Here is a 60,948-nt window from a genome sequence, read left to right on the forward strand (position 1 = left end):
TTTGGTGGTTAACTGGAGATAAGAGTTTCATGGATCTGAGCTAACTTTGTACCATGATCCTCAGATCTCAGCCTTCTGAGCAGGCAGGATTATGGACAGGAGCTACAATTTGGCACAGCCAAATTGTAAATTTTTAATATATAAACCATGTTATTGAAATTGACTTAAAAAAGTTAAAATTCATATATATATATGTAAATGTTCATCACGGTTATTGTTGACATTTCTTTAGGTAGACTTTAATCTCATTTTTTCAATGTTAGAATACGGGTAAATTTCAATTTTGTTACAATACAGTTCATATTTATACTAGAAATGGGATTCTTTTGATACCTAGACAGTTGAAAACTTTCTAAATTTAAGGATTTTGTAATGTATACTACTGTATTCAAAAAAATATTTGAAATGTTATTAAAAACCTTTTTTCCAAGGAAATAATGCCCATGCCTGTTATTTCTAAAATACATACATAAACTTGTGAAAGTTCTTCTCCTAATTTAAATCTCTTAAAAAAAAACTTTAATAGAATTCTAACTTGGAGTAAATTGTGTAACAAAAACATGTGAAATCTGAAATAGTAATTAGTTTCAAATTTGTTGCTCAAACTTTATCTAAATGCACTTTGTATTTTTAAATGCTCTTGACAACAGTGCAGATATATGAAGAACTAAGGAAATTCTTCTGAAGTCCTGAAGTTCAAAGGTTTTTGTTGTTGTTTTTCGTTTTGTTTTGTTGGTGCTAGAACTGGGATTTGAACTCAGAACCTTGGGCCTGGTTATTGACAGAAATATTTCTGTATACTTTCAAACCTTGTTGGGTGAATAAAGATTGTTCTTGAACTGTTTTGGTTTTTTTTTTTTTTTTTTTTTTTTTTTTTTGCCAGTCCTGGGCTTGAGCTCAGGGCCTGAGCACTGTCCTTGGACTTTCTCAAGGCTAGAGCTCTACCACTTGAGCCTCAGCACCACTTCTGGCTTTTTGCTATGTATGTGGGGTACCGAGGAATCGAACCCGGGTCTTCATGCATGCTAGGCAAGCACTTTTAACCACTAGGCCAAACTCCCGGCCCCTTGAACTGTTTTGGTTTTATGCAGAACAGCAATAATTACTTTGGAGGTAAGGAATGGGGAAGTGGAAAATATAGGTATCATTTCACTGGCACTATGACAATATACAGTTCCAGCCAGACCTAAGAATTATGAAAAAGAACGTCATCCCTGCCATCCAGAAAGTGTCTTGACACAGGTGTCAGGAGATAACATGACAATCACAGGTTGGCCATGTTTTTCTTATAGAACACCAACTAATTGGACAAGGTCATCATTATGGTGAACACAAAATAAGACTAGTTCATTAACTAAGCAGAGACAGTCATTCAACAAATTATAAGATCATTAGCTAGCTTTCATTATTAGTGACTTCCCAATAGTGTGGTAATATTTATATTGGCCAGATAGCATAGGGAGGTAATATAATTATTTCCCTAGATGAACAAAAGTGGGCACATAATGAGTACCTATAGAAGGACCACATGTTTAAGAAAGCCATTACAATTTCATTCTACTTCTCAGACTTGGGTCTTAGTTAACTTAATAAGCCCTAACCAAGGAAAGAAAGGTAGTTAAGTTATCCTGGCATATATTTTGAAATTCAAAATAAAATTTTAAAGTACTATCACTGGAAATAATACAAATTGTGAAAACTAGAGTAAATCACTGTTTGGAAATGCTATGTCTCCTTAAGGTGTCAAAACTTAAGTTTGAAATCCAGGTATAGTAATCAGTTACTATTCTGTGTCTGTTTGCCAGTCTTGGAGCTTGAACTCAGGGCCTGGGCACTGTCCCTGAGCTTCAGCACTCTACCACTGAACCACAGCACCACTTCTGCCTTTTTTCTGCATGTGGTACTGAGGAAATCGAACCCAGGGCTTCATGCATGCTAGGCAAGCACTCTTATCACTAAGCCACATTCTCAACCCCTCAGTCACAAGTAATTTCATAATGTTCTTTTAAATGACCAAATGCAAATAGTTTGCTAGGTATTTTCACAATGCAAGTGTTGTAGCTTTAGCTTTACATATTTAATACTCAACAGAGTTTAGCCCATTATAGGGACCAAAGTATTGTTTATAATTATTTCTGAAGTCACAAAATCCCAGTCCTACAACATGATATGTTCCCCTCCCATGCAAAATAACTCCATGCCATCTGGCTGGAATCCGGCACCAAGCCTGTAATCCTAGCTACTCAGGAGGCTAAGATCTGAGGATCACAAATCCAGGAGACTTTTATCTCCAATTAACCATCCATGAGCCAGAAGTGCAGCTATGGCACAACTATCCGAGCGCTTGTCTCGAGGGAGGGAAAAAAAAAAAAAAAAAAACACCCTCAGGAACACACATACACACATATACCCCTTGAATAATTCGCCTGAAATGGAGTAACAGGTTGTAAGACTCATTTATATTTCAAGTACTGCCTAGCAGGTTGGTTCGGGGGTTGGGGGGAGGTCCCACACCACCCCTTCAATGGTGATTTCACAAACCCAGGGAACAGATTTCCACGCGTCTCGCCCTAAGCTCTACAAACCCGGCCTCCGGGTTTACGCCAATAACCGCTCACGTGGGCGCGGCAGCGCATGCGCCCTGGGTGCGAGCTGCGGGCAGGCTAGGCACAAGGTGGTAAGGACCGGCGTCTACGGGTCTCGGCCTTGGCCTGTTGAACTAGATCTGGACCCCGAGGCGATTTCGGAAGCAGAGTGGACTTAACCGCGGCCCTACCGTGCAGGAAACCCTGCCCTGACTCGCCCAGGTGCAGTCGTCCTTCGTTGCCGGGGGGGACCTGCTCCATCAGGCTTGTGGGCGGGCTGAGATGGGCGGTGGGCGGAGCTCGCCTGTCTGGAGTCTCTGATAGGCCTCTGCGATTTCCTTTTCCCTTTCCTGGTCTCACTGTCCAAGTGTAAGACCAACAGCCAGGAGCCAGCCCTGGGGCTTTGCCTTTTTTTCCATTGAGGAGTTAACCTAGCTAGAGTGCTGCTGTAGTAGCAGTGTCTTTTTCTTCGGGTGGTGGGAGATACCTATGTTTGCATTTATGGTGTACATTTAAATTGCATCTAAACGAGTGCTTTGCAGGCAGTTTTAAATGGCATTAGCTCAGAAACGCTGTTTTCTCTCTCAGGTGCTCATTGCCTTCTTTTCCATGACAGATCTTGACGACAGTATATGCAAACGATATATAAATATGATTACTAATATAGTAGTCTTGAGCCTGATCATTTGCATTTCCTTAGCTTTCTGGATTGTGTCAATGACTGCTAGCACCTATTATGGTAAGTAGGAATGTTCCGAATTGATTTTTTTTTAACCTAACTAATGGTAAAACTGTCAATGTAAAAAATCAGAAAGTCATGTCCTCCAAATGGTTATGAATGGTTTGAATGTTTGCTTAACTTCCACCACCTGGATTATATATGTAACTGATGGCCACTTCAGAAAAGAACAGAAATGAAATGAAACTACTTAGCCTTCGTGTTTAGGAGTCTATCGTGGGAATTTTAACTATAGAGTCCTGGACCTGTCTAAAGGCAATGGTCTTTCTTCACCTTCAGATAATTCTGCCATGCAGGACAGAACTTCCAACTTTTAAACAGAAGTCAGTAACCAGAAATTTTATGTGAAATCTCCCACTCTAAATATTGACTCGAATTATTTATCAACATACCACACTGGCCAAACAATATATTTCTGAATTGAATACTGCTTTTGAAAAAATCAACTTCTAACCATTGAATCAGATTTATAGCCTGTCGGAATGTTATTTGCTTAAAATAAAATTGTTTCTCTGAAAGGAAGAGAGAGGAATAATTAAATCCTATTAAGAAAAGAGTGACAGAACCTGTTCTTTTAGAAAAACTACTAAGGAGCTAAAGATTAATTTTGTATTCCCAAATACTCATGTGTGAGGTGCCCAGTGTCATAAATAGCTATAAATGGCTCTCAGAACTTGAACACAGTTGACCATACCTCCAATAAAATTGTCTCTCAGGTAATAATCAGGTGTCACATAATTTATTTGGGTAACTTCATTACAGTTTTGTTTATAGCTATTTTAATCCACAGTACACTTAAAACTTAATGCCATGACTATTTTTCTGTGACTTAATGCAATTTATATTCCCTCTTAATAATTTTTCAGGTAACTTACGGCCTATTTCTCCTTGGCGTTGGCTGTTTTCTGTTGTGGTTTCTGTTCTGATCGTATCTAATGGCTTTAAAAAGAAAAGTCTAGATCACAGTGGGGCTTTAGGAGGTATGTCTTTATGCTGAATGTTTGAAGTAACTTCTAAGTATTTTCTTATACAGTATAAGTAATCTTAATGTATATTCTCTAAATTCAGAATATATAAGACTGAATTTTAATGTTATATATTTTAGACAATGATAAACATGCATTGCTTAGTATTCATATTCTGTCAAAATTTCAGGAGCATACAGTTTTAGTGTAACATGCAAATTTAATTTTGCAATTGATACAGGAGGATAGACTGGATCGTTAGAGCACTCCACCTAATTGTAACAATTGGAACAATCAGAAAGAATAACCTTTGGACAGGGCAGAGTGGTTCACATTTGTGATCCCAACTACTCAGAAGGACTGACTGGAAGGATTGTGGCTGGAAGCCAAACTATACAAAAAGTTAACAAGGCCTCAGATCAACCAGAGCTGAGTGCAGTGGGGTGCCTGGGTCGTTTCAGCTACATGAGGGCATACATAGGACCATTAAGGTCCAGGCTGGCCCACAAAAAAGCTGGAGACCCTATTCCAAAAATGCCTAAAGTAAAAAAAGGGCTGGGAAGGTGGTTCAAATGGTAAAGTGACTACTTAGGCAAAAAAGGTAAGAGGTAAAGAGGGAGAAAGACATGTTAATTACTATTACTGATCTTAACTAGAACAGTTCAAATCAAATGTTTTGATTTAATTTTCAGAACTGAGTTGAGGGAAGGCCATTTTTCCCTTTGTTTAATTTTAGTACTGAAGTATATATTTCAGGGCCTCATATTTGCCAGACAGGCACTGCTACCATTTGAGCTACTTCACCAGCCCTTTTTGTGTTATTTTCAAGACATGGCCTCAACGCATGTTTTCTATCATATGCACAATCTATATCTAAAATACACTGGGACATAATAAATTAAATGGTACTCTAAGCATTCACACACAATGAGACCAAAGGATACCTTTAGGAGTAGAACACAAAAGGTACAGTGCCTATGTGAACTCCCATAAATGGACAGAAAAGTTTGTTTTTTCTTTATTGTTGTTTTCTCTTTTTCATTTTTTGTCTTGTTTGTTTATCTGTCTTTGAGAGGAAAGAGGGGCACAGAAATGGAGAAACAAAAGATGAACAACTGCAGCACTACTTACTCTACAACTTGTTGATGGGGATCAGGGAAAAACTGGGAGAGAGCAAAGGAAGGGATGACACTGTCCAAAGAGAAATATATTCTTTATCTGACTTATGGAACTGTTACTGCTCTGTCCATCACCTTTAAAACAGATAGATAGATAGATAGATAGATAGATAGATAGATAGATAGATAGATAGATAGATGGAGCAAGCCTTGCTTTATGCCCAGGCTAGCCTAGACTACCATCTTCCTGTGTATGCTTCTCTTTATTACAGGGATGGCAGGCATTCACCATTGTACCCAATCGTGCTTTCCTTGTAGTTTAGATGACAGGTATGCATGGGTTGAGATGGAGTTTCATGAACTTTTATGACTCAGCTGGCCTCTGATTTCCAATCTCCATCTCCCAAGTGGCTAAGGATCATATGTTTAAGCAACTGTGTCATCACTCACTGTGTGGAGATGGCTGGCTTCAAATTCATAATCAGCCAATGTCATTCTTTTCTTTCTTTTCTTTTTTTTTTTTTTTTTTTTTGCCAGCCCTGGGATTTGAACTTAGGGTCTGGGCATTGTCCCTGAGCCTCTTTGTGCTCAAGGCTAGCACTCTTATCTTGAGCCATAGTACCCTTTCAGGCTTTTTCTGTGTATGTGGTACTGGGGAATCAAATCCAGGACTTCATGCATGCAAGTTGAGCCACCTTCCCAGGCCCTCTCTCTGTTATCTTTTTCAGGAATCTTTACTCTTTGGGCTCAGAGATAATAAAGATTTTTTTTATAATGGAAATAAAGATTTTTATAAAATCATGAAGTTTATGATAAAAAATAAAACATGGTTAAATATATCCATTGGAAGATAGGTGATGTCTTCTCTCGATAGAGTCAGATGCTTTTTTCCAAGAATTTAATTTGGAGCTGAGACCCAAAGAAGGCAACAATGGGAAGGTCTGAGAGAAGCATATTATTACAAGTTGACAAAATAACAAGTACGTAAACCCTAACTTGTCCAAGCCTAGCTTATTATTTATTTTTAAAATGTTTATGTCTTAGAAGTGGCATTGTGGCTCAAGTGGTACAGCAGTAGCCTTGATGTAAAGAGCTCAGGGACAACGCCCAGTCCCAGAGCTCAAGGCCCACAACCAACAAAAAAAAAAAAAAAAAAAAAAAGGTTAATCTCATTTACTAGTTTTGAGGACCAAGAATGTACCTTAGGCTCCCCTTCTAGAAGGAATTGCTATAAGGAGAAGAAAGCTGCATAGCAAGGCAAGGAGTTGTCCAGAAGGACTAGTGCTGATACTCTGTAGGATTTCACAAGAACAGCACAGCTTGCCTGTTTTCAGTCACTATCTGGTGTTCAATCTTTCTAAAGTAGAAGCTTCATTCTGTCAGATAATGAGATTTGTTCAGAACCAGTAAAGTGTCTCCCACTTGTATTAATCTGATAGAATGCAGAACTACAAGGCTAACTGGAATATAAAAGTCATTGTTGAGGCACGCCCTATACTTACAGAGCACTAAGTCTGAGAAACAGCAAGTCTGGTCCGAAGGGTTTCCTCCTTCAAGTGCAGTTCAACAAGTCTGCCTGCTTCTTTTGGCCTTCCTGTCTCACACAGAGCGTGAACCAGCCTTCTGGTTTTTATACCTTCTCTTTAGACAGATTGTATAGAAACAGAAAAAAGTACATGAGACAGATAAAAGTCAAAACATCTAAAACCAATCACAGAACATATTCCAGTTTTAGTTCTCTATGAAAATGAAGTTATTTTCTTGGATTTACCTAAGAAAATTTTTCCAACAAAAATTATCTCTACTGGGTGCAAGTGGCTGGTGCTTATGGTCTTAGTTATTCAAAAGGCTTAAAATCTAGGCTAAATCTGAGAATGGTGGTTCAAAACCAGTCTGAGCAGAAAAGTCAATGACATGGGTGGTGGGTGGGGGGAGGGTAATGGGTACCAAGACATGTGAAAGGGTATCAATGTATGTGAATTAATGCACCTTCTATCTGGCAAATATCATGTAACCCTTTTATTAATTACGATAAAAAAATATATATATAAAGAAAAGTCAATGACACTCTTCTCTCCAATTTATCACCAAAAAAAAAAAAGCCGGAACTGGATCTATGGCTCAAAAGGTAGAGAGAGCAGCAACTCTGGACAGGCCCCAGGTCCTGAGTTCAAGCCCACACACACACACACACACACACACATACACAAAACCAAACCTGTATCCTCATTTATAAAGCTCAGCAAATGATATTGTAAAAGGTCTTTGAAAGGCACAAAAAGGTTGCTTATTTTTTAATAAACATAAATGTGAAGCTTAAAATAATAAGAATTTTAAAAGTCACAACCTAAAGTTGTAAATTTTGCAGAGCTAAAAGATTTGAAAAACTATAGTCTTTATCTCCATAGAGAGAGCTGGAGTTAGGACATTCTTCAGATTAGCCTTCTATTCAATATTGTGTGCATAATACATATAATAGGTATTGTTTACTAATAATGGACTCATTACTATCCATTCTGTTCTGTGCCTTCCTTATAAAGTGGTTGTTTAAAGCCAGGTGCTGGTTGTTCACAACTGTAATCCTGGCTACTCAGGAGGCTGGGATCTGAAGATCACAGTTTGAAGCCAGCCCAGTCAGAAAAGTCCGTGAGACTCTTATCTCCAATAAACTGCTCAGAAAAAGTCACAAGAGGTGCTATGGCTCAAGTGGTAGAGTATGTGCCTTGAGAAAGCCCAGGGACAGCGCCCAGGCCCTGAGTTCAAGCTTCAGCACTGGCAAAAATAATAAATAAATATCCATTCATTTTCCATAGCTTTCACGTGTGAATGCCATATAATTCTGTGTTTATATGTTTTCCCCCCCAGGGCTGGTGGTTGGATTTATCCTAACCATTGCAAACTTCAGCTTTTTTACGTCTTTGCTCATGTTTTTCCTTTCATCTTCCAAACTCACAAAATGGAAGGGAGAAATAAAGAAGCGCCTAGATTCAGAATATAGAGAAGGTAAAACTAATTACGTTTATTATAACTCAAGACGGTAAACTTTGTTTCACTTAATCAGAGTATGTTTTACACTGTTGAAACAGAATAAATGTAGCTTGAAAATTACTTTGGTAGCCTAGTTTAATTTGATCATCTATTTTACCAAGAGGAATAACAGCAGAATCTTAGAAACATTACATTAATTATTTTAGATCTGTTAATAACAATAATGAAGTCATACCACTGTTAGTTTTTTAAAAAATACAGTCCACTTCCTTAAATTTTAATATAGATGTTCATATAAGTGCATAATTTTTCCTCAGAGAAGGAAACCATTCCATCCTCTTTATCTGCTTGCTTCTTTGCAGGTGGGCAAAGGAATTGGGTTCAGGTGTTCTGTAATGGAGCTGTGCCCACAGAGCTGGCTCTACTGTACATGATAGAAAATGGCCCTGGCGAGACACCAATTGACTTTTCCAAGCAGCACACTGCTTCCTGGATGTGTTTGTCTCTCTTGGCTGCACTAGCCTGTTGTGCTGGAGATACCTGGGCTTCTGAAATTGGTCCAGTTCTGAGTAAAAGTCCACCAAGGCTGATAACAACATGGGAGAAAGTTCCTGTTGGTGAGTCTTGATTTGAGTTCCATCACAATACAAAAACAAACACAAAAATTGTGTAATTATTGACAAGCCTTTTAAGAATTGTCTCTGTTCTCTTTAATTAGAAATGTACTATGGACTATTAATTTGGTGATAATAAGCTGGGCAGTGGTATAATGACTGTAGTTATAGTACTAAGGAGGTTAAGATCTGGATGGAAGACAGCCGAGACAGGAAAGTCTGTGAGACTCTTCTCTGTCATTAACAACCAGAAAGGTGGAAGTGAAGATGTGGCTGAGCGATAGCCTGGAGCAAATAAAGCGAAGGGACAGTGCCCAGGTCGTGAGTTCCAGCCCCGGTATTGGCACACAGAAAATTGGTGAATAATAATAATAATAAATGCAAGAAATTAGACCTATGTAAATCCTACAGGAGCATGGGGATTGACCAACATACTTACCAATGAAGAAAGTAAGGAAATGAAATAATGGCATATTTCTTGAGGACCTGCAGTATAATAGTGCTTTTCATTGTTTCTCTGTTTTGGTGGTACTGGGTTTTGGACTTCGGGTCTTCCACTTGGTAGGCTGGTGCTCTACCACTTGACACTTGACATGTCTCTAGCCATGCTTTTTGCTGGTTATTGTGGAAATGAAGTCTATAGAAAATTCCTTTCAGGGTTGACCTTGAATTGCAATCCTCCAAGTTGCAGCCTTCTTTTTTTGTTGTGGTTGTCAGTCCTGAGACTCGAATTCAGGGCCTAGGCACTGTCCCTGAGCTTTACTCAAGGCTAGCACTTTTCTACTTGAGCCACAGCACCACTTCCAGCTTTTTCTGGGTATGTGGTAATGAGGAATCGAACCCAGGGTTTCATGCATGCTGGGCAATCACTTTCCCACTAAGCTACCTTCCCAGCCTCTCATAGACTTTTCTGTCCAAGCTGGCTTTAAACTGCAAACTTCAGATCCTCCTGGAGAGGTATGAGCTACAAGCACCTAGCTTCTCTTATTATTTCTGTCTTACAAACAAGGAACTAAAGCACAGAGAAGTAGCACTCAGTTCCCACTGAACCCTTCCACTTCAAATGCTTTACTGAGGAGAAAGTCTATTTTCTAAGTAAACTATTGTATTGAGATTATGTAAGAAAGAACTGGGGATTTTTTTTTTTTTTAGAGCTATGGATCAAACTGAGGCCTTGAGCATTCTAGGCAGGTACTATGCCACTGAGCTACCTCTTAGCTCTAGAGAATTCTTTCTAATAAGTACTATATGATCTCCTTAATGTGATTTCATAAAGTATTTGATCTCTTGGAAGTTAAGGGTGTAACAGTAATCAACTAGAAGAAAGAATCTTGAATGTTTTCTCCATAAAGCAGTGATAAATGTTTGAGTAGATAAATATATTTACCAGGAGTTGAATATGAAACAATGTATATGGGTATTGAAATCTTACATTGGCTCCATAAATATGTGCAATTTTTAGGTAGCAGTTAAAAATTAAAGATAACTTTTTCTCTCTTTCCTGATCTTAACATATCATTTATGTATGTTTTCCTTTAGGGACCAATGGGGGAGTTACAGTGGTGGGACTTGCTTCCAGTCTCCTTGGTGGTACCTTTGTGGGCATTGCTTACTTCCTCACCCAACTGGTTTTTGTGAATGATTTAGACATCTCTGCTCCCCAGTGGCCCATTATTGCTTTTGGAGGTCTAGCTGGATTACTAGGATCCATTGTGGACTCATATTTAGGGGCAACGATGCAATTTTCTGGTAAGAACATAATCTTATTAATTTAAGTCAGTGAGTTATTTTTTTAAAAAAAGAAACAAAGGGACTGGGAGTTTGGCCTAGTGGTAGAGTGCTTGCCTAGCATGCACAAAGACCCGAGTTTGATTCCTCGGTACCACATACATAGAAAAGAACTGGAAGTGGTGCTGAGACTCAAGTGGTAGAACTCTAGCCTTGAGAAAGCCCAAGGACAGTGCTCAGGCCCTGAGCTCAAGCCCAGGACTAGCAAAAAAAAAAAAAAAAGAAAGAAAGAAACAAGATCTTTTCTACTCTCAGGTTTTTGAAATTAGAAATTTTCAAAAGAGAAATCAAACAGGACTGGCAGAATGATCTGTGATTAGATGTTCTGATTAGATTCAGGGCACTGGTGGCCCCCACCTATAATCCTAGCTACTCAGGAGACTGAGATCTGAGGATCACAATTCAAATCCGGTCTAGGCAAGAAAGTCCATGAGACTGTTTATCTCCAATTAGACAGAAGAAAAAAAAAAAAAAAAAGAACCAGGAGTGAGGCTGTGGCTCAAATGGTAGAGCACTCAGCCTTGAGCAAAAGAGAGCTGAGGGATAATGTCCAGGATCCTGATTCCAAGCTCCACCACCAGCAAAATAAAAGGAAATAACTAAATGGGGAAGCACCATCAAAAAATTAAAACAAAAAAAAAGTCACAGTGAATCTTTCAAAGATTGGCCTATTTTCGGAAATAAAGGTTAATTTTGGTTTTCTTAAGTTTATTTGACTCCAGGGTCTTTTTCTTGTTTTCCACCCAGGTTTGGATAAAAGCACTGGCATGGTGGTCAACAACCCAACGAAGGAGACGAAGCACATTGCTGGGAAACCCATTCTTGATAACAATGCAGTGAATCTGTTTTCTTCTGTTCTCATTGCCCTCCTGCTTCCTACTGCTGCCTGGGGTTTTTGGCCTAGAGAATGAACTTTCTATCATTTCCACAGGTTGACACTGGTGAGTCCAGGAGAATTTTTAATCCCAAATTTCATCCTAAGAATAGTCTTTGAAACAGCACAGTTAGAATGTGACACTTTCCTCACATCATCTCCCTTTAAAGGCTAGTAAAAGGTACAGACAACTTATATCCATTTTTCTTCTATTGAATCTAGCTGCCTCGACAATGGAACTATATTTTCCCCTCAATACTGCTATGTATTGAAGTGAAAGATCTACATAGTTAATGGATGGGGGTGGGGAGCTAGTTTATTTAAAGCAGTGTAAGCATTAAGAATGATGACGTTACAAATGGTTCCCAATTGTATCAGAAATACCATGATTCCAATTATTCCAAAGTTATATTTGTTTTAAATGGCTTTAATTGATACTTGTGGGAGCCTAAATAAATATATTATCCAAATCTTCTCCTATTACCTTGCCAGTAACTCTTGTGAAAAGTTCAGAGACAGCTAGGCACTAGTGGCTTGTATAGTCCTACCTGAGATATGTAGATTGCAGTTCGAAGCCAAGCCAAGCTGAGTGGTAGTGGCTCACAGTTATAATCCTAGCTACTCAGGAGGCTGAGATCTGAGGATAATGGTTCGAAGCCAGCCGTGAGACTCTCTAATTAACCACCAGAAAGCCAGAAGTGGTGCTGTGGATTAAGGAGTAAGCCAGACCAAGCTGGAAGTCATGAGACTCTTCTCTCCAATAAACTATCAAAAAGCCAGTAATGGAGCTGTGGCTCAAGTGATTGGATAGTTGCTTTGAACCCAAAAGCTCAGGGATGGTACATCCCCCACAACCCAAATCAAAAAAAGTTCAGAAATCACTCAGAAGTAAATTGTGTAGCCTAAACCACATTTTTTCCCTCCAGGTTATGAAATTTGAAGAATAAGAAGAATTAACTACAACCAAAAGAAATTATCTAAAACATCTGTACCTCAGGCTGAGGAAGTGGCCGAGTGCCCAAGTCCGTGGTCAGATACCTAGGACCCACAAAGAGGAAATGCACCTTGTTACATTATTTCAGTTGTTATTTGAAGAGAAATTACCTTCAATTGAAGAGTTAAATGCATTTTCTATATTTCTTTGAAAAAAATGTGATTTTATATGTATATATATATATATATATGTAATATGAGAGTGGGTTAGAACCAACATCCTGAACAATTACGTTACAAAAATTTTACTGTGAGGGACCAGGAGTTTGGCCTAGTGGTTAAAGTGCTTGCCTAGCATGCCTGAAGACCCGGGTTCGATTCCTTGGTACCACATACATAGAAAAAAGCCAGAAGTGGTGCTGAGGCTCAAGTGGTAGAGCTCTAGCCTTGAGAAAGTCCAAGGACAGTGCTCAGGCCCTGAGCTCAAGCCCAGGACTGGCAAAAAAAAAAAAAAAAAAAAATTTACTGTGATTATTTTTACTGTTTTACAAGGGACTGGAAAATGGTACAGTTCCATACTGTGTACCTTCTAAGTAGTGCTCTACATTTCATTGTAGCCTCAACTAAAGGGAATTCTGCTTTACAACTTGGTTCTTTACTGTGACTTACCTTGGGTTAAAACATTTTAACAAGGCCTGGTGCACTGGCTCACACCTGTAATCCTAGCTAGAGGCTGAGATCTGAGGATCAAGGTTCAAAGCCAGCCCAGGCACAAATGGACCTGAGAGTCTTATCTCTGGTTAGCCTCTAGAAAATGGTAAGTGGGACCTGAACTGAAGAACTCAGGGACAGAGCCCAGGCTGAATTCAAGCCCCATAACACCTCCACATACACACACAAAATTAACAAGGGACAGATATTTCACTAAATATGTCTTACACTGTTTCTCATGTAATTTCCATACCTTTCTTCCCCTGCTCCTTTTGCCTGGTCAAAGAAACTGAGAATGATGTCATGAACAAGCCACCAGCCAAGTGCATACAGATTGGAGGCATGATGTCAGTTGTAGAGCTACCAAACAAGTTTAGAGCCTAATTTCAAACCCCAGTACTGCAAAAATAAAGAAAAAGCAAGGCTCAGTGTCTCATGCCTGTAATCCTAGCTTCTCAGGAGGCTGAGATCTGAGAATCGAGGTTCAAAGCCAGCCTAGGCACTCCAAGTAACCACTAGAAAAATGGGAAGTGGGCTGTGGCTCAGGAGTAGGGTAGCCTTGAACTGAAGAGCTCAGGGACAGCACCTAGGCCCAGAGTTCAAGCCCTTTGGCCCACAAAAAAAGAAAGAATGGAAGAAAGAAAGAAAGAACATGATTGTGCAACTTAATTATAAACATTTTATGTTTATTATATGTTGTTATATAGTTCTAAATGATCATGAATATTTTAAGCATACATCAGTATTTGATATGCATTTGTTAAATTAAGGTGTTTGGCTCTAATGAGGGCTCTGTGAGTGTGCGTCTGTCTCTCTGTCTCTATTTGTCCTAGGGCTTGAACTTGAAACCCAAACACTGTCTCTGAGCTTTTTTGCTCAAGAATCGTGCTCTACCACTTGAGCCACAGCTTCACTTTTGGTAGTTAATTTGAGGTGAGTCTCACAGGCTTTCCTGCCTGGGCTGAATTTGAACCACGATCCCCTGAGTAGCTAGATTTACAAACATGAGCCACCAGTGCCTGCCTCTGGTTAGTGTTTCCTTAAGATCTCGCAAAGCTGATAATCAGGGGGCACATTCCTGGAAGGAAATGAAAAGTTTTAAAGTTTGTCTACTTCAGTCTCTGGGACTATAATGATCCGAACCTTTCTCAGTCATGTGAAACAATATTAGTGGTTTTGAAACTAATGAGTCAAGAAAGCACTGTAGGAGGAAAGAAAGATTTATAGTGCATTTGTCCTGAAATTATTTCCCCTGCCAAGACTAAATGGCACTTCTCTTCACTTGCCATACTTCTCTCTTCAAAATTCGTTTTATAAATGCAGCAACTTCATTTGGATTCACTCTTCATTTTAATGTTTAATTAAGCAATACATTGACTCTGTTCTTTAATAATAAAAAAAGAACATTAGTGATAAAGCTAAAATGTCCTTTTGCTTTACTCCCCACATACACACCAACTCCAGCCCTCTCTCCTAACTTTCCCAGGATAATTAAGTACTGATTGAAATTTGGCAGAGTGTATTTCAGCATAAGATTTATGTGTTCTTAAGACTTGAGATTATTATAGCTAGGACCATTTTTCTTTTTCTTTTTTTTTTTTTTTTGCCAGTCCTGGGCCTTGAACTCAGGGCTTGAGCACTGTCCTTGTGCTTTCTCAAGGCTAGAACTCTACCACATGGGCCACAGCACCTGTCCTTGTGCTTTCTCAAGGCTAGAGCTCTACCATTTGAGCCACAGCACCACATCGGTTGTTCTGTGTATGTGGTACCCAGGAATCAAACCCAGGTCTTCATGCATGCTAGGCAAGAACTCTTACCAATAGGCCGCATTCCCTACCCCTAGGACTTTTTTCTTTTAATTCAATGTGGGGAGTGAGCACGTCAAGTCCAAGGAAGGAAGGAAGTGGGGGGGAGGGTGAAAAACTGCATTGTCTGTATAATCTTCAAAAGAAAAGTATTTTGAAACAATAATAGTTTGCTCTGTGCCAGCTGTTGCGTAAAACAGCTTCATATGGTAGCAGGTTTAATTCTCCTTACCACCCTGTGAAGCAGTTATGGTACTCATTTTCGTACCAATAAAGAACTGAGCTTTAGGGATGGGATAGGGAAGTGGGAGAAAAACATCAGAAGGGGAATCAGTGTTCAAGAACTAATGTACCCGCAACCTGATGGATGTTACTGTAACTCCTCTAAACATTACCCTAGGAATAACTTTTTTTTAAAAAAAGGAAACTGAGCTTTAAAAAAGTTAAATGATAAAGTTGGGCACGGTGGCTCACACCTGTAATCCTAGCTACTCAGAAGACTGAGATCTGAGGATCAAGGATCAAAGCCAGCCCTGGCACTAAAGACCAAGAGACTCTTATTTCCAATTGACCACTAGAAAACCAAAAGTGGCTCTGTGACTTCAGGGGAAGGGTGATAGCCTTGAGCTGAAGAGCTCAGGGACAGCGCCTAAGTCCCACCACCTACAAATCAATCAATCAATCAATCATTCAATCACAAAATCTACTTTAAACACTAGAACAAAAAAATCCCAAAGCTAGCAGAAGTGGGGGTGGGGTGGAAATGGTAACACTAGAGCAAAAGTATACTAAATAGAAAATAGACATGAAATAGCAAAACTATAGCTTATTTTGTAAATAGCAACAAAATTCACAAAGCCTTAAAAGAGGTAGATTTAAGTGAAATCACAATCGAAAGACAATCAGCACCAAAGAAATGAACAGGATGGATTGATAAAGAATAGTACAAGAGCTGGGTGCTCCTGTCTGACACCTATAATCCTAACTACACAAGAAGCTGAGCTCTGAAGATTGTAGTTCAAAGCTAACCTGGGCAGGAAAATTCATGAGATTCTTATCTGTAGTTAGCCACCAAAAAAGCCAGAATTGGAGCTGTGACTCAAGTAGTAGAATGTTAGCCTTGAGCAAAAATAGCTCAGGAACAGTGCCCAGACCCTGAGTTCAAGCCCCAGGACTAACACAAAAGAAAAAGAAAAACAGGATACTACAAGAAATTATATGCCAATAAAGTGAATAATATAAATTAAATTGGTAGCTTCCTTGAAATGTGTAACTCACCAAGACTGAATTATGAAAAAGAGGGAAATCTGAACCAATAGTGAATAAGATTAACACATACCAATTACCCAATTAAAGGCCCAGATTCGAAGAATTCTACCAAATACTTAAGAATAAATACTAATTAATGTAAAAGAAAAAAATTAGAAGCTCAATCTGAGGCCATCATTTCCCCAATGCAGAGCAAGGCAAAAACTTACAAGAAAACTATATATCAATATCCCTAATGAATTCTGATGCAAAAATATCTGAAAACACTAGCAAATAGAATTCAACAACACCTTAAAAGGATAATTCTCTATAACAAAATGTCATTTTAATGGCATGCAAGGATGATTCACTATGTGAAAATTAGCCAATATACTATACTACAATATAATTCTTGAAATCTACCCAAGTATTGCAACTGGTGCAGAAAAAGGATTTACCAAAAGACAATACTCTCATAAAAAGACACTTAATAAACCAAGAATAATAAGATTATCTCAGAATAGCAAAGGTAATAGGAAGATAATTTTTGAACATCCCAGATATAACATTATACCCAATGGTAAAAAGCTGAAAGCTTTCCCTTTAAAAATCAGGAACAAGGGTAAGTTGACCATTCTGGTGACTTCTATTCAAAATAGAAGTCCTAGCCAAAGCAGGCAAAAAAGAGAAGTAAAATGTATCCAAACTAGAAAGGAAGAAGTATAATTATCTCTGCAACTGACAATAGCTTACATATATATCAAGTCATAGAGGATGGACACACACACACACACACACACACACACACACACACACACACACACACACACTTTTAGAATAACCAACCTAGTTAGCAAAATTATGAGACCCAAAATAATCACCACACCAGTCAAGCATATTTCTCTACTCTATGGAACTATCGGAAAAGGAAGCTAAGGAAACAATTTAATTTATAATAGTATATAAAGGAATAAAGTAATTAGGAACAAACCTTAACCACGGAGGTGAAATACATTTACACTGGACCACAAAACATTAATGTTAATGAAATAAGACAAATAGAAACACTTCTAATGCTCATGAAGGAGGAAGAGTTAATAAAAAGATGTCCATGCTAACAAAAGTAATCTACATATTCAACACAACCTCTCCCAAAGTCCCCAATTATATTTTTCACAGAAAAAAATACATATATTTTTTTGCCAATCCTGGGCTTGAGCTCAGAGCCGGAGCACTGTCCTTGAACTTTCTCAAGGCTAGAGCTCTACCACTTGAGCCTCAGCACCATTTCCGGCTTTTTTCTATGTATGTGGTACTGAGGAATTGAACCGGGTCTTCATGCATGCTAGGCAAGCATTCTAGGCCAAACTTCTGGCCCCAAGAAAAAGAATTTTTTTATTAAAGAATTTATTAACATTGGTTTTTACATCATATTTCAAATGACATGTTTAACAAACAAGTGTTCAAGAAGGGAATCTCTATATACAATCATTGGCACTTGGGTTTTAGAGAAAAAGAATTTTTTTTTAATTCACCAGGCATGGTGGTGACTCTGAAGGCTTACGAAAGAGAATCAAGACTTTGAGGCCGGCCTGAGCTACATAGTAAGAGCCTATCTCAAACAATCAAATGCCAGAAAAACAGAAAATGTCACCCTAAATTTTTTTTATGGAATACCAAGGAATGTTCAGTAGCTAAAACAATCTTTAAAAACAAAAGTGCCTTATTGCAAAACATATTAGTACGCCAAGTATCATTTATGTTACTGGCATAAAAAGGCAAATAAATAGAACAGCTTGGCGACCTCAGAAGGAATTCTTGCATATTGTCAAATGATAGAAAATGCACAAAAAATAATCTCTTCTGTAAGCATTTAGGAAAAAACTGGTTATCTGTGTGCAGATGAATAAAAGTGAACTCTTAATTTTACACCTTATATAAAACTTAATTCAAAGTGGATCTTAGACCTAAGACCTAAAACTATAAAAATCCCTAGAAGAAAACGTAAGCAGAACATTCTAAAACATCAGCTTTCTCTTTCTTTCTTTCTTTTTTCCTTCTTTCTTTCTTTCTTCCTTTTTTTCAAGTCCTGGGTCTGGGCTTTCTCAAAGCTAGCATTCTACCCTTGAACCACAACACCATTTCTAGCTTTTTCTGTGTATGTGATACTGAATCCACTCCAGGGTTTCATACATGCTAGGCAAGCACTCTACCATTAGGCCACATTCCCAGACCTAACAGAATTTCAATGATGCCTTGTGATTTCAATGATTTTTATGCTTCAGAGGCTAAGGTGCAAAGTGAAAGACAACCCACAATATGGGAGAAAATATTTGCAAACCACTTACCTTTACAATAGGCTAACATTCACTATACATAAAGAATTACAATTCAACAAGAAAATAATCAAATAACTCAATTTAAAAGCAGAGACGTTGAGTACACATATCTACAAAGATAGGTCTTTTCTTGCTCACAATTCTAGAGGCCCTGCATTGAGGAGTCATATCTACAAATATTTTTCTTGCTGGCAGTCTTGGGTGGGTGAGAGGCATCATGTGGAGTCAGGGGAGCATGTATAAATACATACCCTTTCTAGCCTCTCTTATAAATCTACAAGAATCCATGTGGCTCTTTGTCACCAGGTCCAGGCCAGAAAGTATTTGGTCCCATTGGTGAACGAGTTCAAGGATGGTCACAAAGAGACTTAATAGGAATGAAACTAAGAGTAAACTCCGGTACTGTGTATCAGATCCAACCACTTGCCCCTAAATGCTCACTGAAGAGACAGGCAAAGGGTGTAAAAATAGACGTCTCATGCAGCATTGCAGCCCATCTTCAGCCATACTGGAGGCATAGACATGAGCTACATGTTTAAGTAAAGATGGTAGGGGAGATTTGTGTATTTAATTCAACAGTTTGGGTTACAAGTATGATCTGATTCGCATTATCTCATTCCTGCTTCCCCAAGGTTCCAGGAAACATATATGTCATTTTTGTCTGGCAGCTGGTCTGTCCTAAGGAGGCTATATTGTTCCCTGTAGGCACTTTTGGTCTCCTGTCATAAAGCTATTATCATTAATCTTGCCTGTTATGGCATCCTTTGAACTAGAAAGTTCACTGGACTTGAGAAATAGATGTCCACCTGAGACTAATTCCATTATTACTAATTGAATGATTTTGAGAACTTCAAATGCTTAGATGTCCATTTCTTCAATGCCACCAACAATCTGAACCAATCTCTTTACAGGACTCCATTTCAATCTCTTAATCACTAATCAAAATTAAGATCCAGCAGCTTTCCACACATGTATTCAATTTTTATTTAGGAGCTATTGGGTGTACTGTACAATCAGGCATAAGATATTAAGACATGGAAGTAGAACAAAATAAACAGAGCTTATCATCTAGCTATAAGTTGGGAGTTTAGTCAGTAATCACACAAGTGAATAATTATACCTTGTGATGCTGTGAAGGAAATTTTGGGGCTGAAGAATGTTTACAATAGAAGTACCTAGAAGAACCTGCTTTTCTTTTTTGTTTCTGTTGGTTCTGGGCCTTGATCTCAGGGCCTGGATACTATATTGTAGCTTCATTCAGTCAGAGCTGATGCCCTGCCATTTAAGCCACAGCTTCACTTCTGGATTTATTTATTTTATTTTTTTGCCAGTCCTGTGGTTTGTAAACTGTCCTTGGGTTTTTGTCAAGGCTAGCACTATGCCACTTGAGCCACAGCCCCACTTCTGAGTTTTTTCTATGTATATGATACTGAGGAATTGAACCTGGGTCATTGTGCATGCTAGACAAGCACTCTACCAGTGGGCCAAACTCCCAGTCCCCCCCTCCCCTTTTTTTAAAATTGGAGTGAAGAGCCCAGCAAACTTTCCTGTCAAGACTGGCTTCAGTTTACTGTCTTCAGATTTCACTCAAACTAGTGCCTAGCTAGTATTACAGGCCTGAGTCACTGGTACCTGGCAGTAGCCTGGTTTTCTTGAAAAGTTTTCCTGAGGAAGTAACAAGTAGGCCAGGACCAGAAAAAGGATTGGTGGTGGAGGGTCTTCAGTAGTAGAAAGCATTTCTGGAACAAATAAGCCAACAGAAAATTACTGAGGAAAGGAAATGTTTAGCATATGTACAGGAAAAATGTGACAAAGACTCTGGGCACCCCGCCTGAAGGCCCTCTCAGAATATGAAATGTTGTAGCTCTCAACAGAAAGAAAACCATTTCAATCAGCTCTACATTTCCTTACATTTAAGATTTATCTTCCCTCTGAAGACCTCTCTTTAAGAGATGCATTCTCCAAAGCAAAAGAACTTGTCTGAACAAATTAAATGATAATGACTAATGCAAGAATAGATCATTAGGTAAACAGAACAGAAGTTATGCAAAGTTCTCAAACTTGGCTGCAAAAAAATCAGTTCTGAATTCCTACTGCTTTGGCTCCTCCTTTGAGGGACCAGAACTCAATAGTGCAGTATAAGGCAGGAAGATTCCTAATGGTAGTGATTGAACTGGACAGCTGATGTTGAGAACCATTAAGAAAACTGCCGGGGCCTACCGGCAGCAAATTGGGGTTCCTGAAATAGGGGGCAGGGACTGGAAAAATTAGAAGAGAGACAAACACATCGAGTCCAGGAGGTCTGCAGCCCAGGCAAAAACTGCAGCGCCCCGTTTATTCTCAACTCAAAGTTTATCTCCCTTCTTGAGACCAGGGCACTGCCAGGTGTTACATCCAGATGGTTAATCAGGGAACTGTTGGGGGTTACATTCATATGGTAAATCTCAGATCAATTGAACAGGAGAAGGCCAAAAAACAATAAGACAATCAAGCAATTATCTGATGCAAATCAAAGTACAGTTTGATTCCACTCTTGCTCCCGACAGAAAACTAATGTTCAAAGTAAAGTTTCCATTCCACCATGTGCATCCATTTTCAGAGCTTTTTTTTTTTTTTTTTTTTGCCTGCCCTGGGGCTTGAACTCAAGGCCTGAGCTTTCTCAAGACTAGGCAAGCACTTTATCACTAGACCAAACTCCTGGTCCCATCAGAGGAATTCTTTAACACAGACACTTGCTTGTTCTGAGAACTGCTCTGGGTACTTCATGAAGGAAGTTAGTTTGTTTGTTTTTTTAATCACAACTCAGGAATTTCCTTTTTATTTTCACAATCAAAAAGATAAGGAACTTGAGAGTTTAAATAATTTGCCCAAGGCCATACTAGTTAAACAGAAGGGCTGGTATTTGAACTTGGTAAGTCTGGCTCCAAAGTCATCATTCTTGTTGTTGTGATCACTCTGTTAATAGTGTCTAAAGAGGAGTAAACAACCTTCCCTACTTTCTACATTGCCAGAAAAATTACCAAAAAAAAATCTTAGTGGATTTCAGGGCCTCAAAAATCTCAGACCTGAATCATATGAGGAAACAGAAATAAGCAAAAATAATTTGTATAATAAAAAGAAAAATCATAAATAATCTTTCCCTAATGGAAAACAAACAATGTGCAGGGACTGTGGCCTAGTGATAGAGTGCTTGCTTAGCATGCACGAAGCCCTGGGTTCAATTCCTCTGTACCATATATATCAAAAAAGCCAAAAGTGGTGCTATGGTTCAAGTGGTAGAGTGCTAGCCTTGAGAAGGCCCAAAGACAGTGCCCAGGTCCTGAGTTCAAGCCCAGGATTGGCAGAAGAGGGAGGAGGAGGAAAGAAGGAAAAGGAAGAGTGGGAGGGAGGGAGGGAGGGAGGAAGGGAGACAACCATTTTTTTGTTTTTGCCAATCTTGGGGCTTAAACTCAGGACCTGGACACTGTCCTTGGACACTTTATGCTAAGGCTAGTGTGGTTCTGGAGCTTTGAACCCAAGGCTTCATGCATGCTAGGTGAGAACACTAATATTAGGCCATGCTCCTGGCTCAAACAGTTTTTTTGTTTGTTTTTAAAATCTACTTAATGGTGCTGGAGGTGTGGCTTGAGTGTCAAAATGTTTGCCTGGCAAGTACAAGGCTCTGAATTCAAAGTCCGATACCACCAAAAAAACAAAAACCTCAACTAATGAATTTCAAGTTCTGTACAGAAAATTACTAGCAACATAATAGCCTCTTATTTCCAATTATCACCTAAAAGCTAGAAGTGGAGCTGTGGCTCATGTGACAGAATGCACAAAAGCTCAGGGACAATACCCAGGACCAGTACAATAATAATGATAACAATAACAAATTTTAAAATTTATTTTTAATTTTTACTAGCAAACATCATTTATACAAGGCAGGTATTTCATTGTGACATTTCCACACATGTATACAATATATTCCAATCAGTCTTATACCCTCTCTCATTTTCCTGTATGGCTACCTGCTTCACAAAATAATTTTAACAGGTATCATTGTTCTATTTTTGTACATGAAAACAACCTACCATATTCATTCTTATTTGCTCTATCATTAGTATCCACCCCTAACAGAACCTGTTTCTCTCTCCCTAGTTCCTCATCCCACTATCAACTGATAGCTTTCACTGAGATTCTCTATGCTATCTTTATATACAGATACAATGTATTTCAAAATTATCCCCTTCCTTATCTTTTATTTTTCCCATTCCCCCTGTATCCTAAATAGTCCCATACTGAGACTCGTATTTTCTGTGTATCTGTATACATATTAACGTATATATTTACATACATATGTACATGTTAAGAGCATCTATGTCTTTTAAGTCTAGCTTCTACATATGGACAAAAACATACAAATCTAAAAAGGGCCACTTTTGAATAGGACCTTTGGCAACCACAAGACTCAGAAGCTTAACAGGCATGATCCAGGCACTGCCTTTAAGACCTTTAAAGCCTTCTAGCCAGATGGAATTACAGGTATTCAGAAACTCATGAGTGCTAGTTGGAGCCTGTAGCCACACAAGATTTCCATTGTTGACTTAGATTTTGGGCAGAAGTGGCCTGAGGCACCCAGATATACTTCTTTTGAATGGCAATTCTTCTCCTATCATTGAGACAAAGTAGCATATGGCCAGGACAGTCCATGTAGTGCTGCAATATAAATTGCCCATTCTTGTTATTCACAGTCCCCGCCAAGCCTACTAATGTCAACAGAGCTCAAGTGGAAATGGTACATTCAAGACTGGACCGGGCCAGGATCCATGTCGGCAGACTCCCTAAACAACTGACTTGCTCTCCCAGGAATCAAAGACACTGAGAGCCCAAGACTCAGAGATGTGCCTACTGATAGATTTGCCAACTGGTTTACTGATGACTCTGAAAATGAACAAGCAGACCAGGGTCTGCTGGTGCCATCTGACTAATATCTTACCAGCTTTTCACTAAGACTAAAGGTGAACATCCTGGCCAGATGACACAAAGTAGTGATGGCAATACCTTCAAATCTTGATACAATTTCACTGGTGCATAGGGCATTGGTGCCAGTGTAGTCATCTGGGTCAGAAGAACAGCAGTGGAACCACTAGATTATTAAAGGACTCCCTGTGTGGACAAGGACAGCTTGCTGCCTACAAGGGACAAAATACATGTCCCTAGTGTGGATGCTAGAATTATAATCACAGGCTTTGACAGCAACTTCTGTCATGTTTTTGGAAATCCCATGAGGTCATCCTGCCCAAAATAGCCTTTACTGCCCCAGCAACACAACATGAACACACAGTAAAGTCATGTGATAGATTTCCCATGCACTCACATTTCCAAACCAAGGAAACAGTTGGATGGTAAGACAACTGACTCATGAGGTAACTGAAGAGAGAAGGTGAAGAGAGCTTTGCAGGGCGGCGCCCTGACTGTTTAACTTGGGAAGCGCAGATTTAAAACTATTTGAGAACAAGGAAAAAATTGGCTCTTCAGCCCAGGCTGGGATAAACTGTTGGGAGGAGAGGGAGACCATGAAGCTGCCTGATAAGGGAATACCTGTGAAATGCCAATCTCAATATTCCTGTTTCTCTTTGCAGTGATTTTGATTTGTGTACAGACCAGCACAGTCCTCCATACAAATCCCCTTAACTCTGCTTGAAGGCAGTGCTTGCCTACATGCCTTCCACTACAGGATTCTTTAGGAGTGACCAATATTCTCATGCATGGAAAGGTAGTATTATATGTGACCAACCTTTCTGGACTGGATAATGGAAGTGCACCAGTCTGGATCAGTCAGCCCTTGCTGCCCACTAGTTAGTATCTGTGAACAGGCTGGGTTGCTCTGCTAACTCAACCCAGCACCTACCCAAAAGGCAAAGCTTTTGGAAGGATTGAGGGGACACTAGCCTGTCAATATGTTTCAGTCCCAGTTCCCAGAAGTGGAGGCTTACAGAGAATGTGCCTTCTAAAGAGAACTCCAAAGTAGTACTAGATTAAAATTCCCAGTAATGATTTATAGCCAAGTATGTTGGCTCATGCCTATTATTTTTAGCTACAGGGGAGATAGAGAGATGGATGGATGTGGTTTAAGACCAATCTAGGACCTGAAACATAGCCTAGTGGTAGAGTAGTACACAAAGTCCTGGATTTGATTTCTCAGTACTACATACTCAGAAAAAGCCAGAAGTGGTACTGTGGCTCAAGTGACAAAGAGCTAGCCTTGAGCAAAAAGTGTCCAAGGACAGTGCCCAGGCCCTGAGTTCAAGCCCCAGGACTGGAAAAAAAAAGACTAATCCAGACAAAAAGTTAGCAAAACTCTATTTAAAAAATCAATGTAGTGTGCTGGGAGTTTGGCCTAGTGTAGAGTGCATGCCTAGCATGCACAAAGACCTGGGTTCAATTCCTTCGTACCATATACATAGAAAAAGCCAGAAGTGGCTCTGTGGCTCAAGTGCTAGAGCGCTAGCCTTGAGAAAGTCCAAGCACAATGCCCAGGCTCTGAGTTCAAGCCCTAGGACTGGCATAAATAAATAAATAAATAAATAAATAAATAAATAAATAAATAAATGTAGTGATGCGTGCCTGTCATCGCAGGAGACATTTTCCAAAAGAAGCTAACAAAAAGCACTAGGTCCTTACTTAAACATACACACACACACACACACACACACACACACACACACACACACACACACACACACAGGAGTGAGAGAGAGAGAGAGGGTGGGGGGGAAGAGGACCCAAAGGTGAGGTGATTTAGTGACCATTGGCATTTCTATGGAGGCCAAGGAGGCAATTGTGTTCCTCTTGAGTTGAAAAGAAAGGACGGTCATAGAGACACATGGGAGGAAGCCTGACAAAGCAATGTTGGAATAAGGGTTTTGAAGAGTCCACGGTTTGTGACTACTCTAGAGACTCAAAGAATCTGACTCCTTGTTTTCCAGCCCACTGGGAAAAGATTGTCCTTGAACAGAAAGCCAAGACGCTTCTAGTGCCTTGTTCCTCTTCTTTTACAGATCAGTCCAAAGCTTTTGGTTTCCCAGTTGTTTCAGACATTCCTCCAGAATCTCCTAAAATCCAAGAATTTAAATGTTTGGTTAAAATTTCTTGAGAAGAGATATATATCGTTTCATAACACACATCAGTCACTTTAGAGATAAATGGCTTGTGAATGTGGCCTTCTACCTTATTTCTCTTGATCTCTTGGACTATTCTAGCTTTCTAAAATTCAGAAGCACTTCTTTGGGAACAGCTTTGATGTTCAGTTCTTTTCACTGTTGACAGAATTCTAGGTCTCACAGCCTTGAATGGACTTTGCCCTACTTGTTAAATTTCATTGAGGGCCTGGTGCCCTCTAGTGGACAGTGCTTACATTTACAGCTCAGGGATTTTTGGTTGGTTGGTTTTGATTGTTTTTTATTTTGGTCTTGGGTGTGTGTGTGTGTGTGTGTGTGTGTGTGTGTGTGTCTGTGTGTGTGTGTGTGCTGATCCTGAGGCTGGAACTCCAGCTGAACACTGTCTCAGAGGGGTTTTTTGCTCAAGACTAGCATTCTTCCACATAAGTCACTTCTGGATTTTTTTTCTACCCCAACTCCGCTTCTGGATTTTTTGGCAGTTAATTGGAGATAAGAGTCTCACAGACTTTTTCTGTACAAGCTATCTTTGAACTATAATCCTCAGAATTATGCCTCTTGAGTAGCTAGGATTACAGGCATTAGCCTTGTTAGCCTGTGAGACACATTTGAGCTGTTGCTTCAGATGGAAGAAGAATGGCTTTTGAAAGCTGAAAGAACCTCAAGGAGATGAGATTATAATGGGTTGGAAGCAGTGGACATCTGGACTGTTCCTGAATGGATGGATGACTGAGCAGAAACAAGATTCTGACTGAGCTCTGATGAGGGGTATGGACACTGGAATGTAATTGTTTCCCTGTTGCTTTCCATACTAGATTGCCAGCTCAAGGCGTGGATCTCTCTCCTGGGAGGCAACAAGGGCTTCTGAATGGCAAATGAAGGAGAGAAAATAATTCATAGAAAGTTAATATTAGTTGTTGGCTCTTATTCTATTGCTAATTGCTCTTATTAGATTCTTCACATGAGAAATCATTATTTAATAAATTTTATATGACCCAAAGTATTTCTCAAACCTCAAGTCCAATGAAGTGTGTGGGGGCAGGGGTACAGGGGGAGTTCTGGGGTTTAAACTCAGGAATTGGGCTACTATCACTGAACTTTTGTTGCTCAAGACTCATCTTCTGCCACTTGAGTCACAGCTCCACTTCTGGCTTTTTGTTGGTTAACTGAAGATAAGAGTCTCAAAGATTTTCTTGTCTGAGCTGGCTTTTGAACTGTGATCCTCAGATCTCAGACTTTTGTGTAGCTAGGATTATGGGTGTGAGTCACTGGCAGAGTATTTTATAGTCTTTGTTAATTTCTTCATTTACTTCAATTAGTACATTCCAGGACATAAAGTTACAAATATGTGACAGGTACAGGGCTAATCATCCCCACCCCACAAAAAGAAAGCATACTATTCCATGTTGAAAATCCCTGCCTTGCTGCCAAGCTACAAACTGGTACCCCCCTCCCTCCTCTGGGAGCAGCTTCAGGAATCATATTTTGTTTTTCTTTAGATTTACTTATTTCTGTTATTGTACTCCTGGAAATTTTTTGTCTTCTACTTTATTTCCTAATACTCAAATTATCGTTTTTCAAGCAATTACAGAATATTAGGCCAGGTTTCTTATATTTGCAGAAAAACAACAGAAAACAATGCATCTGTAAATGCTAGAATTTCTCCATGTAATTGTAGAAGTGTTTTTTGAATTCCACTTTTGTCCCTGATGAGAACCTTAATTACAATAAGAATGTATTCCCTGAAACAGTTGTTTAATGGAGGATTAAAAATGCCTTGGGGATAGGGGCTGAGAGTGGGGCCTAGTGGTAGAGTGCTTGCCTGGCATGCACAAAGACCCAGGTTTGATTCCTCAGTACCACATACACAGATATACCCAAAAGTGACACTGTGGCTCAAGTGGTAGAACACTAGCCAGGGACAGTGTTTAGGCCCTGAGTTCAAGCACCAGGACTGGCAAAAAAAATGCCTTGGGGGTACAAGATGATTCTATGTGGAGAAATGGAGCTGAGAAAATACTAAGATACTGTGGAAGAGACAAAAATTTCTGAAAAATTCTCCTTCTCTGTTCTATTCTTTTTTCTCTTTATAACACAGTACATTTAGGAGATTTATAGCTATGACGAATTGCAAAAATATTCATACTTCATCAGACTAAATCAGAATTTCTTAGTCCCAGCATGATTAATATCTTGAGCTAGGCATTTCTTTGATGTGACTATCGTGGACCTTAAAGAATTCTCAGCTGCATCCCTAGGTTCTTCCCAGTGAAAACCAGTAGTCAAAATACCACCAGACATTACCAGATGTCCCCTCGGCTGTATAATGATCTTTAGGGGAGAACTACTGGACTAAATCAAGCATCTTTAGGTAGTTCCTGAACCTGGAAAGTTCATTTCATCTCTTTCCACCCTACTGAAACTATTCTAACCCAGATCTCCAATTACTATTTTGTGGTTCAGCCAGGAGACACTCATCCGTCCATGCTTGCCTTTGCTCCTCCAATTGTATTGCATGATTAGCTTTCTCTTCAGAGCTCTTTTCCTTGGCATGGATTCTTTTGACTACTGTACAATTCGCTTTACAGCTTTTCTTCCTCCTACTATCTTAGAGGTCTGTATGCACAGGGGCTTTGTCCTAGGTCCTTCTACCTTCTTAACTGTCAGTCCTTGCTATGGGCTCCATTCTTGTGGGGCCTGCTTCCCTCTGTATTGTCACTTGATTGCTTAACTCCAAGGCTATGAACTCAAGTGTTTATTTCTATAATAGAGGAGAGTAATGGGGGAAAGGTGGAACTGTTTGGGTGTAAAGTATCTGCCTGAGGAATCAGTATGGAAAAAGCCCTGGGTTTGATTTCTAACACCAGAAGTAAAGAAAAAGGCAATCTGCAAGGAACAATGTCTTATACTTTTGTCTTCCTCCTAATACAGTGAGTCTGATAGATTGTGCACAGATTGTGAATTTTTAAGCTCTTGGGCTCCTGAAATTCAAGAAGTCAGAAAAAAAAAAGAATGCCTTTGGTCTACTATGTTCTGCCATCACAATCTTACCCCATAAAAATATCAGGAGGAAATGCCCATATGGTGAAAAATCAAAATATTCTCCTAATAAATGTTCAAGGGGCCATTATGTACTGGGTACAGAGGTATGGCCTGACGATTCAATAACGTACCAAATATCCAAGTATCTGACAGAGCTTGTAAACAGGAAACCAAAGAAATATTACAACTATGGTAACCAGCATGAAGAAACTGCAGTCACTTTAAGAAGGGTCCTGAGGGCAGCCATCCTTCGGAAGGTAACACTGGAAGGATATTGAAATTGACCTGAGAAATACTGGACATGCAACATTCCCAGTAGAAAGAACGTCACCCAAGAAAAGACTAGGAGCATGAAAAGGACAGGATGGGTGCACAGGGGTGGAGGGGGAAGGTGGTAGGAGATAAAGGGAGGAAGTAGGCAATATCCTGTACTTGTGAGGATTTTATAGGTCATGGCAAGACATGTAACACTTTCGTTTGTTTTAAATGTCTCCAGCTGCTCTTTGGAGTCTAGGTTGCAGTAGAATGCAGGGGAAAAGTAGAGACTATTGGAGTAGTCTAACCAAAAGTTTAATGAGTGTGAAAAGTAATGCATCTTCTACCTGATGAATGTAACTCTATACATTATCCCGACAAAAAAAAGTTAATGATGCTGGGCACGATGGCTTGCACCTGTAATCCTAACTACTCAGGAGGCTGAGATCTGAGGAGCAAGGCTCAAAGCCAGCCCCGGCACTAAAAAATCGGTGAGACTCTTAACTCCAATTAATCACCAGAAAACTAGAAGTGGTGATGTGGCTCAAGAGGTAGGATGATAGCTTTGAGCTGAAGAGCTTAGGGACAATGCCCAAACCCAGAGTTCAAGCCCCATGACCAAAAAAAAAAAAGTTTAATTATGGTGGAAATGGACAGCGAGTAGATTCAAGATCTACTTTGGAAGTAGAAGTGGCTGGAAAATGAAAGTGGATTGGGGCCGGGAGTTTGGCCTAATGGTAAAGTGTTTGCCTAGCATGCATGACAACCCCGGGTTCCATTGCTTGGTACCACATATATATATTGAAAAGCTGGAAGTGGTGCCGTGGCTCAAGCAGTAGAGCACTAGACTTGAGGAAAGCCCAAGGACAGTGCTCAGGTCTTGATCTCAGTCACAAGAATGCGAAATAATAATAATAATAATAATAATAATAATAATAAATTTTTAACAAAAAAATGAGAGTGGATTCAGAGTACATGATAATAAGGAAGAAAATGTTGGCTAGGTTTAGCTTTAGTAAACGTGCTCATAATAAAAACTAGTATGTTACAGAAAAGTCAGGGGAGAAATAGTTTTTGAAAAGTCATTGAGAGATACAATTTTAACACAGCAAGTTTGAGAAGTCTGTTCAACACCTGAGCAAAGATGTTATAAGTTGGAAGTTGCACTTACAACTCTGTTATTCAGGAGTAAGATTTGGGGTAAAAGACATCAATTTATAAGTGAGTAATACCAGGAAAATGGAGGAGAAAAAATAGGCCAGGTTCCATCTTAACAGGCGAGGACTGTTTATTACAGCAGTAAGGGGCAAGCCACCTTCCCATGGAAAAGGATAGTGTGCAAAGAGGTAGGTGGGGTTGGAGTTAGGCTTTTATGGGGTCCAAGCAAGGAGACAGAGGGTATTTAGTTCAGTACAGGGGAAGTGACTATAGGTACAAGCAGAAAACAGGGTATCAATTTATCTTGTGATTACAACCATTAACATGACTATGGTTTGTATATATGGGCACAGAGGGGAGAGATCTTATTTCCAAAGTCTCAAGCTTTTAGTGTCTAAACAGCTGTAACTTAAATACATTTAGGTCCATAACTTATATATCTGGTGACATTCCAACCTCCTAACCCTTTTCTGATCTCTCACAGCTTGGCCTCAGAGTTCCCACAATAGGTTAGGCCCACAGTGGAATGGCCAGACTTTGCCTTCATCATGTCTGTGCATACCTGTTTTTCTTCTTTTTCTTTGTCTTTTTTTTGCCAGTCCTGGGGCTTGAATTCACGGCCTGGACACTATTTTGCTCAAGGCTAGCCCTCTGTCATTTGAGCCACAGCACTACTTTCGGCTTTGTCTGTGCATGTGGTACCAAGAAATCGAACCCCGGCTTCTTGCATGCCAGGTGAGCACTCTACCACTAGGCTACGCTCCCCGCCCCATACATGGGATTTTGCCTGACATGCCTATGTACCTGGGATAAAAGGATGGGGATCAATCCTTCTAGTAATACAGAGAGGACATTTTAAACTATGAGACCAAAGAGAGAGGAAATAGCTACAGAAGTAGGAGAAAAGATTTAAAAAAATGTGATAACCTGGAAGCCACAAGAACAAGTGCTGAGACAACTCTACTGGAATTTTAGAAAAATTAAGAGTGAGAAAGTTTGCCTATTGGATCTCGAGTAGGTGTTCCTGGAATGGAGGGGTTAGCAGCTTCCCCTCTGAAGTTTCATAGTTTAACGTATCTGGTATATGGTATGATTATTCATATTTTATTGTATCTGCTTGAATCATCTGTGGCTTCCGTTACAGCGTAGGCTCCAGGAGGACAGAGAACTCTGTGATCACATCTCATTTGTAGTGCAGCAACTGACAGATAATAAAATCTGAATAAATATTTTTAATGGAGAGTGTATTTTAAAAAATGAATGAGTCAGGCTGGGAGTTGGGCCTAGTGCTTGCCTTGCATGCATGAAGACCTGGGCTCAATTCCTCAGTACCACATACATAGAAAAAGTTGGAAATGGTGCTGTGGCTCAAATGGTAGAGCTCTAACCTTGAGAAAGTCCAAGGACAGTGCTCAGAGTTCAAGCCTCAAGACTGGAACAAAAATGAATGATTCAAAGATATGTAAATGCCAGTAACAATCCTTCTCTTCAAATGAACACTAAGATTTATCCAATTCTTTACATTAAATTCAAAATTAAGCAATTGAGATCCTTGGACAGTCAACTGGAGGTTCATTTAATTAATTAATTAATTAGGCAATTTTTTTTAATTGGAAAGGTGATGAGCAGGGGGGTTACATTTACATAAATAAGGTAACCAGTACATTTGTTTTTAAACACTATTACCTCATCCCTCATTTTCTCCCCCTTACCCCTTCCTACTCCCCTCCCCACCAAGCTAGCTGTTCATATCCAACATGGAGTCGAGTATCAATGTCGCATTGGTTCATCCTTGTCCTTCTGTTTCTGTAGTTCCCTTTCCTTTGCACATATTGAATAAGCTTATATACAAGGTACAAGGTACATAAAACTAAGAGAAAATGAAAACAACACAAAACAAACTACATACAGTGCATAATAAGAACCTCTTGTTACCACAACTTAAGAGTTCATGTTGATACGCTTCATCAATGAGGTTGATTTTAATGCACAAGAATAGCCTAAGCACAGGAAGAGAAAGGAGGGGCTGTTCAAGACATCTGAAGACTCATGTACTTTAGATGTTAGTTATAAACTCAACTTTGAAGCCAGGCATTCTTCTACTGGTACAGAAACGACTGGAGCTGCATATTATCTTTCTGTGACAGTTTTCCTCCTTTGGTATTATGCTTGTTTCTTTTGGATGCAAAGAGCTACATGAATTTGCACCCAGTCGTGCTTCAGCCCTCTTCAGTCAGGAATCTATTTTGAATTATCTACTTACTGAGGAGCTTTCTTTTCTTTTGTTTTTTCCAGCTCTTTTTATCTACAGCAAAACTGGGATTCCAGTTCTCTAATTCTTCCACAGTTCCAGTTCTGTGTGGCATTTCCTGGCAAACCTATGCAGATCACTTATGGCAGACTCCCGATACTGACTTGTTTTAATTGTGGACAAACTCAAATTGACCTGAATTTCTTTCAGTATTTTCAATTGTTTTTCCCCTCTGAATATGATTAGTATTCGGATATATAATGAAGTATCATAAAATTGGTAGTTTTAAACAACATACATGTATTGACTTCTAGTGACCAAAATCAATGCGTTGGTAAGGCTAAATTCTCCACCAGGCTCTAAGGGGCTCTTCGTCCTTTGTGGCTTCTGAGGGCTGTTACCACTTCTTGGTTTGTGATAGTAACACTGCAGTCTGTGTCTGTGTTATGATGTTTTTCTCTTCTGGGTGTATAGTAACCCTTCCTTCCTTCCTTCCTTCCTTCCTTCCTTCCTTCCTTCCTTCCTTCCTTCCTTCCTCCCTCCCTCCCTCCCTCCCTTCCTTCCTTCCTTCCTTCCCTTCCTTCCCCAACTCCCTCCACCTCTAACCTTTGCTGGTCATGGATCTTGAACTCAGGACCTGGGTATTGTCCTTGATCTCTTTTTGCTACCACTTTGAGCCACAGGTCTATTTTTTTTTTTCTGGTGGTTAATAGGAGATAAGAATCTTACTGACTTTCTTGTCCAGGCTAACTTTCAACCATGATCATCAGATATCAGCCTCCTGAGTAGTTAGATTACAGGCATGAGCCACCAGTGCTCAGCTCCTCTTTCTTTTTTCTTCCTCTTCTTCTTTTTTTTTTTTTTTTGTAAGAGTATTTGTGATTTCATTCATGGTCATTCCAGTAATTCCAGATAGACTATTCATCTCAGAAATGATTAAATTAATTGTATTTGAAATAGTTTTTCCCCAGATAAGGTAGCATTTACAGGTTCCAGAGACTCGGAACTGGTATTTTTTTGGGGGGGGGGAATAATTATCTTCCAGTCACAATTTACATTTCTACTTGCCCATTATGAATTCAAACTATATTTAGATCTATGGAACTTAGTATATACTTTTAAAATCACAATGCCAGACACACCTGACTCTTTTGGCTTAAAATATATTTTATTTAGCTTGATGCAGTGTCATGGGCCACTCAGCTGAGATTGGGAGGCCAGCAGGGGCAGAAAAGTTTTTTACATTCTATTTCAAAGGAAGAAGTCAGGTATCATTTTTTTTTTCCTGTTATAGTCAATGAAATGTTTTAAAGGTCAGCTCTGATTATGTTACTCCCCTTTGATAATATTCTGAACAAAATCCCTTCGTTTGATTAAAGGCTCTTTCTATATTGACACCCTGACTTCCCTGTTGGTCTCATGTAGTGTTTATTTCCTATTTGTATTCTAGTCACATTTTTCATTGCTCAACTTAGATGCTCTTTCCTGCCTCAAATCCTGTCCTTTTCCCCTAGGATACTTCCTCCTCCAAGATAGCTTCACATGCATGGCTGCACAATGCTCTGAAAGTGAAAGCTTTCTTTGTATAATTGAACGAGTCTACCTCCTTTGCTAAAAATGTAAAAGGAAAGAGACATTGTAACTTATTCAGCACTGTCTCTGGCATATTCACAAATCTATTGAGTGAATGGGTGGACTGCCTTAAACACACACACACACGCACATGCACAAAACTTGATGTCAGAAAAAAAACCCAATATGTCTATCTGGCACTAGGTTTCTAAGTTGCAAAATTTCAGAAATGCCAGTATGGTTTCTTGGTCCAGTATATTTTATGAACGAAAGCGAAGCAGATGAAGGAGGTAAAACAGAAACATCGAACAAACTAGGCTCATCAAACTGGAGAGATAGAAGCCCTGAGGAGGCGGGGCATACGGGAAAGATGTATCATTCATTCTTCGGTAAATATTTCTAGCCTAGTATTTTAGGGCGAGAGTTTACATGTGGTTGAGTCTTCGTCCTTGTCTTAAAGCCTATAGCTTGCTCAAGAAAGACCAATGCTTGGGGCTGGGAGTTTGGCCTAGTGGTAGAGTGCTTGCCTAGCATACACGAGGACCTAGGTTCGATTCCTCGGTACCACATACATAGAAAAAGTCGGAAGTGGTGCTGTGGCTCAAGTGGTAGAGCTCTAACCTTGAGATAGTCCAAGGACAGTGCTCAGGCACTGAGTTCAAGCCCAGGACTGGAAGAAAAAAAAAAAAGAAGGAAGACCAATGCTTAGCAAATTCCCCTGAGTATGGTAAGCCCTAATAAAGAAGGTACACACGGATGTCAAGAAATTTGTGGGGGGAGGGTGGGCGGGAGGGATGGAAGATAGAGGGAAAGGCCTGGGTGTCCAGGGAAGTTGAAGATGAGAGCGAAAAGACAGGAGAATGCATTGTCTGGCCCCAGGGAAAGCTCCACAGCCATGATTGGAGTTGGTTTACAACGCCTCCCTGGTTTGCGAAGTTATTATCAGTTCCCCTGCTAGAGCCAGAACACCCGGTACTGCCTTTCACTGGGCCGGTCCCAAACGCCTGGCTCGCCCAGCTCCACCCAGGAAGAGGCCGGAGCCCCGCCCCTTTCCCCTCCTCCCGTCCGCAAGCGCCGCCCCGAGCAGTCCCGGGAGGGGGGTGGGGGGAAGGCGGCGGCGGCGCGGTCACGTGACCCGTAGTGTGACGTAGGAGGAAGGAGACGCCATTAGAGGGAGGCGGAGAAGGAACGCTTTTCTCTTCTCCACCGGTGCCTTGACGTGGTGGCTGAGGGCCCCCTTCATTTTCCCGGACTTTCGCTCAGCCCTTCCGTGGCTCTCGTCCGAGGCGGAGCGGAGCCAGAGGCCGAGTGGGCGGCGGGTGCGGGGCGGGTGGAGCGGGCCGCGGCCCTGAAGGCGCTGTCGCGGCCGTGCGGAGCTCGGCCCGGCTGTCTGTCTGGGGCGTCCGGGCGGCGTCGGGGATGGCTGCGGCCGGCGGCGGCGGGGCGGGCCGAGCCTACTCGTTCAAGGTGGTACTGCTCGGGGAAGGCTGCGTGGGGAAGACGTCGCTGGTGCTGCGCTACTGCGAGAATAAGTTCAACGACAAGCACATCACCACCCTGCAGGTGCGGACGGACCCCCGGGAGGGGTGGGAGCGGGTGGGGAGGCGGCGCTCCGGGTTCTCTTTACTCCCCCCCCTGCCCCGGCTCGGAGGACGCCGCAGCCGCCGCCGCCGCCGCCCCCGCCCCTGCCGGTCCGGCTGTCCGTCCCCAATCGTCCTGACCAGGATCACATCGCGTGGGTCCGGGCAGGCCGTAGACGTGAGGACAGGCGGTGGGGAAGGGAGTGGAAGGGCCCCGGAAAGTCCCCGCGGCTCCCCGGGGTGACCGCGCACGTCGGGGAGCCCCTCTCAGCAGGCTGGGTTTCCCCCCGCCCCCATCACCCTTTGATGCACTTCCGCGTGGGTCCTAGGTGTTAGGCTCTCGGTAGCAGCCTTTCTCCCCCCCACCCCTTCAGAATTCGGAATTGACCACGGGTCTCCATTTGCGAACTTCAGCGCTCACCCATGACTAAGTGTTTATGCAAGTTCCATTTTTTTCTACCCCCCTCCTCCCGTGTCCTATCTTGGAATCCCCAGGAATGGCAGGAAGAAACCCTCTCCGGAGGGATTTTTGAAATGACCCGCTTGCTGGTTGCAGGTTACGCAGTTTCATGGTTAGCCTGCTTGGCCACCATGGGTCTGGCTTGTGGGTCGCTTGATTCTGCGAGGTCGGTCAACCCATTGTCGAAACGTCATATGAAAAAGGGCCGGCCATTGGTCCCCCCCCCTCCCCCCCGCCTTTCCAAATTCAATCCTCCGCCGCTGCTGTTCATTTTCTGTACCTGTCCTGAAGGACTGGATTTCTTCTCCACTTAAAAGTGGCGTGGGGTGGAAATGAAACTGTTGGGAAGCTAGTATTCTAGGGAGTTTCTTCTTTCCCTCTCCTAAAGAAACCGGTTGAGTTAGGAGACATTTATCCCACCAATTCAGCTTGAGCAGTTTGACCCAGAGGCAGTCACCTCTAGTGGACTTCTGAGCTTGGTCACCTAGATTTCTTTTAACTAGTTGTATGATCCTGGGTGAATTGCTTAATCTCTGTGTCCCTTGTACGTTTTTCTCTGTTAAGGTGGCCATGATACTTATCTAGCACAGAGAGTGGTCAGGGTAAGTTTGTGTCAGAAGCAGTTAGGATGTGAGATTGTGTAAGCAGTCTGTATTATCACTGTTCCAACTTGCACAATAGAGCGTAATAAGTAATTGTAACATAGACGCTATTTAATGGAGTGAATAATCCCCCAGTCGTTGTGACATTTCATGTTCAGTGCTATTATTAAACTACTGAGTCTGGAGTTTACAAAGATGCTCTAGTTCAGATTCCATGTTCTATTTTTATTCCTCTGTTTTTAATCCTATGTAAACCATAATATCTGAAGAAGTGAATGTCCGATCATAGCACCATTAGTTAAAGGTGCAGGTGATTACCCAAGCTTAGTTGAACTTAGGTCTGACTAGATTTAGAGCATTTAAATTCTCTCTTAGCTTGTTATATTGTAACAAGTTACATTGAGTCTTATTGTTGTTAAGCAACCCAAGTTGCATTTACTTACTTCCACTGATATATGTTTGTTTTTTTTTAATTGTGTTTTATTCTGGGGTGATGTATAGAGGGGTTACAGTTACATTTGTCAGGTAGTGGGTACATTACTTCTTGATACCCCTTCCCGTGTTTTTCTCCCACTTTCCTTCCTCCCACCCCCTTTAATGTCTTTTTTTTAAAAGGTAATTTAATCATCCAATGTGAAAGTTGAATGTTATTTTTAAAATATCTTCAAAACAGTAGACTGAAGATTTTTAAATATTTAGGAGAAGCCATCACAAACTACACTAGAGGGTCTAAAGTTATGGAAAATCTCCAGTATCAGAAACATAGCAGTCCTGATATTTATATTTATGTAAGTCATCATAAACAGTATCTAGATTATTTTAAAGAATTGAAGATTTTGTTGTACACCCAAGTATGGAAAGGAAGTGATCTCATCCTCTTAGACAACACCTTTCTTAGGTGTTTTTTCCCCTAAGAAGTTCAATATGTATGATCTATAAGACACAAACTTGTGTCTAAATGAAATTGTGCATCAGAAGATGAGAGTTCAAGTTTTCTTGTCATTAAACTCTGTAAATTACTTTCTATTTTGCAAATTATGCCCTTATGTAGTACTATTTTTAAAAACATTCTAAGACTGAAAGGAGCCACAGATAGTGTTTCACTGTTTCACTCTTGTTAAGTATTTCAATCAAGTGATTATTCCCTTCCCCAGATCTCCCCCCCACACACTTAACCTTGGATATAGTTCAGTGATTGAGCACCTGGCTCACGTGTGCAAGATCGTTGGTTTGACTGCCAGCACTGGGAGACCCAAGGTGATATGAACTGATAATATAGAAAGTAGGAAACTTACTGTCCTGAGGTTGATTTTTTTTTTTTAGACATACCTACTATCCAATAAGTTATTCTGAGTATAAAGTAAAAATCTATTTCCATGTATTTTTGGTCTAGTTCTGCCTCTGAATCTTGGTTTCATATGACATTCCTTGTGATTGTTAAAGATAGCTATCACGTCCCACAAGTCTTATCTTCTCTTGGGTAAACAGCTCTGTTCCCTATTGGGTCTGCAATTACATTATATTTTAAATCCTGTTTAAACGTGCTATTTTTAAGCATCTTATTAAAAACATCCTATTAAAAATAGCATTTTTAAAGTGCTGTTTTGACAGCTCACCTCTTCTAGACGGTATTTAATCAGTCTTCCTTTCCTTTCCTTTTTCCTTCCCTAGTTTGTTGCCCTCGGCTAGTTGCAAACTGATAATGCCTCATCATCCCTAGTAGCTGGATTACCACAAGCACCACTTTCCCTTGTTTATGAATTTATTAAGTAGAATTCTTTGAACTGCATAGAAGGTTATGCTTATGGTTTTCACTTAGCTGAGAAGGGCGCTTTTCTACCACTGAAGTAAAGAAGCTTCTATGAGCTTTTGAGGCAGCTGTCACATTATTACTGAGGTTGCTGTACCCTTCAGATTATCTTTTGCAATTATGTTTTTTGTTTTGTTTGTTTTTTTCTTTTTTTGCCAGTCATGGGATTTGAACTCATGGCCTGGGCAGTCCCTGAACTTCTCTTTAGTCAAGGCTAGCACTCTACCACCTGAGCCACAGCTCCACTGCTAGCATTTTTTCTATGAATGTAGTGCTGAGGAATCAAACCCAGGGGTTTCATGCATGCTAAACAAGCTCTCTACCACTAGGCCATACTCCCAGCCCCTGTAATTAAATTTATTTGCTTTTGTGTTTGGTCCCCAGTGTACTTGACCTGGAACAGTTGGCTTTGATTTGTCCCACTGTTTAATGCTGTACAGAACCTTAACTCTGTGATTCATGGAACATTGATTGTACTACTGTGAACTAGAAACAGGGTTGGGTGAAAATAAATCTGTTGTTTAGATTAGTTACATTTTAATTTTGTCACCTGAAGATTGGGGAAGAATGCTTTCAGTGTTCTCAGTTATAAATGGAGTACTGTTCATATTAGTCATAATGGTAGCAGGAAACCATTTAAGACCAACCTTTACGGGTTACCATCTAGTGGACCAAAATCCTTAATGAAATCAAAACATTTGTTCCAGCATTAACATTTTGCTAATCTGAGATGTTTTGTCAGGGGTTGCAGAGGAAATTATATATAGTCTCTTCAGTACCCACATTATATGCTGTTCTAGGAAAAGATAAGGCTTTGAAGTTAATCTTGATTTTGGCTCCTTTATAGCCATCCCAGTCTTGGCTATTATCTATCAAATGAGAATGTTTCACTCAGTGGTCCTTTATGTGGATGATGTAGTCAGCCAATCATGTAAAACCTCTAGCACTATGTGAAGATAATACTTGTTTTTAGTGCTGGGGATAAAATTCATATTTTTATACATGTTAGACAAGTGCTCTGCCATTAAGCTACACTCCTGCATTGTGTGTTTGATAAATGTTTGCTACGATGGAATAAGATAGTTTGCCCTTCCTTCCCTCCCTCCTTTTTTCTTTATCCACTCTCCCTCTCTTCCCCCTTTTCTCCCCCCCCATGTATATAAGAAATGGTGATGGGTTTAATATGCATTATTTTGAGAACCCATGTTGTCCATGTTGTCTCTGAGGGATTAAAAAAAAAATATGTACACACAAGACATGTATTTTGACTGGGGGGATGTGGTTCAGGTAGTAGTACAGTCCTCGAGGTCAAATCCCAGTAATGCAGGGGGACACAGGTTGGGAGGGTAGAATACAGAGAAAGAAAAATTCGTGGGTTTTTTTGTTGTTGTTGTTTTCCCAGTCAGTCTGGTGTTGCCTGCCTATAATCCCAGCATTCTAGAGCCTGAGGTAGAAAGATAATGATTTTGAGGATAGCCTGGGATACAAAAAGAAGCCCTGTCTCAAACAACAATAACAAAAAAGTTATATAGTATGTGTGAGGCCTTGAGCTTAAGCCCTAGTGTGGCAAAAGTTTTTACTTAAAATACATGTAATATATATATATATATATATATCAATTTTATAGTTTGGAATAGAATTGATATTTGTGAAATTCATCTAAAAAAGAAAAGAAAAGGTGATCTTTACAACCAAGTACTAATGGCTCATGTCTATAATGCTAGCTGGTCCATGTACACAGAATCTTAAGATCTGAGGACTTTAGTTCCAAACCAACTGTTGTAGACAAATTCGAGATTCTTTTCCCTAGTTAAACAGCAAAAAATTGGAAATGGAGATGTGGTTCAAGTAGTAGAGCCTCAGCCTTGAGTGAATACATCGAGAACTCAAGGCCCTGAGTTCAAGCTCCAGTCTGGGGTACACTCACAAACACACACACACATACAGTTTTGGTTGCTGTGCTTTCGTATTTTAGTACTCTCCCTTTTTGCAGAGTACTTATTTGTTATGGTGAAATCTGATTTTTTTTGTAAGGGTGATGTACAGAGGGTTTACAGTTACATGTAAAGGTCATAAGTACATTTCTTTTTTTCTTTCGTTCTTTTTTTTTAGGCAGGGCCTGGGTACTGTACTTGGGCACTTTTTGCTCAAGGCTAGCACTCCCACTTGAGCCACAGCACCATCTCTGGCTTTTTCTGTGTATGTAGTACCAAGGCTTGAACCAAGGGCTAACACTCTATCACTAGGCCATGCTCCTGGCCAATGAGTACATTTCTTGTCACACACTGTCAACCCCTTCTATCTTTCTCACTTCTTCCTCCCCTCCCCATGGTGAAATCTTATACACAAGTTCTCTGACCAGCACTTGAATTCTCCAAGCTTTGCTCTGTGTTTATATGTATTTACACACGTGTTTTTTTTTAAAATTGATTAGAAGTTTTGATAAACTGGATAGAGATAAGACAGTTGGAGGAAGTTACTTTTTTTTCCTATAGAACTTATTAAGCAATATTATTGACTCTAATGAATTCTAGAAATATTTATACCTGTCATGCCAACATTGTAGAGTATAAAGACAACTACTCTTAACTTTGACCACCAGTTTTTTTCACTTTGTTCGTAAAGGTTGTGCCATTTCAGTTGTAATCACTTCCTGCTCTGGGTGTGCTTTCTTTGTGTCTACACTCCTCAAGAGATTATTTCTTGTGCCTTTTTCTTCCTCATTGAAAGTACTTATTAAAAATTATGCACTTTTTTGAAGGAATATTTTTATTTACATAAAAAATTATACATTCTAAGAGTGACTTCTGTCATTTCTTACCAATCTGTAAAAAGTAATAATCAGAATATTCATTTTCTCTGTTAAGGTTCTAACACATTCTATATGTCTGCTTTATGAGTATGTAGCTGCCTAATATTTGATTAGCAAATTGCTACTGTAAGGGTGACTGGACAGGGATTATTCTGAGTTTGGTACAGATCAAGTTTCCAAGATCTTACCAGTAGAAATGGTATACCATTTTTGGGGGGTTGTGTGTGTGTGTGCGTGTGCGTGTGCGTTTTCCTTACATTTACGTTAACCTTTTAAGCAAGACTTGGCAGTTAGTTTTATGCTGTATGTGTGTGTGTTTTCCTTACATTTACCTTAACTTCTTAAGCAAGACTTGGCAGTTGGTTTTATGCTTTGTGTCATAATTTGTGGTTTAGAAATGTTGTGTTCTGGGGTCAGGAGTTTGGCCTAGTGGTAGAGTGCTTGCCTAACATGCACAAAAGACCCGGGTTCAATTCCTTGGTACCACATACATTAAAAAAAAAAGCCGGAAGTGGTGCTAAGCCTCAAGTGGTAGAGCTCTAGCATTGAGAAAGTCCCAGGACAGTGCTCAGGCCCTGAGCTCAAGCCCAGGACTGGCACAAAAAAAAAGAAAGAAAGAAAAAAAGAAATGTTGTGTTCTTGTTTGTAAGATTGGTATTTTGCATATCTAAAATGTCCTTACTTCCTAAAATACTTTATTTCTTCCCTTCTTCCCTCATCTTCCTACTAGTCTCATAGTTATAATATAGATATCCATAAATGTCTTTTAAGTTTAGCTTCTACATATTAACATACAATATTCGACTTTTTCTTTTTTTTTTTGTCAGTCATGGGACTTGAACTCTGGGCCTGGTCACTGTCCCTGAGCTCTTCAGCTCCAGGCTTGAGCCATGGCTCCATGGCTCCCTTGAGCCATAGCTCCATTTCCAGTTTTCTGGTGGTTAATTGGAGATGAGTCTCTTTAATGCCCAGGCTGGCTTTGAACTATGATTCTCAGATCTCAGCCTTCTGAGTAGCTAGGAGTTCAGAGTACAGGCATCAGCCACCAGCACCTGGTGATATTTGAATAGGCTTTTTTTTTTTTTTCCTTTCCAGTCTGGGGCTTGAACTTGGGGCCTGAGCACCTGTCCATGGGCTTTTTCAGGGCTAGAGCTCTTCCACTTACGCTACAGCACCACTTCCAGCTTTTCTATGTATGTGTTACTGAGGAATCAAACCCTGATCTTCGTACATGCTAGGCAAGCACTCTACCACTAGACTAAACTCCTAGCCCTCTAATTCCATCTTTTTTTTTCTGCAAATGACATGATTTCATTTTTCTCATAGCTGTGTAATATTCCATAGAACATGTACACCAAATCTGCTTTTTTAATCCACCTGTCTATTGTACTTCTCAGATAATTGCATAGTTTGGCTATTGTGAACACTGCTTTGATATACATGTATTTGCAGATCTTTTTTTTTTGTATTTTGGTTTACTATCCTTTGGTTATATGCCCAGTAGTGGTATGCCAGTGTTATAAGGAAGGTATATTTTTAGTGTTTTGGGGGATTTCAGTTCTAATTTCCATAGTGATTGTGCTAATTTACATTCCCAGTAACAGTGTATGAGGGTTCTTTCCCCACACCCTCACCCATCATTTTCTTTCCAAGTTTTTTTTTTTTCTTTCCAAGTTTTTCCTTATTAACATTTCCAATGTTACTTTGAGTTCTTCCATTGTTTGGAGTTGTTCTTTGTACTAACTGGGAGATAGGGATCAAGTTTCAGTCTTCTACAAGTGGAAAACAAATTTTCCCAGCAGCATTTGTTGAGGAGGCTTTGTTTAAAGTTTTTGTTTTTAGCTTCTTTGTTGAAAATTGTATCAGTGTGGTTTTATTCCAGGTTCTTTAATTCATTTGGTCTGTTTTGTGCCAGTATGCTTCAATTATTTTTGACATAGGGTCTCCCATTTTCACCTGGACTTCCTGGGCCTTAAAAGCTCTTACTGGGGCCGGGAGTTTGGCCTAGTGGTTAAAGTGCTTGCCTAGCATGCACGAAAACCCGGGTTCGATTCTTTGGTACCACATACATACAAAAAGCCAGAAGTGGTGCTGAGGCTCCAGTGGTAGAGCTCTAGCCTTGAGAAAGTCCAAGGACAGTGCTCAGGCCCTGAGCTCAAGCCCAGGACTGGCAGAAAAAAAAAAAAAAAAAAAAAAAAAACTCTTACTGTGCTTCCCACAATGCCAAGATGACAAATACCATCGTATGCAGCTGTTTTAGTTGAGATGCTCCTCTCACCTTTTCTCCTCAGCTGGTCTCAAATTGCAGGATTATAGGCATGAACCATCATACCCCAGTTTCTACTTTCTTGTGTAAAAAGATTTTTTTTTTGAGGTGGGGGGGTGGGGGAAATTACCATTCACTATAATTTTGGAAAAGATGTTGGGTAAACGATAATTTTTTGTGTGTGTGTGCCAGTCCTATGGCTTGAACTCAGCCTAGGCCTTATGCCTGAGGTTTCTCCCCCCAACCCCCTCTGCCCAAGGCTAGCACTCTACCACTTGAGTCATAGCTGTCTGCTCTGGCTTTTTGGTGGTTAATTGGAGCTAAGTGTCTCACAGACTTTCCTACCTGGGCTGGCTTCCAACCTTATTCCTCACATCTCAGCCTCCTTAGTAACTAGAATTACAGGCAGGCCTAATTTTTTAATACTACTAAAGTTTGGAAGGTGAAATCACTCGAATGGAAGTATTGGTGTTGTTGCTCAGTGTGGAAGAATAGGGTAGAAAATACCTCATTATTTTGATCCTTACTTTATGCCCTCCTGGAGAATATTTTAAGTCCAGGATCACTCCCTCATTTCTGCTTCACTACTATGTAATCATAGTAACAACTATGCATCATAATAACTAGTATTTTAGTAATCTGGTTAAATCAAGTGTATGTCATACAGAACCAATTTAAAAGATACATTATTTCATATGCTTGCTTCTGCAGCACATATACATGTTTAGGGTATATACTCGTTTAGTGTTTTTTTTTGTTTGTTTTTTTATTTTGTGGGTCATGGAGCTTGAACTTGGCCTGGGCGCTGTCCCTGAGCTCTTCAGCTCAAGGCTGCCACACTACCCTTGAGCCAAGCCCCACTTCCCATTTTCTAGGGGTTAATTGGAGATAGTCTCAGGTCCTTTTGTGCCCAGGCTGACTTTGAACCTTGATCCTCAGATCTCAGCCTCCTGAGTAGCTAGGATTACTAATGTGAGCCACCTCACTTGGCTATGTTTAGTGTTTTAGATGGGGTTTTGTTGAGACCTACACTGTGTAAACCTTAAGATCTTTATGATTCAGCTTTTATTTATCTGTTTAGTTCCATTCTATTAACCATACCAACCTGGAGTTCCCCTTGGGGTGGGTCATGTTTTTCAGGTTCCACTGGCTTCACCCATCTGTTAGGAAAAAACCCTACTACTACACTTCTGCAGAGACGATCTTCATTAACTTCTCAGAGCTTTTTTTATGGCATACTTGTCAACATCTTCCATTTTAGCCATTATCACATATAGTTGCAATTCTCTTTACTTTTTTTTTTTTTTTGGCCAGTCTTGGGGCTTGAACGCAGGGCCTGAGCACAGTCTTTGGGCTTTCTCAAGGCTAGAGCTCTACTACTTGAGCCACAGCACTACTTCCAGCTTTTTCTGTGTATGTGGTACCCAGGAATTGAACCCTGGTCTTCGTGCATTCCAGGCAAGCACTCTACCAGTAGGCCAAACTCCCAGCCCCAAGTCCTTGGACTTTATCAGACTAGAGTTCTCTACTACCTGAGCCACACCACCACTTCTGGCATTTTCTATGTATGTGGTACTGAGGAATCAAACCCAGGTCTTTGTGTATGCTAGGCAAGCACTCTACCATGAGGCCAAACTCCCCCTCTTTACATTTTAAATTCTCCAATATACTGTAAGCTCCTTGAAGGCTAGAATCATGGTCTTGCATTTCTTAGCTTTTTTGTCCAAGGCTAGCACTCTACTACTTCAAACTACAGCTCTACTTCCAGATTTTAGATGGTTATTTGGAGATCAGAGTCTTATGTACTTTGAACTGCAATCTTCAGATCTCAGCTTTCTCAGTAGTGAGGATTACAGGTATGAGCCACCAGCACCTGGCAATGCTTTATTTCTGACAGTACTTAGGATTATTGATATATATATGTAAAACATTTGAATTACATAAATGCAGAGCTATTTGGAATAATAGTGGTTATCATATAGCAAAAGAAACAAAAACAACCCCCCCCCACACACAAACTACCAGTGTGTCTTAGAAATCTCTTAGACATTTCCCATCAGTAAAGGAAGGTGACATCAAATACTGTGGGAAAAAAACTTGTTCACAATACAGATGGGAGTAGGGACAAAGAAAAAGTACTATTTCTGTGTGTGCGTGCACGCTGCTCCTGGGGCTTGAACCCAGTGCTTAGAAAATGTCTCCGAGCTTTTTGCTAATTGCTAGCACTGTACCACTTAAGCCACAACTCTACCTCTGGCTTTTTTGGTTGTTAATTGTAGATAGATTTTCCTGCCTCTACTGGCTTAGAATCATGGCATTCAGACTCTCAGCCTCCTGAGTAGGTAGGATTACAAATATGAGGTGTCACTGCCTATCTTGCATTTTTAAAATAATATTGTTCATAAAGCAAAATGTTTTTTTAAAGGTATGAATGTAAATAATGCTGTCTTTAATGAAAGTAAAGTTTGGTCATGAATAATTTTACTTAGGTCAGCCTGAGTATGATTACAATGAGGAATATTATTTTGTGTGAAACATTGTTTAATGTATATTTCTCTTTTCTTAGGCATCTTTCTTAACAAAGAAGTTAAATATTGGCGGGAAAAGAGTTAACCTGGCTATATGGGTAAGTTTAACTTTTTTAGGAGTATTCTAGCTAATTGGCTCAAGAAATAGAAATTTGAATTTCTGCATTTTTAGAAAATTAGGGCTAGAAAAAGTATTTTAATTTAAAAAATACCTACAGGCTGGCATTTTGCCCTAGTGGTGGAGTGCTTGCCTAGCACGCACAAACAGTTCGATTCCTCAGTAACACATACATAGAAAAGCCAGAAATGGTCCTGTGGCTCAAGTGGTAGAACACTAGTCTTGAGTAAAAAGCCAAGGACAGTCTCAGGTCCTGAAATCAAGCCCCAAGACTATCAAATATAAATAAATAAATAAACCTACAATCTTGTTAAGAGTTGCATTTTAAATACTATTTCATATATATATTCTTCCTGTGTGGGGGATCTGAATTTAGGGCAGGGCTTATTCCTGGGCTATAATTCAATGTTGGCTATTTTGACTCGATGGTAACTGATTTTTCCCCCTAATTTATATGTTTATATTTTATTTATATTTATTTTTGTTTTTGTCGGTCGTGGGGCTTGAACCCTGGGCCTAGGTGCTGTCCTTGAGCTCTTCAGCTCAAGGCTACTGCCCTACCCCTTGAACCACAGCACCACTTTTGGTTTTCTATTGGTTAATTGGAGATAATGACAAGGCTTTAGTGCCCAGGCTGACTTTGAACTATGATCATCAGATCTCAGCCTCCTGATAGTTAGGATTACAGGTGTGAGCCAACAGTGCAGGGCTATTTATTTTAGTTCAAACTGGTGGGGAAGTTGCTGAGGGCAGCTGAAAGGGGAAACAGCCTTTGTATAATAGTAAAACATGATACAATGTTTATAATGACTTGAAGATTTTTCTTGTAACCTATTTTTTTTCTTTTAATGTCATTTTGAAGTTATCTGTGACTTTCTGCTTCACTTTTGAGTTAATCAGAAGTTTTATTGGTGCTAAGTGTCAGTGCCTGTAATCCTAGCTACTCAGGAGGCTGAGATATGAGGATCGTGTTATGAATCCAGGCTGAGCAGGAAAGCTCTGTGAGACTTATTTTAGAAAGAGCTGGAATTGGAACTGTGGTAGAGCACTAGCCTTGAACAGAAAAACTCAAGGACTAGTGCTCCAGCCTTGAGTTCAAGCTCTAGGACTGGTGTGTGCGCACACACACAAACACACACAAGAAACATTTACTGTAGTTATAGTAACAGACTTTTTTCTTTTTCTTTCTGAGCTAATAAACATTTGTTGCTTTATTTAGGATACAGCAGGTCAAGAGAGATTCCATGCATTGGGCCCGATTTACTACAGAGATTCAAATGGAGCTATTTTAGTTTATGATATAACAGATGAAGATTCTTTTCAGAAGGTATTCTCTTTATTTTTGGTGGGGATTTATTTACAAGTCTTTTATGTTTCATAGTATGACTCATTTTTAAAAACTTCAAATCTAGGGCCAGGAGTTTGGCCTTGTGGTAGAGTGTTTGCCTAGCATGCACAAACACCTGGGTTCAATTCCTTGGTACCACATACATAGAAAAAGCCAGAAGTGGTGCTGTAGCTCAAGTGGCAGAGTGCTACCTTTGAGGAAAAAGCCCAAGGACCATGCTCAGATCCTGAATTCAAGCAAAAAAAACAAAACAAAAACTTCCAAACTATAAAGTATACAATAGAAAGTATAAGTGGTGACCAACTTGTTTTTATTGGAGTATATAATTCATATTAATCCATATAGTTGTAATTGATCATTTATTGCATGGACATGTTGGTGTATGCCAGTCAATTGTATGTACAATAATGCATCTGTTTGGAAACAGAGATAGGAGTCTGGTTGAAGGCCACCGAGGGAAAGAAATTGAAGTAGGTGGGCAACTGTCTAAATCAGCCCAGGACAAAAAAAAATGTGAGACTATCTGAAAAATAATTAATAGAGGGCTGGTGGTGTGGCTCAAGTGGTAGCTGGGGCCATGGGTTTAAATTCATACCGTCAGTAATTGAAACCAAAAATTAATTGCCATTAAACTTCTGAAAACTTATCACAGAATAGGGTATTCACTTGACCTATCCTCTTAAAACCTTTCTTGACTAAATTAGTCAACAATGTTTAACAAAAGCCTTAAATTTTTCTTGGAAATTTAGTTTTAAAAAATTACTGTTTCTTTTCACTTTTATCACAGTTAAGCTTAATGGAACATATTATTTATACAAGTTAGCTTCTGGATTACTAATGAGATAGGAAGAGTCCAAGGAGTAGGAAAATGAGATACTATGTAGCTTGCTGATTCAGTGATTTTTAAGTTTTAATTTTTAAGGTTTAGTGATTTTCAGGCTGTTTGATGCTTTTTTAAAAAAAAAATCATTTCCTGGGGCCAGGAGTTTTACCTAGTGGTAGACTGTTTGCCTAGCATGCACAAAATTCCTCGGTACCATACACATAGAAAAAAAGCCGGAAGTGGTGCTGAGGCTCAAGTGGTAGAGTGCTAGCCTTGAGAAAGTCCAAGGACAGTGCTCAGGCCCTGAGCCCAAGCCCAGGACTGGCAATAATAATAATAATAATAATAATAATAATAATAATAATAATTTCCCAACTTTTTCCTTTAAAAAGAAAGGGCTTAAATATTAAGATCACTGATTTTTTTTTCCTGCCGATCCTGGCTTGAACTCAGGGCCTAAGTACTATCTTTGGGCTTTATTGAGGCTAATGCTTTACCACATGAGCCACAGCACCACTTCTGGCTTTTTCTATATACCAAGGAATCGAACCAAGGTCTTTGTGCATGCTAGGCAAAGCTCCCAGCAAGATCACTGAATTTTTTAGGTTGAAAAATAGCCAGATACTTATTGCTACATACCCCAGAATGCTGGTGTCTTGAAAGAATGATTCATTTCTGTTGGGGGCCGAGTAACGCCATTCTAATAACTTTCTGCTGAGACCTGCAATAGGGGTAAACAAGTGGACCTCTTTATCCTGCCCACCTGTTGTGCTGATAGGCTCCCACACCCAATATAAGGAGGGGAGTTTTAGAGAGGGGGAGATTCCTGCCTTGATGAAGCTGCGTGGCGTTTTTGTTCGTGCTCCGGAGAAGCAAGGCTGAGTGTGGGAGGACAGTGGGCCCTCTCCTCTCGAGGCTTGGACTGGTTGGGGTGTGCTTTTCCCCAGCCCTCCTCAAGAGGGACTGGGGACGAAGGACCCCGACATATTGGCACCCAACGTGGGGCACAAAAGAGGCACGAAAGAGGCACGAAAGAGGGGCCAGGAGTTTGGCCTAGTGGTAGAGTGCTTGCCTAGCATGCAAGAAGACCCGGGTTCGATTCCTCGGTACCCCACATACATAGCTGTTACATGAAATCCTAAGATATGTTGAATTTTTAGGTATTGTAATAGTGATCCCAACAATATTAATTTAATACTCTTGTACATACAGGTAAAAAACTGGGTCAAAGAATTACGGAAAATGTTGGGAAATGAAATCTGTTTATGTATAGTTGGTAAGTACCATTTACCTTTTAAAATGTCTTGTGTTTCTTTAATGTCTTACTAAATACATAGCAAACAATTCTTTTTTTTATTAAACAATTTAACATTGATTTTTATATCACATTTCAAATGACATTTAACAAGTATTCAAGAAGGGAATCTCTATACAATCACTGGTACTTAGATTTTAGATTAGAACATAATTAAAATTAGGCTGAGGGTTTGTATGTCATAGATATTAATCCATGTAATAAAACATTATGTCTATAGAGTCACAAATTTTTATGTCTATGTAGTTGTATTTATATTTCCAATACTATGTCTATAGCATTGGGTACATGAATAATGAGTCCTCGCTCTTGTACTGTTTGGATCTAATAGCCACATATCAAGGATACCATGTGCGTTTTGTTCCTTTAGTCTTGACTTGTCTCACTCAACATGATTCGCTCTAGATTCATCCACTTCCCTGCGAATGCCATTATTTTATTTTGTCTGTTGGCTACGTAGAATTCCATTGTATATATATATATATATATATATATATATATATATATATATATACCACATTTTCTGTATCTCTTCATCTGCAGTAGGGCATCTGGATTGTTTCCATCACTTGGCTATTGTGAATAGCTGAGCAGGTGTCCTTTTCATATCTTGGGTTATGATGTTCAGGATAGATGCCCAGGAGTGGGATGGTGGGATCATAGGGAAGGTCTATTTTCAGCTCTTTAAGAAACATCCACACTGCTTTTCAGAGTGGCTGAACTTACCAAACAATTTTTAAAGTGATATAAGAGGAAGAATTATTTAATATTAATATTTCAAATAATTAGGATTTGAAGGTCATTTTCTGTAGTCTATACTTGCAGGAATTCTTTTGGGGAACCAGTGAGAAACTAAATGAGTTAAGTTCCAAGTTCACTAGTCTTGCTTCAGTTCAACCTTTACTTTTTCACCATAAGATTGTTTTTGCCAGGTGTGGTGGGTCACACCTGTATTCCTACTCAGGCAGAGATTTGAGGATAGTGGTTCAAAGCCAGCCGGGGCACTAAAGACCATGAGACTTTCATAATTCCAATGAATTACTAGAAAACCACAAGTGGGGTTGTGACTCGGGGTAGGGCAGTAGCCTTGAGCTGAAGCACTCAGGGACAGCACCCAGGCCCAGAGTTGAAGCCCCATGACAGACCAAAAAAAAAGGATTGTTTTTAGGAAAAGAATTTAGGAACTTCTTTAAAATAAAATTAAAGCCAAAGACCTAAAGCATTGTTGTTGTTCTATACACTTGATTGTATACTTTGAAAAAGAAAATTTCATTATCTTCAAATAGTTGTACAAAGGGGGTTCAGTCCAGTATACCAATTATGGATACAGTGAATCTTCCATCATTCTCCCCTATCTCTCCCAAACATGCATATCCTCAAGTTACCTAGTATCATTCTGTATTTGGATATTAGATGTTATGACTGCACTTACCCACCCTCTCTTTACTCATCTGCCCTATTCCCCTTGATTTCATCTTCCTCCCCTGATGACAAGTTTCAATATTTTATCGTTAAACTCTGAGTTGTTTGAAGCATTTATACCATTGCAAACCTCCCTTGCATATACTAAACTGTAGACAATGTCTATGTATATGCTCTTGATCATGTATGTTTTTATGTGTTATAATTTAAATCTAACTTCCACCTATGAGAGAAAACATGTATCCTTTCTCTCTCTGAGCCTGACTTCATTTAGCCTAATATATATATATTTTTTTGTTGTTGTTGTTTTTGACGGGGGGGGGGGGTTGGTCGTGGGACCTGGGTGCTATTAAAATTATTTAACATAATCAATTAATTTAACATAATTATTTTAACATACATTTTGCTATATCCATTCATTTCCCTGCAAATGATATAATATTCTCTAGAGACCTTTGAACTCAGTTTTTTTTTTTTTTTTTTTTTTTTTTTTTTTTGCCAGTCCTGGGCTTGAGCTCAGAGCCTGAGCACTGTCCTTGGACTTTCTCAAGGCTAGAGCTCTACTACTTGAGCCTCAGCACCACTTTCCAGCTTTTTTCTATGTATGTGGTACCGAGGAATTGAACCTGGGTCTTCGTGCATGCTAGGCAAGCACTCTACCACTAGGCCAAACTCCCAGCCATGAACTCAGTTTTAAATATGTAAAATTTCTCTTAAATTTTCTTTTTCTCTAGAGTGTTTATGTAATTTGGCAATTACTGGACAAGTAAATGTACTATGTTATATACTCAGCAGGCATTATTTCATGAAATGCTATAATACTAGAAGGCTTGCATATATATAGAAAGAAGCTGATTATTGACATATGTAATTTCTTGCCCAATGTTAGGCAGTCACAGATGGATTTTGAACTGAAGTCTTCCAGTTTCTGTGCTTATGTTCTTAGTTCTTATGATACATAGCCTCAATCTGTTTTCTCCCTTCCTTCCTATATGTCTATAATGCTATGAGTGAATATGAGAAACTAGGATAGTGTAGTGGAAGAGGATCAAGATGGTATTTGGGAAAATGAGAGAATGGGGTGATCAATGTTAGGGAAATTTTGCATTAAGCCATATGTCATTCTTACTTATTAAATCTTGACACATTAGATGAATAACTTTACAATCTCAGAACTAGTGTACAAATCTCAGAAAAGAGGCTAGAGAGATGGTTTGTCCTGCTCGTTGGTCTAGATCCTTGGTCTAGATTCTTAAGTTAGATAGCAGGAATGGAGTAATAGTTCCAAGTGAGAGCTCGAGCTAGTCGTTAGTGAGGTGTACATGACTTTGTGTGGTATTATGATACTTACAAGAGTCAAAGTGGTCATAGTAAATAGAACATGCTTTGAGACTGTCCACTTTCCATAGAGAGAAATAACTAACCTGTGCATAATACTTTGTCTTGTATATACATTTAATCTGACTTGGAGAGGGAAAGGGAATCACAGAAACAATGGGACAAAGAGTGAACCAATGCAACATCGATACTCACTAGACACTGTTAGAACTGAACGTTACAACATGGGGGTAGCGAACATGGGAGAAATGGGGGGTAGCACTGTTTGACAAGAAATGTTCTCATCCTACTTATGTAACTGAAACCCCTCTGTACTTCACTTCTACAATAAAAAAGCTTGTTTCAAGGCCATAAATTGACAATCAAAAAACATCAGCTGGTTTAAATAAGCATATGAATAGTGGTTTGTTTTTATAAGATAGTTTAAGAATACTAGGTCTGGTTTTTGTGGGTTTTTTTTTTTGCCAGTCTTGGGCTTGAGCTCAGGGCCTGAGTACTGTCCTTGAACTTTTTCAAGGCCAGAGCTCTACCACTTGAGCCTCAGCACCACTCCTGGCGTTTTTCTATGTATGTGGTACTGAAGAATCGAACCCGGGTCTTTATGCATGCTAGGCAAGCACTCAACCACTAGGCCAAACTCTCAGCCTGTTTTAAGAATATTAAGTTTGTGTTTTTTTCCCAGTTCAGTCATGTTTTAAAATCTTCATGTTTTAAGGGTTTAGTAGTCTACTGAAACAAGTAGGATCAAATGTTCCTAATTTAATGTTACATACAGTTTATTAGTGATAATTATCAAGTCTAAAAAGTCTTGTCAGCAAGTATAGCATGGGCACTTTAGTTTGAATTCAGCATTGTAACAGGGTTGTTTTTTTTTTTTTTTTTTTTTTTGGACTATCATGAGACTTGAACTCAGGGCTGTGGTGCTGTCTCTGAGCCTCTTTACGCTCAAGGCTAGTGCTCTACAACTTGAGCCTTAGCACTACTTCTGGTTTTTGAGTGATTAATTGGAGATTATAGTCTCACAGGGACTTTTCTGAGGGGCTGGCTTTGAATCTTTATCATCAGATCTCTGCCTCTTGAGTAGCTAGGATTTCAGGTGTGAACTACCGGCATCTGGTTTGTTGTAACAGTTTTGAGAGCTCATTTATCATTGATCCTGATTTTTCTTCCCTTAATACATATATTAAGACTTTCTGTATATAACAATAAAAAATATTTACTCCTCTTCACTAGATCTTTCCACAAATTGTCCCCTTGGTACTGGAGTTTGAATTTATTCTTTGTGCTTATTTAAGCAGGTCTCTACTGCATATACTACTCTCTAGAAGGGTTTTTCATATGTCAAGTAAGCACTCTGCCACTGAACTAGATATCCTGTGTGTGTGTGTGTGTGTGTCTGTGTGTGTGTGTGTGAGTGAGTGTGTGATGGGGCTTGAACTCTGGGCGTGGCGTGGGCGTTGTCCCTGAGTTCTTTAACTCAAGACTACTTCCCTACCCCTGAGCCAGAGCCCCACTTCTGGTTTTCTAGTGGTTAATTGGAGTCTTGTGGACTTCAGTGTCTGGGCTGGCTTTGAGCCACAATCCTCAGATCACAGTAGCTAAGATTACAGGTGTGAACCACCGCACCCAGCTTTTTTTTTTTTTTTTGCTTGAACTCAGAGCCTGGGCTTTCTCAAGGCTAGCAGTGTACCACTTGAGCCACGGCCCCACTTCCAGCTTTTCTGTGTATGTGGTATCAAACAATCGAACTCAGGGTTTCATTCATGCTAGGCAGGCACTCTTCCATTAGGCCATATCCTTAATCCCTTCTGCACCCTTAATGCAATGAAAATTTTAATGAGGATACTTTTTTTTTCATTTTCTTTTTCTTTTCTTTCTTCTTTTTTTTTCTTTTGTAGTCCTGGGGCTTGAACTCAGGGCCTGAGCACTTTCCTTGGACTTTTGATCAAGGCTAGCACTCTACCACTAGGCCAAACTCCCAACACGCTCCCTCCCCCCTCCCTGCAGAAAACAAACAAAAAAACATGTATTCCTTCAATAACCTTTTTTTTTTTTTTCTGACTTTGATAGTATAGGCTTTTTTTGGTGGTTGTCTTTCTTTTCAGCCTACAAGCAGGCCCCTTTGTTTAGGTTCAATTATGCAGTCCTGAAAAAGCGAGGTGCCTCAGAACCTTGTGTATATAATTTTTGAAAGAATACAAAAGCTAAGTCAGGCATTAGTGTCTCAATCCCAGCTATTCAGAAAGCTGAGATCTAGAGAATAGCAATTCCATGTAGTTGAGGCAGAAAGTCCAAGAGACTCCCATCTTCAAAAATAACTAGCAAAAAGCCAGACCGGAGATACAGCTCAAGGTTGCAAGCTAGCGGGGGTGCTGTGGTCTCATGCCTGCCTGTAATCCTAGCTACTCAAGAGGCTGAGATCTGAGGATTGTATTTCGAAACCAGCCTGGGCACTAAAGTCTAAAAAACTCTTATCTCCAGTTAGCCACTAGAAAACTGGAAGTGGTGCTGTGCTCAAGAGGTAGGGCAGTAGCTGAATAGCTCAGAGACAACACCTACACCCAGGATTAGGGTGGTATCCTTGAGCTGAAGAGCTCAGGGACAGTGCCCGGGCCAAGTCCAAGCCCCACAACTGACCCCCCCCCAAAAAAAAAAAAGTTCATGAGAGTTTTGGTTAATTTCTGTCTGTAAGGAGACTGTTCTATTTTACTTTAGAGGAGTCACCTGCCACCAGGTGGTGCTAAGTCTCTGGAGTTATATTTCTTGGTTCTGAAACATTATCTTTCATTATCTTTGTGTCCTTAATTTAATGACATTTATCTAAAATTTGCATTCTCAAGTCTATAAGATTCATGGAAGAAAATGACATTAATTGTGATTTGTTTTTAATGTTTTGCCTAAAAGTCAGTTATGAGATATGAAAACATTTATTGGATATCTTTCTTTACATTATTTTTGCCTGTACTTGTCTATTGTTTTAGTTACTTATAACACTGTATACAGCCACTCACCTTCTCTCTGGTTTTCAATATAGAGTCTGTGTATGAAAGGTCTTCAGATGTCTGGTTGCTTAAAGCCTAATCTTTTCTTGGTTCCATTACCTATTTTTTTTTTTTTTGGTAGTCTTCGGGCTTGAACTTAGGACCTGTGCACTATCCTTGGGCTTTCTCAAAGGTAGTGCTCTACCACTGGAGCCACAGCACCACTTCTGGCCTTTTCTATGTGGTGTAGTACCAAGGAATCAAACCCAGGACTTTGTGTATGCTAAGCAAGCATCATACCACTAGACCAGACTTCCAGCCCTGTTTTCTGTAATTTTAAATCTTTATGATGTATATGTAACATTCTGCCACCAAGTTATAAAACTGTCCAGTTTTCACACTACATACAATTTAATTTTTACATTAACCATCTTATATTCTGAAAACTGTAGTACTCTTAGGAGCCAGGAAAGGGTCCTAACATTTACTTGACTTGATTTTAAGTTAATTGGAAAATACAGGAAAGGTTTTCTTTTTAAACTACTTATACTTTACTAATATAAGTTTATCTAGATTCCCTAGTGAATCCTAGTTAGTGCATCAGTGTATAGTACACATTCCTTTAGGAAAGTGGTTCCTTAGAAAGGCTGAAACTTTCATTGGGGTATTTATTGGCTGGTATGCAGGAGGATGAGACATTCATTGTGATGGTCACAGTTTTCACATCTTAGAGGTTCACTTTAGCGCTTTAAGACATTCAGAAGTCTGATAGCAATTTGTATTATTAGGTGATTACAATTAAAAATATTTTGAGTTGGCTTAGTCTTATGAAAAGAAGAATCAGAACTGAGATCAGCATTTACTTTTTTCCAATTAGGTAATAAAATAGACTTGGAAAAAGAAAGACATGTTTCCATTCAAGAAGCAGAATCGTAAGTGTTATGCTCTCCTCAACCCTTTTACTTCCCAGTAGAAGTCTCCTTGTTTGTACAGTGTGCTTTACCATTTAAATATACCTCAAACCTCTTACAGTGGATTGAACTATTAGATTCAGTGAGCATGTTTACATTGGTAATTTCTGGAGTTTGGGCAATATTCAGGGACACCTTACTTTCACATCCTTTTTCATTTCAATTAAAAAATATTAAGAATGATGTAATACAAAATTCAAGAAAAGCCAGGTATCAGTGGCTTATCCTGTAATCCTATCTACTCAGGAGACTGAGATGGGAGGATCATGGATCAATGCCATTGGTTCAGAGCCAGCCTGGGCACAAAAGTCCATGAGACTGTTATCTCCAGTTAACCACCAAAAAATCAGAAGTGGTCAGTGAGCCATAAAAGTCTGTATACTGTTTGAGTTCCAGACTGCTCTACAAAAATTTCAGGTCCTGTTTGCATTATTTAAAAAATTCAAAGTATAGAGAGGTTAGAACAGCTTTATAATCTTAATTTTAGTAAATGGGTGAATTAATAAGTCCCTGAAAGTAAGTGAATAAATCACTGCTACAGAAAAGTTGAAGTATTTTACATCGATCACTGATTTTGTTTTTTAAAGCTATGCAGAGTCTGTGGGAGCAAAACATTATCATACTTCAGCCAAACAAAACAAAGGAATTGAGGAACTCTTTCTTGACCTTTGTAAACGTAAGTATATTCAGATTTGGTATGTTTTAAAAATGGCTTGTTTTTAAATATTTGTAATTTTTTTGAGTAATATGTTAATTTTTAAAAGTAATATGCTTTGGTTAATGGATATATTGCTAATTTGTTAGATTTTATTCAATACTCTTAAGTCATTTTTTAAAATACAGCTTTGCTATAAGCAGAAACTAGTGATTATGAAATCACATATATACTATGTGATAAGTGTATGTATTATATATGCATAATTACTGAAAGTAGAAACAGAATTAATGGAGTAAAACATTATTTAAGAACTATAAAAGCCAGGTGTGATGGCTCATGCCTGTAATCCTAGCTACTCAGGAGGCTGAGATCTGCAGATTGTGGTTGGCTCCAATTAACTACCAGAAAACTGGAAGTGGTGCTGTGGCTGAAGGGTAGGGTGGAAGCCTCGAGCTGAAGAGCTCAGGGACAGTCCCCAGGCCCAGAGTTCAAGTCCCATGACCAATGAGAGAGAGATCGATGGTTGTACTGGGAAGGCCAAACTAGTGAATTGGAGCACCACTGGAAATAAGTTTCTTTAACATGAAAGACATTTCTTTTATCACCAGTAGAATACATATCATACTGAGGAAAACCCTCATCTGTAAAATAATAGATATTTTTATGTTTTTATCTATTCTATTCCTTGACTTCATGGATCTCAGACTATAGAATTTAATGCAACTGTAGTGTTTTTCTTTTTTTCTTTAGAGAAAGGTATATATTCACATAGACTGTAGTACTATAGTACATTTTGGTTTTATGAAATCCAGAAGTCATTTATAATTATTTTAATAGTGATTGTCTAAGTGGGGTCCCCTGAGCAACAGTGTCAACATCACTTAGAAATGCTTTAGAAGTGCTGGTTCTTGAGCCCTGACCTCAACTTGTTATATCAAAATCTCTGGAGATGATAAGCAACATCTGTGTTGGAACAAATGCTTGGTATATTTCTGATGCATAATAAAATGTGAAAAGCATATGAGTGCTGTATATAATCGCTTGAAGACCTTATTAAAATGCATCTTGTGGTAGTATATTTGTTCTGTCTTGAGGTTGCCATTTCTACAAGTACTCAAGTGTGATAAGTCTTCAGGTCATACAGATGATTCTGGACCAGTGGCTTACCACTGTAATAACACTTCCCTGCCCCCCATCCTAGCCTGGTCCCAAAGTTTGAACTCTGGACCAAAAGGTTGGCTCAAAGAAAAAAAATGAAACGAAAGGGGCCGTGAGTTTGGCCTAGGGGTAGAGTGATTGCCTATGTACACGAAGACCTGGGTTTGATTCCTCTATACCACAGATGTAGAAAAAGCAGGAAGTGGTGCTATGGCTCAAGTGGTAGAGGAGCGCTAGCCTTGATAATGCCTAAAGACAATACTCAGGCCCTGAGTTCAGGATCCCGGACTGTTAAAAAAAACCTTTGACCTCCTCTGACTCTGTAAGACCCTCCTGTGATACCCATCCTGCACCTGGACGGAAGAAATATCCTAAATCTATGAAGATACAAGGACAGGGCACAATCCCAATATACAGGCCTTGCTAAATTCCCCTTCATTGTATTATACTTCTGCACAACGGTTTACTCCTCATCAAAGTTAGCATAAAAAGAAAATAAAAAAGCTAATAGTGAAGCTGTGGCTCAAAGTAGTAAAGTGCTAGTCTTGAACACAAAAGCTCAGAGATAGTGCTCAGGCCCTGAGTTCAAGCCCCCTCACTGGGTAGGAGGGAGGAAATAAGGCTTTCTCAGCACCCTTGCTCAGCTGGTGCTCTACTACTTGAGTCATACTTCCAGCCCTTAATTCATACCTTTAATTTTCCCCCCATATGTCCATTTAAAAAACATGTAGCATACAAGTTACTAATGTATTTTATGCATTTAAAATGTACCCTATAGGGCGGTACCCCTGAGCTGAAGAGCTCATGGACAGCAGGTAGGCCTAGAGTTCTTTCTTGGTGGTCATTGTACCACCAGGTCTTATGTTTACTGCTTACAATAGTTTTAAAAACTTACAGGTATCTTGAATTGACATAGCATTCATTATATTCAACTTCTTTTTTTGATCAAAAGTCAGAAATAGCTATCACAGTGGTATCCTAAAATTACAGGAAGAGAAAACTCAAAGATTGTAGCTACTACTAATTTTTTTTTTCTCTTTATCCCAGGAATGATAGAGACAGCACAAGTGGATGAGAGAGCAAAAGGCAATGGCTCCAGTCAACCAGGAGCCGCCAGGCGAGGTGTACAGATTATTGATGATGAACCTCAAGCCCAGAGCAGTGGAGGAGGGTGCTGCTCGTCTGGATAACTGTTCATGCCCAAGAAATTTAAAAACAAAACTGTGGATCATTGCCCTCAACATGAAGACTGCCATATTCCAAGTCACATTATTTTACCAATGGAGTTATAGAATTAACAGTATTTTAAATTACGTTTATAACACTGCAGAGACCTTAAGTGCTAAACTTAGTGGAGTTTGTGACCAGAGAATTGGCATTTTCTACAAATGTTAACAAAGCAATTACCAATGGCCTTTTTACATTTTTTTCTTTAATGAGGAATAATATGCATGTAGAGAAGACATACTTAAAGGCTTCATTTATATTCTTTTAAATCAAATCTTTATTTAATAACTTATATATGTTGTTGGTATGGTATACATTTTTTGCAGTTCTTCGTATTTTGTGGTAGTTGGAATTGTATCCGTCCTAAACAAACTTTCTTTTTTGGTTTTTGATTAGCAGATACCTGAAGTACTATTTTTGCAGGGTTTGCACAGACTCCCTAACTGTCTACTACTTTATATTCTATATCCATCCTGTATGCTGAGCTGGTTGTAAATTACATATTAAATATTTTATCTGCTTCTACCAAGCGCAAGGTGCAAAAGTATTGACAGTAGTTCATTGATAACTGTAAAGTGGATTAACATTTGGAATAATGCCTACGCTTCTTGACTCTGTGATAAAGATCATTGCTCCTCTTCACTTCTGTCTTAACTTGAAAGTGGCGTGTTTCACACACATTTTACTTGAATTGTTGCTGTTGTCACTTTTTTTTTCTTCTGTAAGTATTTTAAGATGGAATAACAGCATTGCCTTTAGGCATTGATTTTTCTTTTTCTGTCTCTGTTTTGTTCATTTATTCTTTCTAAAAGAAAAGATGACTTCTTCTGCTAAGTTTTTTTTTTTTCTCTTTCTTCCCAGAATGGTTACATTAGAAGAATTGGAGTTCAAGTTAAGTTTTACTTACACAACAGTTAGTTTCCATTCAGGCTTTCTATGAGATGGGATCACTGACATGAGAAAAGAAAGAGGTTCCAGATAGTTGCCACTCACTAAGATTCATTCATATGCCATGTTAGTGGTAATTTATAATTCTTCAGTAGTATTTTTGGGTCCCTTGTTAGTGAGTCATTGCTTTCAGATAATCACAGAAAGATGTTTTTCATTTTTTAAGAACTATCCTTCTGAGTTTCTGTGGAGGGAATGATTCATGAAATACAGTTAAAACAAACACTGGAAAGATTTATTATAAGATTATTATATTCTTGTATACTTTGTAAATTAATCCCATAGTAGGTTTTTTTTTTAGCATTGACAGAAATTTGTTAATTTTAATGGGATTAGGCATTGCTCAGAGAAAGAATGCAGATTGTGAAAATTAACATCAATTGTTCTTGTTTTAATATATATATTTTTCCATTTCTATCATGCTTGGAAAACTAGTAAATG

The 60,948-nt window shown here is 39.5% G+C and overlaps 3 protein-coding genes across 6 annotated transcripts in view; all 3 read left to right on the forward strand.

Moving 5' to 3' along the window:
* Window positions 1–795, forward strand: part of Thap2 (THAP domain containing 2) — a 13,842-nt gene extending 13,047 nt beyond the window's left edge. The window contains exon 4 of the mRNA XM_090328258.1: window positions 651–795. The gene's annotated coding sequence lies outside the window, so the exon portion shown is untranslated. The remainder of the gene's footprint in view (window positions 1–650) is intronic.
* Window positions 796–2,656: 1,861 nt separating this feature from the next.
* On the forward strand, window positions 2,657–13,946 carry Faabtp (fatty acid amide binding transmembrane protein). 4 transcript variants are annotated; one of them, XM_090328254.1, is made up of 8 exons: window positions 2,657–2,807; window positions 3,174–3,324; window positions 4,191–4,304; window positions 8,273–8,410; window positions 8,758–9,012; window positions 10,549–10,758; window positions 11,545–11,738; window positions 12,598–13,946. In XM_090328254.1, the coding sequence occupies exons 2-7, from the start codon at window positions 3,195–3,197 to the stop codon at window positions 11,706–11,708; spliced, it is 1,011 nt and encodes a 336-aa protein (XP_090184380.1). In that variant the 5' UTR covers window positions 2,657–2,807; window positions 3,174–3,194; the 3' UTR covers window positions 11,709–11,738; window positions 12,598–13,946. The 4 variants fall into 4 exon arrangements, with proteins under 4 accessions (XP_090184380.1, XP_090184381.1, XP_090184382.1 ...); XM_090328255.1 differs by having other exon boundaries at window positions 3,202–3,324; XM_090328256.1 differs by having other exon boundaries at window positions 2,661–2,677; window positions 3,202–3,324.
* A 21,344-nt stretch (window positions 13,947–35,290) lies between these two features.
* On the forward strand, window positions 35,291–60,201 carry Rab21 (RAB21, member RAS oncogene family). The gene is made up of 7 exons (XM_090328259.1): window positions 35,291–35,705; window positions 46,239–46,298; window positions 47,538–47,645; window positions 49,702–49,765; window positions 56,423–56,477; window positions 57,104–57,192; window positions 59,380–60,201. The coding sequence occupies exons 1-7, from the start codon at window positions 35,562–35,564 to the stop codon at window positions 59,520–59,522; spliced, it is 663 nt and encodes a 220-aa protein (XP_090184385.1). The 5' UTR covers window positions 35,291–35,561; the 3' UTR covers window positions 59,523–60,201.
* Window positions 60,202–60,948: the final 747 nt, after the last annotated feature.

This window comes from Megascapheus bottae, chromosome 2, assembly GCF_031878675.1.
Source record: "Megascapheus bottae isolate mThoBot1 chromosome 2, mThoBot2.hap1, whole genome shotgun sequence".
Classification (NCBI taxonomy): Eukaryota; Metazoa; Chordata; class Mammalia; order Rodentia; family Geomyidae; genus Megascapheus; species Megascapheus bottae.

What these genes read in the sequence shown, in the direction of transcription:
- Faabtp (XM_090328253.1), top strand. Translation starts at nt 3,138, where the DNA reads ATGGCATTAGCTCAGAAACGCTGTTTTCTCTCTCAGGTGCTCATTGCC. An exon ending in AGATTCAGAATATAGAGAAG is followed by an intron (nt 8,411 to 8,757) that starts GTAAAACTAATT and finishes GCTTCTTTGCAG; the next exon opens with GTGGGCAAAGGAATTGGGTT. An exon ending in GGCAACGATGCAATTTTCTG is followed by an intron (nt 10,759 to 11,544) that starts GTAAGAACATAA and finishes TTTTCCACCCAG; the next exon opens with GTTTGGATAAAAGCACTGGC.
- Rab21 (XM_090328259.1), top strand. Translation starts at nt 35,562, where the DNA reads ATGGCTGCGGCCGGCGGCGGCGGGGCGGGCCGAGCCTACTCGTTCAAG. An exon ending in AATCTGTTTATGTATAGTTG is followed by an intron (nt 49,766 to 56,422) that starts GTAAGTACCATT and finishes TTTTCCAATTAG; the next exon opens with GTAATAAAATAGACTTGGAA. An exon ending in TCCATTCAAGAAGCAGAATC is followed by an intron (nt 56,478 to 57,103) that starts GTAAGTGTTATG and finishes TGTTTTTTAAAG; the next exon opens with CTATGCAGAGTCTGTGGGAG.